The sequence below is a fragment of the Salvelinus alpinus genome, chromosome 30 (assembly GCF_045679555.1).
Source record: "Salvelinus alpinus chromosome 30, SLU_Salpinus.1, whole genome shotgun sequence".
NCBI classification, from domain to species: Eukaryota; Metazoa; Chordata; class Actinopteri; order Salmoniformes; family Salmonidae; genus Salvelinus; species Salvelinus alpinus.
This window is the reverse complement of record NC_092115.1, coordinates 46077695-46143610: the sequence shown is the minus strand read 5'-3', so window position 1 is coordinate 46143610 and position 65916 is coordinate 46077695. Positions and strand designations below refer to the sequence as shown.

At 42.2% G+C, this 65916-nt stretch overlaps 1 protein-coding gene and 1 long non-coding RNA gene across 4 annotated transcripts; one reads left to right on the top strand and one right to left on the bottom strand.

Annotated features, from left to right (window-relative positions):
• Nucleotides 1-5351: 5351 nt before the first annotated feature.
• On the bottom strand, nt 5352-11455 carry LOC139559901 (zinc finger protein 569-like). Of its 3 annotated transcripts, XM_071376343.1 has the most exons (5): nt 11372-11455; nt 10968-11280; nt 8218-8964; nt 7191-7958; nt 5352-6879 (listed from the first exon to the last, which is right to left on the bottom strand). In XM_071376343.1, the coding sequence occupies exons 2-5, from the start codon at nt 11236-11238 to the stop codon at nt 5960-5962; spliced, it is 2706 nt and encodes a 901-aa protein (XP_071232444.1). In that variant the 5' UTR covers nt 11239-11280; nt 11372-11455; the 3' UTR covers nt 5352-5959. The 3 variants fall into 3 exon arrangements, with proteins under 3 accessions (XP_071232444.1, XP_071232443.1, XP_071232446.1); XM_071376342.1 differs by having other exon boundaries at nt 10968-11420; XM_071376345.1 differs by having other exon boundaries at nt 5352-6876; nt 10968-11419.
• Nucleotides 10377-32049, top strand: LOC139559902 (uncharacterized). The gene is made up of 4 exons (XR_011671843.1): nt 10377-10491; nt 26979-27076; nt 27304-27395; nt 29356-32049. It is a non-coding gene; the product is annotated as an uncharacterized lncRNA (long non-coding RNA).
• Nucleotides 32050-65916: the final 33867 nt, after the last annotated feature.

Genomic DNA, 65916 nt, shown 5'->3' with positions numbered 1-65916 from the left:
CTTACGAACCACATAGCATTACAGCAGTATGTACCGGTATCTTAGCTAGTTAATGTTATCTAACGTTAGTTATCTTCTAATACATCAAACTTGCCAGACAGTATATTACCTATATGCTATCTAACTAAGTACCCAACGTTTATTGACTTGATTATTCATGCCGTTCTTAGCAAAGTGGTATAGCCGTTGTGCGTTTCAATGGACATTGTTAAATCTGGCTATCTACTCTGATTTCAGAGCACTCTCTCACAGAATAACTGATGAATTTACAAATGCTCAACACCCGTTGAATATGGCCGTGTCAGTAAACGTCTGCAAAGAAAAAGCTTAAATTGTTGCCAGCAGCACAGCTACAGACACTAACGCTCTGGATAACATGAAAACATCCTAACCAGCTCTGCTAGGGTGAGTAAAATGGTCAGAGTAAGGTGTTTTCTCATTTGTGTCTGGAAGTAGCTAGCAATTGTTAGCCAGTTATCTTGGGTGCTTGACTGCCGTTGAACGCTCGGATCAACCCTACTGCTCCTTCGCTGGAGCGTCCAGCACTGCCAGCAGTGTGCGCTCTGAATACGCCGAGAGCGAAACGCTCTGAATTTACGAACGGACAATCTGACAACGTCTTTCATTTACGAACGCTCAGAGCACCATCTGGCACTCCGGATTGAATTTACGAACACACCCGAAATCGTAAAATGTTTAGCTAGTCATTTGTTATGCTAGCAAGAGGTTGCATAGCAACAGTATCAACTTCCGGTAGACAGGCGACGCTCTAGTACGCTCAATTGATACCATTCGTTTACAGTATACTAAAATGAACTAATAGTATGTAGTATATACTCATTAAGTATGTAGTATACAGTACATTAGTATGTGTATTTGAACACAGCTTAGGATTTATGCTGCACAGAAGTTAACACACTTGAATACTGCAACACAGCATGTAGAAATGATAACTGTTAATTACTGTTCGCAAAACAAGGTCCATTAGCTAGTACAGGCTAGAACACTTTACAAGCCAAGAAACCGGTAGCTACCAGCTTTGTTGGCTAACTTTCCTTGCTAGCTAACAGCTGAACTAACATCAGTGTACTACCCCAGTACCTTGTTTGTGATAATATGTGAAGTATTGCTGATTTCAAAGCTGAAACTTTATTAATTTGCTTCTTCTCCCCAGCATCACGTCTCTCCAGTCAAGATCATCTACATCTGATTGTTTGTGTTAATGACGTCATGTGTCAGGCACACTTATAAAAGAAGAGACGTTTTCTTATATGCAAATGTTGTTGATCAGTACAATAACATAAGTCCCAAATGGAAGGGAAAAAAATATATTTTTTCATCCTTAACCCTGACCAGCCACTCAGAATGTTTACCAGCAAAAATATATTTTCCAGCAAAAATTATCGCTCCAAAAAATTATAACGGGTTAGCATGCTTGTAATGTTTCTAAAACAATACATGTATTACTAGTAAGAATTAAATGTGGTATATTGTTAAATGAAATTTTTTGTGACCTGAGTTTTAACCAAAATATCAGACACATTTTCACCTGCCCCTTTAAGGGCAGATGTTGCCGTGGTAACGCGACTCGATTCATGTTTTGCCTGTGAGTTAGATGCGTTGTCCTTTCTTCCCTAGCAGTTGAAACTCAAACATAGAAAAACAACCTAGCTTGTGAAGAAAACAATATAACTAGCCAAGAAACAAGGACAAAGTCTCACTTCAGTAGACTTTAATCTCAAATCAATTAGACCAAACTTGTATACTGTGCGCAGTGCTTCTAAAAAGCCCCCAGCCAGGCAGTGTTGCAGGGCGAGGTGAAATAGGCTAACGTTATATGATTCGTAGTTCTTTGACTTTGTGCGAATATTTTACCAGCGATGAAACAAAACGACAGAAATACTTTGAAAACAGCTACTCTGCAGTATTTATTTTACTATAAATGTGATAATACTTTAATTCACAAATGCGAGTGACATGCTCCCACTGTTGAGCCCTGAGCCAACCCGCAAACGTGGACTGAGGCTACTGAAATAGACATCTTCAAAATGCCAATGCCAAAATGTACCTGCCACCTAAAGTCGATGTCTGCGCCCCCCGGAAATATAAGTAGCATAATAAAACGTTTCAACAATGTTTTTTTTGGATTGGATGCGTCTTAATCCGCCCTTCCTCATCTGCAATGAAAGGTGACAGAGTTTGAGCTGTGTTTGTCAGACTATGAGACATCCTGAGAATCGGTCTTGTCACAAAATCGTCTGTAGCGTCCAAACTGGCCTACTAACTATGAATGACCCTTCTCTGCAGATGACTCACGAACAGGATGGTGTTCTCCGTTTTGCTCTATGACCCCCACAAGCCTCTTGTGACTTGAAATCGGTACAGCCGATCTGCCAACTTCTGTACCGTCTGGACAGTTTGGGCTACACACTAATTATATGACAACTGTGGAAAAATATGGGGTTAAATACATGTACAATTGATACAATTTCCTGATCTTTCTCATATCAGACAGACAATTCAGAACAAACATCCTTTAGATGTTTTTTGGGGGGGACAATCTGTTGTTCCATGTACTGAATCTGTTATTCAATGCGTTTGTAGAGGCTAATAGCACTCAGGCCAAAAAAAACGTTTTCATAAAATAATTGTTATATATATTTTATACTTCAAGGGGTTTTAAAATTCTAAACCAAATAGCAAACTGGTCCTTGCTATGACCTAATTAAAACAATTCCATATACAGTTGAAGTCAGAAGATTACATAAACTTAGGTTGGAGTCATTAATACTCGTTTTTCAACCACAAATTTCTTGTTAACAAACTATATTTTTGGCAAGTCGGTTAGGACATCTACTTTGTGCATGACAAGTAATTTTTCCAACAATTGTTTAAAGAGATTATTTCACTTATTATTCACTGTATCACAATCCCAGTGGGTCAGAAGTTTACATACACTAAATTGGCTGTGCCTTTAAACAGCTTGGATAATTCCAGAAAATGATGTCATGGCTTTTGAAGTTTCTGATAGGCTAATTGACATAATTTGAGTCAATTGGAGGTCTGTGGATGTGACACTGTGGATGTGTTTCAATGCCTACCTTCTAACTTAGTGCTTCTTTGCTTGACAACATGGGAAAATAAAAAGAAATCTGCCAAGACCTCAGCATTTTTTTTTTTTACCTCCACAAGTCTGGTTCATCCTTGGGAGCAATTTCCAAACGCATGAAGGTACCACGTTCATCTGTACAAACAATAGTACGCAAGTATAAACACCATGGGACCACACAGCCGTCATACCGCTTAGGAAGGAGACGTTTTCTGTCTCCTAGAGATTAACGTACTTTGGTGCGAAAAGTGCAAACCAATCCCAGAATAACAGCAAAGGACCTTGTGAAGATGCTGGAGGAAACGGGTACGAAAGTATCTATATCCACAGTAAAACAAGTCCTATATCAACATAACCTGAAAGGCCGCTCCGCAAGGAAGAAGCCAGACTATGGTTTGCACATGGGGACAACGATCGTACTTTTTGGAGAAATGTCCTCTGGTCTGATGAAACAAAAATAGAACTGTTTGGCCATAATGACCATCATTATGTTTGGAGGAAAAGGGGGGAGGCTTACAAGCCGGAGAACACCATCCCAACTGTGAAGCACGGGGGTGGCAGCATCATGTTGTGGGGGTGCTTTGCTGCAGGAGGGACTGGTGCACTTCACAAAATAGATAGCATCATGAGGTCGTAAAATTACGTGGATATATTGAAGCAACATCTCAAGACATCAGTCAGGAAGTTAAAGCTTGGTCGCAAATGGGTCTTCCAAAAGGACAATGGCCCCATGCATACTTCCAACGTTGTGGCAAAATGGCTTAAGGACAACAAAGTCAAGGTATTGGAGTGGTTATCACAAAGCCCTGACCTCAATCCTATAGAAAACTTGTGGGCAGAACTGAAAAAGCATGTGCAAGCAAGGAGGCCTAGAAACCTGACTCATTTACACCAGCTCTGTCAGGAGGAATGGGCCAAAATTCACCCAACTTATTGTGGGAAGCTTGTGGAAGGCTACCCAAACCATTTGACCCAAGTTAAACAATTTCAAGGTAATGCTACCAAATACTAATTTAATGTATGTAAACTTCTGACCCACTGGGAATGTGATGAAATAAATAAAAGCTGAAATAAATCATTCTCTCTACTATTATTCTGACATTTCACATTCTTAAAATAAAGTGGTGATCCTAACTGACCTAAGACAGGGAATTTTTACTAGGATTAAATGTCAGGAATTGTGAAAAACTGAGTTTAAATGTATTTGGCTAAGGTGTATGTAAACTTCCGACTAAGGTGTATGTAAACTGCTCCTTGTCATTAGTGGCCTGCATACTCAGACATGTCACCCATTAAGCATGTTTGGGATGCTCTGGATCGACGTGTACGAGAGCGTATTCCAGTTCCCGCCAATATCCAGCAACTTCACACAGCCATTGAAGAGGAGTGGGACAACATTCCACAATCAACAGCCTGATCAACTCTATGCAAAGATGTGTCGCGTGCATGAGGCAAATGGTGGTCACACCAGATACTGACTGGTTTTCTGATCCAAGCCACTACCTTTCTTTTGTTTTAACGTATCTGTGACCAACCAATGCATCTGTATTCCCATTCATGTGAAATCCATAGATTAGGGCCTCATTTATTTCAATTGACTGATTTCCTTAAATGAACTGTAACTCAGTAAAATCTTTGAAATTGTTGCATTTATATTTTTGTTCAGTATATATCTCTATATCTCATGTGTTAACTGCAGTGTTTTCCTTTAACACACATGAACACAAATACTTTGGTATTATTTAGAATAGCCTTATCTACAAAGAGCAATAGGCCTAGCTACCTGTGCGCTTTGGCGCTCTTAATGTTGTGCACACAAGAATTGGTACGGTACTCACCGGTCTGTCATGGAATCCTCGCAATCTTCTGCTCATTTTCCACCAGTAGCAATTTTCTCCTCAGCATTTCATTTTGGTTCCGAGATATTTCAAAATGTAATACAGTTGTCATCGATAAGTTTGACAATTTCTGCCACCGCTGCTTTGGCTAAAACCCTCCATGATGGAGGTTAGTTGTATGAAGGGTGATACAGGTAGACATTTTGAGTCGTTTAATTTTTTAAAACGAGTCAACCTTAAATCTATGAATGTGAATTTTAATTCTAAAAGCTAGCTACATCAACCATGGACCCATCAACCAAAATTGAAATCTGTCTGCAAAATAAACTACTTCCGCATCAAATTTTTGTTACTGAAAATACCAGAAAAGTGAACACCTAAGTTGGAATGGCAAAAAATAGGAATCCTCTTATAAAACATTTTATTTTTTACTGGCAAGTAAAACAGTGAACCCACAAGATTGAGACATTCACAATTTTACATTTACTTGAAAAATATATACAAGCAGAAAAATAACAACATTTTACTCGAACTAGGCTGATTTTCCTGTGTTTTTGGTAGCTTGAGTAAAAAGAAAAACTAAATTTGAACTACTCTACTCATTCATTGAGTAGTAGACAAACTTACCATCAAGGTCTCTCTAGTAGACAAACTTACCATCTCCGAAAAAATGGTTACATAACCCTATTAATTGGATAAATTATCCATACGTTTGATGTAGAAAGAGAAGAAAAAAAACATTTAATTATTCAAATTTTTCTTTCACCTTTTTTTTTATACATTATTGGAGATACCTGATGACAACAAACTAAGCACTACTCAAATGTTCCATTTAATCAAGTGTAATGGAAACAACCATATAAAACAAACATATTAAGTCTTATCAACACAATATAGTTGGACTTCCAAATTGTTGCAACACCAAGTTATTACCAATAGCAGCCATATGTCCAATACTCATTTTACAACACCAGTATTGATTGCATTTTGATGAAGCCCATCTGACCTTTAACTACCCTGTATGAAGTCTCTGATGAGCTTTCAGGCTGCTCTTCTGAGTGAAACTCTTACCACATATCTCACAGCAGTAGGGTTTCTCACCAGTATGAGTGCGCTGGTGTCTTTCAAAATGACTATGGCGATCAAAACTCTTTCCACAAATGGAGCATATGAAACATCTATTTCTTGAGTTGTCTGTGGTGGCACTGCTGCCCTCTGTGCTGTCAAAACCGTCTATACCAAGGGCAAATAAAAGGCCTTCTTGACTGTTTGGTTCTGTGATGTACTCTCTCAGTGCCGTTTCCTTCACTACAGGTAGTGGTACCCGGTCCTGAAACCTGGGTAGTATTGTCCCATTGCCATCCTCTCGGTTCCTTGCATGTAGAGCCATTCCTGCATACTGCTCTTGCTCAATCATTTCCAACCTGTTTTTCTCATCCTGAAAAGACAAGTGTTCAAGTTCCACCTCTCTAGAAGCTGACGAATAGAACCCGTGGTGGTGATTGTATTTGACAGTGGGCGAATCTGGATGGGACTTCTGCTGCTTCATACCATCGAAGGAGCAACCTGGGTGTACAGATCCAGACTCGTTATCATTGTGCCTCTCTGCCGTAAAAGATCTACATAGCTGACTCTCCCTCTCATCCATGACATACTCTGGGTCATCCTGGTAACCTGGTCGCTCTGTGCTTTGTTGGTGTTGATGTCCAGACAGATTGATTGTCTGGGATTTAAACTCCTTCTCTCGCTCTGTTTTCACTACTAACCCCTGCCCCCTTCCCCCCTCCTGGTCTTCACTGTCCCCAGAGCTAGGCTGTTCTTCAGCAAGTGAAGCCTGAGCCCTCTGTTCCTCTGGGTTCTCTGAGGGTCTAGGGTGGACATCAGGCTTCTTATCAAGTTGAGGTTGTTCCGTTAGCATTTCAACACCATCTGCTTGACAAAACAAGAGTACCAAATATTTTAGCATTGATTATAACATCAAAATAGCAATCTAACATTAGCTGTTAAACTTCATCCTAAACCACTGAGAGACCAGGAAAACATTTAGTATCTGTCCCAAATGACACCTTATTCTGTATGTAGTGCACTACTTTGATCAGAGCCCTATGGGCCAAGGTCAAAAGTAGTACACTATAAAGGGAATAGGGTGCCATTTAGGATGGAACCTTAGAACAATTAACAGATTTACATTTTTTTATTTATTAAAAGTATGAAAAACATCAACATTATTTTTTGTCTCTTACCTCTGTGAGTCTTCAGATGCCCTTTGAGGCTGCTCTTCTGGTTGAAACACCTTCCGCATATTTCACATCTGTACGGTTTCTCGCCCGTATGAATCCGCTGGTGCCTTTCCAGATGACCAACCCGCTCAAAAACTTTCCCACAGAATGAACAGATGAAGCACTTCTTGTCCTTGGTGACTCCTTGGAAGGTTCTCACGTTCCTTGGAAAACTAGAGAAGATAGGGCTATGGTTCAGTGTAATCCCTTCCATGCCCTGTGAGTTTGACTGTACTGTGCCGTCACTTGCTATCAACAGCGTGTCTGAAGGTCCAGAATGTTGCTGTCTGAGCTGCAAAATCATATCCTCTTTGACATCAACATATGGTTTTCCTGGAAATGAAGCACTGCTGCATGACGCCTCCACCATTCCTGGGACATGATTTAAAGGTGAGTGGTCAGGGAGACACTGTGACTTGTGACCAGAACTGCTGAAATATTCTGAATTGCTTGTCTCAATATCATGGTCTGCTTGTGAACCAGACATCCACGACTGGCTCCCTCTCTCGTACAATGACAAGTTAGCAGCCAGTTCTTCTGCGCTTCCTGCAGTCTGCTCTTCTCCTTTATGATTCAGTGTCTGCGATGCATCCTTCTGCTCCTCTGGCTCCGACTTCACAGGTATCTCAGGAGTTTGGACCACTTCATTATTTTTGTTGCATTGCTCTTCCTCAGACTGACTTCTATCCAGGCGAGGCATCTCCTCGTTGTTCGCTTGTCCGTCTATCGATACTGTGTGGAAATATTACATTTGATTAATAAAATAAGGAGGCAGGGAATTGTTTATGTCCTATAATAACCAATATATTGGTGTTATTATCTAGTGAGTGTCCCAAATTGTACCCAATTACCTATAAAATGCACTACTTTTGACCAGAGCCCTATGGGCTCTACACGATATAGAGAATAGGGTGTCATTTGGTACGCAGCCATGGAATTGCCTATGATCTATAACCAATGTACTGTTTACATAGTGATTCTAATCTCTTACCTCTGTGAGTCTTCAGATGTCCTTTGAGGCTACTCTTCTGGTTGAAACATCTTCCACATAGGTCACAGCTGTACGGTTTCTCACCCGTATGAATTCGCAGATGCCTTTCAAGATGACCGTAACGTTCAAAACTCTTTCCACACAGTGTGCAAATGAAGTGTTTCTTAACCTGGCAAAATCTCTTGGTCCTCGCTCTCCTTGCAGTATTATAATTTGAGCCAAAACCCAACACACTTCTAGGGTCTGGGTTCGACTGTACTGTGCCGTCACTTGTTCTCTTGAGTACGTCTGACTGACGATAATGTGGTGGCCGTCTGAGCTGTGCAATCATATCCTCTCTTACATCAAAATATAGTTTACCTGGAAACGAAACACTGCTGCATGACGCTTCCTCCTTTCCGGAATTTCCAGGAGGTACAGGAGAGTGACCAGGGAGACACTGGGAGTTTTGCCCTGAACTATTAAAATATTCCGAATTGCTCATCTCCATAGCATTGTCTGCTTGTGAACTGGACATCCACTGCTGGCTGTCTCTGTCATACATCGACAGTTCGGCATCCAGACGACCTTTTTCCTTTCTCCCTGTACTTTGCTTCGCTTGTTCCAGCTCCACTCCTGGCTCAGTCTTCACCTGAGTCTCATCTGCACGTCGAATGTCTTCTTCATCCCTTTCATTACCATCTTCCCCAGACTGCAGTTTCTCAAGCGAGGTCCTCCCTACACAAGTAGTACCGCTTTTACCTGGCCCTGTGGAAATTAAGAAGTATCGCATGTCATCAAAATCCTTCATTGTTTGTTTTAATAATAATCCAAATGGAGCCGTGTCTGTTAGGGTTGGGCAATGGGAGACCTCTTCTATGATATTCTACTCCAAATATTGCGATATAGTCATTTTTGCGCCGTTAATGACTAGATAATTCCAGACTGTGCAATTTTTGTTGGCTTATTTGTTTACGATATTAGTCGCATTCTCATTAAATAATGTTATGTTGAAAAAAATATGGCTTAGTTTATTCATTAAGAAGTGGTCAGATGACGTGGATGCTACTGACAGGACTGTTTTGCTAGCACAGACTGGAATATGTTCTGGGATTCGTCCGATGGAATTGAGTAGTATTACCACCTCAGTCACCGGCTTCATCAATAAATGCATCGATGACCGTCCCCACAGTGACCGTACGTACATATCCCAACCAGAAATCATGGATTACAGGCAACATCCGCACCGAGCTTAAGGCAAGGGCTGCCGCTTTCAAGGTTCGGGACACTAACCCAAAATGCTTATAAGAAATCCCACTATGCCCTCCGATGAACCATCAAACAGGCAAAGCATCAATACAGGACAACGATTGAATCCTTCTACACCGACTCTGATGCTTGTCAGATGTGGCATGGCTTGCAAACTATATCAGACTACAAAGGGAAACCCAGCTGCGACCTGCCCAGTGACACAAGCCTACCAGACATAATATTAACATTACCTCAACTAACCTGTACCCCCACACATTGACTCGGTATCGGTACCCCCTGTATATAGCCTCGTTATTGTTATTTTATTGTGTTACTTTTTTAACTTTAGTTTATTTAGTAAATATTTTCTGAAAACTGCATTGTTGGTTAAGGGCTTGTAAGTAAGCATTTCACTTTAAGGTCTACACCTGTTGTATCCGGCGCATGTATAAAAAAAATGGATTTGCACCATATTGATACTGCATAATTGGTAAAGCTGCAGTTTGGATTTGTACATTTAAGGCTCTTGCACTTTACAATATATTGTCAATATCAAATATCATAACATTCGATTTAATCATATATCAGTCCAACCCTAGTTTCTGAGGGGTTGTGTCAAAGAAGGGTGCACTGGTATGTAATAATGACATGACTTCACAATCACACCATCACTAGCCTTGTCCGAGCCAGAATAAGTTACATTTTAGCAGACACTCTTATCTAGAGCTCTTAACCTCTAGGTTTCCGCCCCTATCACTCATCTGCAGGAAGAGAGGTAATTGATTTTATCCAGCGAGGAGGTGGCTAAACAAGAAGTTTCACTCTCCCCAAAATAAACCCAATGCGTTATTTTGACCTAAGCTTTTTTTTTGGACCTAAACTCGTCCCTTGCCTTCCCGCCTTTGGGACAACGACCCCCATTGTTAGGGCAGAGATATGCGCATCTCGTCATTATATGAAGATCTCTGCTTTATCCCCTTACAACAGTGTATGATCATATCAATCGGTTTCACCGGCGCTACACGGAATGCAATAATATGTATTGTAAGTAGACAATAGTGCACGTTTTTACAGTGATTGTAGATAAAGATAGGCTTTATTTAGTGTATATTAATTCCATTACATATATTGCAGGAGGTGCATGCGCACTTGGTCAAAAACAATACTTAAATTCTTTAAAGACGATTTTTTCCGGTGCATGCAACTTTTTATTTTGAGCTTTTTTAGAAGTACATACCGTTCGTAACGACATTAAACTACATTCGTTATTAAGTACCGTTTTTACATGACTAATCTTGAAAAGCTGGTGAATGGCTGCGTCCTGGGTTTAAGGATAATCAACATATTCTGTAAATCCAGATTTTGGTTCAATGTGAACGTGAGTGGGCCGATTAAATAAACCTACATTGTCTACCTGAAATTGTGCTATTGCTCGCTGACCAATGTTACGTGCACAGTTACGTATTACTAACTATTGATTGATAGTAGAGTTGCTGCTAATACTACGTCGTCGTACCCACCTTCCCTCCCAAGGTTCTCAGCAGCGACTGATCGACCATGATGAATGCGTCTTCGAGCTTGAATCCCACGAGTTCGAGCTCTTCGAAGCTCGCTGTCAAGTTGTTGTAAATTATTTTTCAGGACGTTGATTTCATTTTCCCGTTGACACATTTCCACACGTAACACAACTATACCATCGTCGACTACTTTGCTAATTTCTGCAACCGCAGCTTTAGAAAGTACCTCTATGATGGAAGCGATCTGCGCCCGTAGAGAAACACTGCTCAACATTTTCAAATGTTGAATTAATCTTAACGCAGCTCTGTCGTACTCCTGCAAAAGATTGGAACTTTGTTACTGAGTAACGTTAATATGCTACTGGTGGGCTAATCATTTGGTTTAAAAATGCTAGCTACAATGTTACCCGTGTAGTTCTGTGTCGCTGCTCGTTTCTTCTTCTTTGAGATTGGGTTTGCGGATCGCATACACTGACATCTACTGTACGGGAGTGTGAGGTCAGTCATGGCCTACCTACAATACATACAATTATTTGAATTAGTCTGGTTCCTCTATAGATTGTCGCCATTGTCTAGGACCTATAGGAACGTTGACTGAATAGTCTGCTTTCTACTATTTAGCGAGAGGCAATACCTATTTCTATAGAAGAAGCACATTTTTATTCTCAGGTTCTTAATTCATTAACTCATTTATCCAGATGCCCAGCAGTAGCAGTGAGTGGGTAAAATCACTGGGGAGAAAGAGTCATACTACAACCTATGTGTTGTGATAATTGTGTTTGTTCTATGATTTATCTTGTTCATTCATATACCTCGCAACAGTGATATATATAGGCCGAGACAATACGAAGACAGTGGCAGAATAAATTCAACCACACCTTTTTGTTTTATCACAAAACCGGACAGCAACCTCTGTCCAGTGAAGTTCACAAAGCATATTGCATGTACAGTTACATGACCTACCTACAGCTTGGTCAAGCAAGTTCATGTTTCTGAAATTTTCGGACCACTAAACATCTATTGATTTAGAACCACAGAGAGTTCTGGCAAGTCACAAAGAAAACAGGGGCTGCCTCCACTAATCCAGCACCATTTCAACTTCATCAAATCGCCTTTGCTCAGTCTAATAGTGACAACTAAAAGATACCAAAAACAATTGTCCAATCAATGTAAGCTAAATATGATGTGGCTGTCCATGGTTCTGACTTCTGTGTGCGCATGCGTGTTTGTGCAAGTTGAAAAACATGTTGACTCAACCTTGTAGAGAAGCGCCAATGCCCTCTCATGTTGATGAAACGGTCTATCAAGCTGTCATACAGTACAGACCATTATTTTTTGTTGTCCTAGGCTACCTGACTAAAATGCTTGCTCGCTAGTCTAACTTCCATTCATGGGCAACGTTATTTAGTTAACTTCTACATATTGAACTTCCATCCTCTCAGGCCAGGGGCACAAACAATGTATGAATTAATGGTTGAATCAGAATTAAGTAAAACCACAAGTCCAAATCCCTATCCATGGCTAATTTAGGAAAGGGACCATTTTACTTAGCTGGCTAGCTAGCCACCGGACGACAACACAACTAGATGTAACAATTCTAGTTTCTGTCAGTGACGTATGCTCTCAATCGGATTTGATAGGAGTGACGCCAAATCCAAGCTGGCTTCCCTTGACACTTTTTTTGAGGTTCACGGTTGAGCTCGATCAATTTAGCTCATTGGGTTTAAAAAAAATAAAAATAGTCAAGGAGGCCAGATGCTCACTGGCTTCTCTTGCCTTCAACGCTACGGGCTGCAACAATGTCATACTCGTTTGGACTAGACAGCATTGGATTGATGGCCTATACATAGAGACAGAGGGGCGCTGTTTCGCTTGCACTGATGTTTAATGTAAGATACATTCAGCCTCTTGCAAATTGAAGGAAAAAGAGGAAACAGAGAGATGAAAGATATGCAGTAACAGTCAAAAGTTTGGACAGACCTACTCATTCAAGGGTTTTTCTTTATTTTGACATTTTTCTACATTGTAGAATAATAGTGAAGACATCAAAACTATGAAATAGCACACATGGAATCATGTAGTAACCAAAAAAAACTGTTAAACAAATCAAAATATATTTTATATTCTTCAAAGTAGCCACCCTTTGCCTTGATGACAGCTTTGCACACTCAAACCCCAACTGATATACATTTCAAAGATAAGATCGTAGCTGAGAATTCGTTTTTTCCAACTGCTTACGTTTTCAAAACTCTACACACAATTCCCCAAACTGCACACACAAAATGCAAAATGCCTCACGTCTCCTTCAAAATGGAACACTGCATTCAAAATGCCATAAACACATGTCAGAATGAAGCATTTGCATCAAATGGCGAACACTGCTTTCATAATAGTACATTTTTGGATATATCATGTAAACACTGTTGTTCTAAATCTAAAGCTCTTTGGTCTTTCATAGGCTTATATCTACATTTCAATACAATGTTCTACAGTGAAAGTAATCTGCTGAGAGGGGTAACAAGTACACTGTAAACAATGTAGAAACAGAAAATATTTATTAGGCCAAACATTACTATTGTATACAGTAGCATACAACAAAACCATAAACATATGTAAACCAAAAGTATATTCTTTAGAATACAGTAAAGAACACAATTGTGTGTGTGGCATCCCGGGGGGGCAGTCCAGGAATTGCTAGGGGGGGGCAGTCACCAGTGCTAAGCTACGCTTCATCTCTTCTCCGGCCTGGGTCTGGCCACAATACTTCGTCCACATCACAAGATACGTTTTCTCTTGCCAAACATCGAGGGAAGTATCTCCTAGCATGGCGTATCCAACCTTGGACAGAGGCAACCTCTATGTCCCCACATGCGTCCTCCATTGCCTGGAGAAGCGGCATGCGGGCATAGGGTTGGCGATCATACACTTTCCAGCGCCAGGCTGAGAAGAATTCCTCTATGGGATTTAGAAAAGGTGAATATGGGGGTAGGTACAAAACTACAAATTGTAGATCGGTGGCAAACCAGTTTCGGACCAGAACAGCCCGGTGAAGACTAACATTGTCCCATAAAATCACAAATCTAGCAGGCTCCTGATCTGGATCAGGGACAAGCATTGTGTAAATTGCATCCGGAAAAGTGAGCATATGGCCGGTGTGGCATTGTGATGGAGGACCCCGTTTTGAGTGATGGCAGCACACATGGTTATATTACCCCCACGCTGTCCAGGGACATTGGTAATTGCCCTCTGTCCTATTACATTTATTCCGCAGCGCCTGGTTTTGGTGAGGTTGAAGCCAACCTCATCCACATAAATAAATTCATGGCGAATTACATGGGCATCCAGCTCCAATACTCTCTGTAACAGACAAAAGGATATACAGATGAGTAGATATGGTATGTCTGAAGTACTGGAAGTAGTGTTGCATACATACCTCTACAAAGTCATGTCGCATATTCTTGACTGTCAGAGTTTCTCTCAGATGGCACCTTGTAAAGTTGTTTCATCGTCACTCGGTGCCGTTGGAGGATGCGTTGTATGGTCGACAGGCTTACAGCATTGATGTTGTTAAATATGGTGTCATTATTCAAGATATGCTTTCTTATCTCTCGAATCCTAATTGCATTGTTGGCCAAAACCATATTTATAATTGTAGTCTCTTGTACATCTGTAAACAAGCGTCCTCGTCCTCCATGATGTCTTTGCCTTTCCACTCTGTACAGAATTCAAACACAGTATGTGTTCAGCATAGGAACTGTAAACAATGTACAAAAAAAGTAGTACAGCATGATAACCAACCTCATTCATTCAATGCAGTAAATGGATGGCTTAGAGTTACAAATGTTTATGCAATACTATGCAGTCATACGTATTTTACAGTACATTACTGTAATGCTAAAATAGTCATTTAGATAGTTGCATACCTGTTCTCATTTCTGAAGGTTTGAATTATGGAAGCCACTGTAAATCGACTCAAGTTGGGCTGGACTCTCAGTCCAGCCTCTCTCATGGTCAAACTGTGGTTGATCACATGATCAACAAGTGTTGCCCTAATCTCATCAGAGATGGCTCTCCTTCCTTCTGTTCTTTGCCCTCGTCCTCTTCTTCCTCATCCTCTCCCTCCTACTCCTCTTGCTCTCTGTCCATTGTTGGCATCCATTGTTCAAAACAGGCAATCTGACCTTTGACCTATTTATAGGCCTAAGTCGCTCTGGATAAGAGCGTCTGCTAAATGACTTAAATGTAAATGTTAAATGTATACTACAGTAAAGCAGTGATTGGTTAGTGATCAGTTAAGCTATTAGTGTTTGCACATGTGAGGAGTGTGTGACCTGGTGAATAAGTGTAGCATTTTGATTGGTTGTGTTTGGAAAAGGAAAGCAAGTCACTTCCTGTTAGATTTTTGTGTTTTAGGTAGAGAATTGTGTGTAGTGTTTTGAAAAAAGTGTTTTATGCAATTGACAACTGAGTCAAAGGCTGAGAAATAGCTTATGGTTTTGGATATTTGGTGTGTAGTTTTGCACTTTGAGTGAGAGGTTTCAAAAATCGTGTGACATGAAAAGATTTTGTGTGTAAGCAGTTGGAAAAAACTGTAATCAAGGACATTTTAGCTGGGCAAGAGTTTAGAAATAGGCCAATAATTATTTTGATCACAAGGCTCACCACCTTTGTGAAGAGGGAGCAAAAGGGCCGCCTTTCAAACCTTGGGGATAGTAGCAGATATAATCATTAGGTAAAAAATATGGGTCAAGGATTCCGCAATCGGGGGCAGAGAGCTGCAGCAAAAATGGATCAAGCATATCAGCTCCAATGGATTTTTTTACATCAATATTTCTACATCAAGGCATCTAGCACATCACGGAGAATACATTGTTTAAATGAAAACAAAGATTCACTAGAAGTTGACAGGTTAACAGTCAAGTCAGCTAGAGGCTGGCAGAGGGAAGAGCAGTTGATTGACTGACCAGGGACATCAACACCAACGTTTCTCTCAAATAAATCAAATCCAATTTTATTTGTCACATGCAATAGGTGTAGAACTTACTGTGAAATGCTTACTTACAAGCCCTTAACCAACAATGAGATTCAAGAAATAGAGTGTGTGTGTGTGGGGGTGGGGGGTCAATGTAAATAGTCCATGTGGCCGTTTGATTAATTGTTCAGCAGTCTTATAGCTTGGGGGTGGAATCTGTTAAGGAGCCTTTTAACCGAGACTTGGCTCTCCGGTACTACTTGCTGTGCAGTAGCAGAGAGAACAGTCTATGACTTGGGTGACTGGAGTCTTAGACAATTTTTTGTGGCCTTCCTCTGACACCGCCTAGTATACAGGTCCTGGATGGCAGGAAGCTTGGTCCCAGTGATGTACTGGGCTGTACTCACTACCTTCTGTAGCGCCTTATGGTTGGAGGCCGAGCACGAGCAGTTGCCATGCAACCGGTCAGGATGCTCTCGATGGTGCAGCTGTAGAACTTTTTGAGGATCTGGGAACCCATGCCAAATCTTTTCAGTTTCCTGAGGGGTGTTGTGCCTTCTTCATGACTGTCTTGGTGTGTTTGGACCATGATAGGTTGTTGGTGATGTGGACACCAAGGAGCCTGTGAAACTCTCAAACCGCTCCACTACAGCCCGTTAATGTGAATGGGGGGCGTGTTCTGCCCCCCTTTTCCTGTAGGCCACTATCCGCTCCTTTGTCTTGCTCACGTTGATGGCGAGGTTGGTGCCAGGACAACACACTGCCAGGTCTCTGACTTCCCTATAGACTGTCTCATCGTTGTCAGTGATCAGGCCTAACACTGTTGTGTTGTCAGCAAACTTAATGATGGTGTTGGAGTCGTGCTTGGCCACGCAGTCGTGGGTGAACAGGGAGTACAGGAGGGGACTAAGCACGCACCTCTGAGTGGCCTCCGTGTTGAGGATCAGCGTGGCAGATATTTTGTTGCCTACCCTTATCACCTGGGGGGAGGCCCGTCAGTAAGTCCAGGATCCAGTTGCAGAGGGAGCTGTTTTAGTCCCAGGGTCCTTAGCTTAGTGATGAGCTTTGTGGGCACTATGGTGTTGAAGCCCTGAGCTGTAGTCAATGAACAGCATTCTTACATAGGTGTTCCTTTTTTGTCCAGGTGGGAAAGAGTGTGGAGTGCGATTGCGTCATCTGTGAATCTGTTGGGGCGGTATGCAAATTGGAGTGGGTCTAGGGTTTCCGGGATGGTGGTGTTGATGACCAGCCTTTCAAAGCACTTCATGGCTACTGATGTGAGTGCTACGGGGCGAAAGTCATTTAGACAGGTTACCTTCGCTGTCTTCGGCACAGGGACTATGGTGGTCGGCTTGAAACATGTAGGTATTACAGACTCAGTCAGGGAGAGGTTGAAAATGTCAGTGAAGACACTTACCAGTTGGTCCGTGCATGCTCTGAGTATCCGTCCTGGTAATCCGTCTGGCCCCGCGACCTTGTGAATGTTGACCTGTTTAAAGGATTAGTGTCCCGCTCCTTGAAAGCGGCAGCTCTAGCCTTTAGCGCGGTGCAGATGTTGCCTGTAATCCATGGCTTCTGGTTGGAATATGTACACTGTGGGGACGACGTCGTCGATACACTTATTAATGAAGCCGGTGACTGAGGTGGTATAATCCTCAATGCCATTTGATGAATCACGAAAGAGATTCCAGTCTGTGCTAGCAAAACAGTCCTGTTGCGTGGCATCTACGTCATCTGACCACTTTTCTAATGAGCGAGTTAGTAGTACTTCCTGCTTTAGTCTTTGCTTGTAAGCAGGAATCAGGAGGATAGAATTATGGTCAGATTTGCCAAATGGAGTTCAAGGGAGAGCTTTGTATGCGTCTCTCTGTGTGGAGTGAGGGTGGTCTAGAGTTTTTTTATTTTGTTTGGTTGCACATGTGACATGCTGGTACAGATTAGGTTAAACGGATATAAGTTTCCCTGCATTAAAGGCCCCTGTCCATTAGGAGTGCTTCTTCTGGATGAGCATTTTCTTGTTTGCTTATGGACTTATATAGCTTGTTGAGTGCGGTCTTAGTGCCAGCATCGGTTTGTGGTGGTAAGTAGACGGCTATATCTATGAAAACTCTCTTGGTAGATAGTGTGGTCTACAGCTTATCATGAGGTACTCTACCACAGGCGAGCAATACCTCAAGACTTCCTTAATATTAGACATCACGCAACAGCTGTTATTGACAAATAGACACACACCCCCACCTCTCGTCTTACCAGACAAAGCTGTTCTGTCCTGCCGATGCACGGAAAACCCAGCCAACTGTATATTATCCGTATTGTCGTTCAGCCACGACTCGTGAAAGTTTTTAATGTCCCGTTGGTAAGATAGTCTCGAACGGAGATCATCAAGTTTATTCTCCAGTGATTGCCCGTTGGCCAATAGTAGATGGTAGAGGCGGGTTACCCACTCACCGACAAATTCCTTACGGTAGCAGAAACATTATTTACAAACAATGTGAAAAAACACACAAAATTGAACAGTTGGTTCGGAGCCTGTAAAACGGCAGCAGTCCCCTCCGGCACCATCATAAAAGTCTGCCGACATAAAATAATGATTAAAAGCATCACATCCCATTATTCTCAGTTATGATGCCAGAGTCTGACAGAACTTGCTTAGGCAGGGAAGAAGAGGAATTTGTACGCATCAGTGCATTCATTTTTTTTTTTACTGCATTTCTGACACCAGCAGAGTCAGAGATACAGTAGATCTTAAAAAGTAGCTTTATTTAGCTTTCTTAATCGATATAGTACATCTGTTTCTCAATTTTCTGAAAGATTGCCAGTCCACTACATTGTCCGTTTTCCCTTGCTTTGGCCCAGGCCTGATTTCTCCTTTGAATGAGCTCAGATAAATCAGAAGAAAACCAAAGGTTCGATCGATCTCTGAATTGTTTAAAAGGCGTGTGTTTATCTGCCAGAGGAATAAATATGGAGGATACATTTTCTAGAGCCAACTCAGGGTCAGGAATACAGGAGACAGTGGGCTAAATCAGAGTAGAGCCTGAGTAGAGATGACCCGACGAAGATACAAGATCGGATCGTTGTCCTTGTTGTGCGTCTGATTCAATCACTATTGGAGTATACTAGAGTTGCGGACATTCCATTGATATGTTCTTCTTTCCTTTACCTGATTAGTTGGATGTGAATATTTTTCTATTTTCTCATTTGTTGTTGTTGCTAAATCAGAGTAGAACATGTCAATTTGTATTTTGCTGTTTCGTATCTCCAATACATATATGGCACAATGATCACTGAGATCATATGCAAATATTCCACTCGACAAATAGTTATTAGTAAGAATTCAAATCAATCGTTGAAGAGATCTGAAGAGATTAAACAAGGTTTTTCACATTTAGCCGTGCGGGTTTTGAGATCAATTCAGTCAGATTAAAATCAATGCATATACTCTTAAATTGAGCTGTGGCTGGGGATAGCCAATCCAGATTCAAATCCCCTAAAATGACCAACCCTGAGGACAGAAAAGGTGTAAACTCAGATATAGCACCAATAGCATCCGCCATGACAGTAGGGGGGGCGGCAAATCCCATTTTCATCCATATCGGGTAAACTGTTTAGAAATTACAGCACTTTTTGTACATAATTCCCCTATTTTAGGGGACCAAAAGTATTGGGGCAAATTCACTTATTTTGAGTAAAGTAGTCAAGTTTAGTATTTGGTCTCATATTCCTAGCACTCAATGATAATATCAAGCTTGTGACTCTACAAACTTGTTGGATACATTTGGTGTTTTGGTAGTGTTTCAGACTATTTTGTGCCTAATAGAAATTAATGGTAACTAATGTATTGTCATTTTGGAGTCACTTTTATTATAAATAGAAATACAATATGTTTCTTAACACTTCTACATAAATGTGGATGCTACCATGATTACAGATAGGCTTGAATTAATTGTGAATAGTGATGAGTGAGAAAGTTACAGACTCACAAATATCATACCCCAAAGAAATGCTAACTTCTCACCATTACAATAACAGGGGAGGTTAGCATTTTGGTGGGGTATGATATTTATGCACCTGCTAGAGTACAGAGGCAGAACAACAAATAACGTGTCACTGTCCCAATACTTTAGGAGTTATTATATATGGAGCGATTTCAGTGTCAATTATCATCACTTATTGCAGGCATTTTGCTGGTATGGTTTATTACGATACGTAGCCTGTACTAGAGAAATGTGAAGTTTAAAATAAAATGAATGTGCTAATTGTTAATGGCTACAACCATCGAACTAGCAGTAGCAGTTTAAAGGATAATAAAAAAACTAACTTTATAAACATATCTTATTTATCGTTATCACTTCAATTCAGGCAATTTATCACGACATGGATTTTTGTCCGTATCTACCTGCTCTGAGTTCAGGAAGTTCATGTAAAGCACAACATGTTGCTTGCTTAACGAGTTCTTCCCCCGATCAGCTCACACCGAGACTCAAACTCATGACCTCTGCCTCGCAAACACACATGACCCTCCTCCTGAAGCATTCCAACCCACCAAGCTATTAAAAAAGGCCTTCTTTCAATTGCTGAAGAGGCGACACTTCAGGCAGAGGAATGAGTGTCACAGATCCCTATCTGCTACGCTAATACAAGTCTTCAAGATCCAGCAAAGTTACTCATCAGTAGAGCGTGGTTCGGTGATCCATGCTTATGTGATGAGATCTTGCCTGAGACCTGAAGACATGTTAGTTTGACATGTGTTTGTGTTAGTTTCAAGTCTCTGGCAAAGGTAGTCATTATAAGATTAACATGGGTCTGACTGGGTGGACTGTGTTAGCCTGTTGAGCTAAAGCCTAGGCATTGGTTCTGTGACTTGAATGGGCCTCTTCAAGGAGGAGGTCAAAGGGGCGTGAAGTGTAACACCGATGGTTCTGTGACCACGCTCGTGTGATGAGTAACTTGTCTGAATCCTGAAAAGTTGCATTGTCTAGCATACAGGAGACCTAGGTTAGAACCCCATCAGGCAAACTAACACATGTCTTCAGGTCTCAGGCGAGGTTGCTCATCACATGCTTGGATCCACCAAACCACCTCTGTTGCACTCTCATTAAATGGGGTGCACAGATCTTTCTGTTTCTGTTTGCCACAAAAAAGTGTTGTTGTGCATTAGGACTGATTTTGAACCTAGTCAGTTATATTGGTGCCTTGATCTTTGAGTATGAGGTCAAAGGCGGGTGAAATGCTAAGTGGGCTCACCCAGTCTTGTGACACGAAGGAGACCTGGTTCGAATCCATTCATTCACAAGAGCAAGATTAAATAGAAGGAGTGGAAAGCCTATCCTTAGAAGGAATATGACAGGGCTATTCAATGTTATTCTTATTTGTTCAAATTGTGTTTTTTCTGACACTCCCTTCTAACGCGGAGAGGGGATCAGAAGGCACATCCATATTCCAGAGAGTTTTAGCTTTCAGGAAACGGTTCAAATGCTAGAGCCAAATTCATAGGAAGAAAATAAATTCAACATGCCACATTAGCTTCAGAAACTGCCAGAAGCTATCTATGTTCTCCTTTAATTTTCCTGGCTGGCAAAGTACCAGGATGATGTCTCTGATTTGTAATCTTAATTTAGAGAACTGAATTCGAAAACTTAATCTGGATGCATCTATGAATCTTTGATAAACTTTAAATGACAGTTTGTAAACTTGAAATACAGACAATGAGTGCAATATCTAATATCTACCATATTATTTTTGGGCCTCCCGAGTGGTGCAGTGGTCTAAGGCAGTGCTAGAGGCGTCACTACAGACCCAGGTTCGATCCCGGGCTATGTCACAACCGGCCGTAATCGGGAGTCCCATAAGGCGGCGCACAAATACTTACATTATGCCTAACCTTAAATTAAGTCCAAAATGCAATTTGTTCCCCATTAATTTTGATGATAACTTTGTTGTTGTGAGCCCCCCGAGTGGCACAGCGGTTTAAAGGTGCGTTAATACAGATCCTGGTTCAATACCAGGCTGTGTCGCAGCCGGCCGCGACCGGGAGACCCATGAGGAGACGCACAATTGGCCCAGCGTCGTCCGGGTTAGGGTTTGGCCGGCCGGGATGTCCTTGTCCCATCGCGCTCTAGCGACTCCTGTGGCGGGCCGGGTGCATGCACACTGACAAGGTCGCCAGGTGTACGGTGTTTCCTCCGACACATTGGTGCGACTGGCTTCTGGGTTAGGCGTGCATTGTGTCAAGAAGCAGTGCGGCTTGGCGGGGTTGTGTTTCGGAGGATGCACGGCTCTCGAACCTTCGCCTCTCCCGAGTCCGTACTGGAGGTACAGCAATGGGACAACTGTATCTACCAATTTGTATTTATAAAAAACTTTGTGGCTTTGTCATCTATTGGACACGCACGCATGACCCGGTCGTCACTAGTTACCACACCCACAAAGTAATAAGCCCTACCCATTTCTACAATTGATCTTTTTCAAATGTGATTTTAAACCTTAACCCTAACCTTAATGACACTGCTAACCTTATGCCTAACCCTAACCTTAAATTGCATTGTCCTTTGCTCCTTTGCACCCCATTATTTCTGTCTCTACTTTGCGCTTTCTTCCACTGCAAACCAACCATTCCAGTGTTTTTTAGTTTTTATTTTACTTGCTGTGTTGTATTTACTTCGCCACCATGGCCTTTTTATATTTTTATTTATTTATACATATATTTGTTTGCCTTCACCTCCCTTATCTCACCTCACTTGCTCACATTGTATATAGACTTATTTTCTTTCACTGTATCATTGACTATATGTTTGTTTTACTCCATGTGTAACTATGTGTTGTTGTATGTGTCGAACTGCTTTGCTTTATCTTGGCCAGGTCGCAATTGTAAATGAGAACGTGTTCTCAATTTGCCTACCTGGTTAAATAAAGGTTAAATAAAAAAAAATAAAAAAAATAAAGATCTGAACGCATATTTTTGTTGTCATTCATTTTTATGATATAGCCAATTTTGACTTTGTGGCTGTGGTAACTACTGGAAACCACAGGACACCCCTACCGGTGAACGATGAACTCAACTCTAAAGAGTCATGATTCTGCAAGCCTCTCGTTCACTATAGGGGGCTTATTGGAGCTGTCATTTGTTACTGAGACTTGTAAAGTGGGCTTTAAACAATGTACATTTTATTGATACATTTCAAACAAGATGTAGTTTTGGCCACAACCGGACTAGATTGTGAACAAATCTTGGTGGTGTTCTCGAGCCCGAGTTTTTATGCGAGTAAAGTTGCCTAATTATCAGATAAAAAATATCATGACAGGCCTCGTAAACTTTCCAAATGTTGACAACAAAATACACTAGACAATGTGGGATCTTTTTGTGTAGGTAAAAGGAATTCTGTGACGAATGTCGGTGGAAAGGCTTTTATGTGCAAATATTGATCTAATAACTATCGAAGTAAACGTCATGCGATGAGATGTTTTGTGGTCCCCCCACTACATCTCGTCTGGAAAGCTGGCGGTTTATTAGGCCAGTGGTTCCCAAACTGAAAAAAACAACAAACACAATTATTTTTTTGGAACTCAGTCCGACTTTCAAACTTACTCTTGAAAGTTGTAATAGTGGAATGCACAAGATGCAATTTCGAAATTGGGTAGTGCATCATCAGTTTTCCTCTTGTCATGTCAGTCATTGCATACCTTAGAGAGCTATTTATAACTGCACATTTTTGTGGCCTTTTATTGTCCCCAGCACAATGTACACCTGTGTAATGTCCAGGGGTATCGTCGGACGGGGGCCGGACCCCCCCGTCTCAGCCTCCAGTATCTATGCTGCAATAGTCTATGTGCCGGGGGCTAGGGTCAGTCTGTTATATCTGGTGTAATTCTCTTATCTGATGTCCTGTGTGAATTTAAGTATTATCCCTCTAATTCTCTCCCTCGCCTCTCGAAGGACCTGAGCCCTAGCACCATGCCTCATGACTACCTGGCCTGATGACTCCTGGCTGTCGCCAGTCCACCTGGTCGTGCTGCTGCTCCACTTTCAACTGTTCTGCATGCGGCTAAGGAACTCTGACCTGCACCTTGCTTCTACATCTGCATTGCTTGCTGTTTGGGGTTTTAGGCTGGGTTTCTGTATAACACTTTGTGATATCTGCTGATCCCAGTCCCAGTCTGTCTCCACATGCTTCAAGATGGCTACCATTGTTCCTGTACCCAGGAAGGCAAAGATAAAGGAACTAAATGACTACCGCCCCGTAGCACTCACTTCTGTCATCATGAAGTGCTTTGAGAGACTAGTCAAGGATCATATCACCTCCACCTTACCGGCCACCCTAGACCCACTTCAGTTTGCATACCTCCCCAACAGGTCCATTGACGACTGTACACTGCCCTATCCCATCTGGACAAAAGGAATATTATGTAAGAATGCTATGCATTGACTACAGCTCAGCATTCAACACCATAGTACCCTCCAAACTCATCATCAAGCTGGAGGCCCTGGGTCTCAACCCGGCCCTGTGCAATTGGGTCCTGGACTTTCTGACGGGCCGCCCCCAGGTGGTGAAGGTAGGAAACAACATCTCCACTTCACTGACCCTCAACACTGGGGCCCCACAAGGGTGTGTGCTCAGCCCCCTCCTGTACTCCCTGTTCACCCACGACTGCGTGGCCATGCACGCCTCCAACTCCATCATCAAGTTTGCAGACGACACAACATTAGTGAGCTTGATGATCAACAACGACGAGACAGTCTACACGGAGGAGGTGAGGGCACTCGGAGTGTGGTGTCAGGAAAACAACCTCTCACTCAACATAAACAAAGGAGATGATCGTGGAGTTCAGGAAACAGCAGAGGGAGCACCCCCCTATCCACATCGAAAGGACAGCAGTGGAGAAGGTGGAAAGTTTTATGTTCCTCAGCGTAGACATCACAGACAAACTGAAATGGTCCACTCACACAGACAGTGTGGTGAAGAAGGCGCAACAGCACCTCTTCAACCTCAGGAGTCTGAAGAAATTTGGCTTGTCACCTAAAACCCTGACAAACTTTTACAGATGCAAATTGAGAGATTCCTATCGGGCTGTATCACAGCCTGGTACCGCAACTGCACCGCCCTCAACCGCAAGGCTCTCCGGAGGGTTTTGCTGTCTGCACAACGCATCACTGGGGGCAAACTACCTACCCTCCATGACACCTACAGCACCCGATGTCACAGGAATGCCAAAAATATAATCAAAGACAACAACCACCCGAGCCACTGTCTGTTCACACCGCTACCATCCAGAAGGCGAGGTCAGTACAGGTGCTTCAAAGCTGGGACCGAGAGACTGAAAAACAGCTTCTATCTCAAGGCCAGACAGCAATCACTAACTCAGAGAGGCTGCTGCCTACATTGAGACCCAGTCACTGGCCACTTTAATTTTAATTTTTTATTTTTCTTTAACCTTTATTTAACCAGGAAGGGCTCATTGAGATTTAAAATCTCTTTTTCAAGAGCGTCCTGGCCAAGATAGGTAGCACCAAGTCATTACAAAAAATTACAGACAGACAACATGAAAAACTACAAGTAATCTAGTAAAAACCATTGAGTTCACAAGAGTATAACAATATCAAAAACAGCAAATTAAAAACATTGACAGGTCAGGGAATCAGCCTCAAAATCCTTCATCAGTGATTTAAAAACACCAATCGGGACAAGTTCTTCCAGTTTAAAATGATTTTGTAAGGTGTTCCAAGACGATGGCGCAGAGTACATAAAAGACCTTTTACCAAATTCAGTTCGGACATTTGGAACAGTTAGCAGGATAAAGTCTAGCGAACGAAGAGAGTACCCACCACATTTCTGAACAATAAAAATGCCCAAATAAAAAGGTAGTAAACCCAAAATGGCTTTGTAAATAAAAGTATACCAGTGACTGAGCCTACGAGTGACTAGAGAAGGCCAGCCAACCCTGGTATACAAAGTGCAGTGGTGCGTAAGGGTTTTGCAGTTTAAAATAAATCTCAAAGTGCCATGGTAAAGAGTGTCAATTGATCTCAAACACTGAGCGGAAGCATTCATATATAAAATATCCCCATAGTCTAGTAAAGGCATAAATGTAGCTGATACTAGCCTCCTTCTGGCTTCAAAAGAAAAACAGGCCTTATTCCTAAAATAAAATCCCAATTTCAGCTTCAATTTTTTTGTAAGTTGTTGAATATGCAATTTAAAAGAGAGGCCGTCATCAATTAGAATTCCAAGATATTTATATGAGGTTACAACCTCAATCTCCTTGCCCTGACAGGTAGTAATAGGTGAAAGGTTCAGAGGTTAATAAATGGATCGCTAGTCACTTTATACAATGCACTCTAAATAATGCCACTTTAATAATGTTTACATATCTTACATTACTCATATCACATGTACGTACTGTATTTTATACCATATATTGCACCTTGCCTATGCCGCTCAGCCATCGCTCATCCATATACGTACATGTACATATTCTCATTCACCCCTTTAGATTTGTGTGTATTAGGTAGTTGTTGGGGAATTGTTCAATTGCTTGTTAGATATTACTGCACTGTCGGAACTAGAAGCACAAGCCTTTCGCTACACTCGCATTAACATCGGCTAACCATGTGTATTTGACAAAAACAATTTGATTTGATAAAACAGGCTTTATAAATACATTTGATTGATTGATTAATGATCATGCTGTTTAATCAGCTTCTTGATATGCCACACCTGTCAGGTGGATTGGATGGATTATCTTGGCAAAAGAGAAACGCTCACTAACAGGGTTTAAACAAATTTGTGCACAAAATGAGAGAAATAATATTTTTGTGCATATGGAACATTTCTGGGATATTTTATTTCAGCTCATGAAACATGGGACCAACACTTCACATTTTTGTTCAGTATAGATTTTATTCTGCTAAATGTTGGACAAATTGAGTTTGGAGTCAATTCAGTTTAGCCTACCTGCCAACATTTTTATAAACCCTATATCTGAAAGTCCTGCAGGAGCCCTCAAGCAGTTTTCTTGATGTCTGCAATCATTTGCTGTTTCAGATAAGTAAATGGACAGCTGTGCTTCAGACTGGAGACCCAGTCAGCGAGGAGATGAGGATGCATTTGGTGTGAAGGACATTCCACTTGGTTTGGCTTTGGTAAATGTCAAGGTCTCTGTGTCCCATGATTCTTGTGTAGTTGAATCAGAGATTATTTTGGGATCCTAGGGGAGCAAAGGGCCTCAACGGTGCATCTCTGTTGAGGCCCTTTGCTCCACTAGGAGCTGCAAGGGACACATAACTCTAGAAAACCCATCTTTAACTCAGTCTTAGACTTAAAACCTGACAAGTTGACAATGCTGTCTGATAATTTCATCCTTCTCTAGTTTGCAGATTTAGAGTCACCTTTCATTAAGGTAGAGAGACCGGATGAAGGACCATGGAGAAGGGGCGCAACATGGAGGACCAAGTGGATGGGGTAACTGAATTCATTGGGTCATTGGACAGGCCTGCTTCCGTTCAGAACAGGGTCTCTGTCCCAAATGGCACCCTATTCCCTATATAGTGCACTACTTTTAAACAGGGCCCATAGGGCTTTGGTCCAAAGTAGTGCACTCTGTCGGGAATAGGGTGCCATTTGGAACGCATTCATCAGGTGAGCTTACTTGGTTTCCAAACCTTGTTATACTGACCATGGTATTGAACTTTTAATTTGATAACATTTTGCTATTATATCATATTTTGGTCCATATAAGGAGGGCATCAAATTCTTGACGTAAGTACATGTACAGTTGAAGTCGGAAGTTTACATACACTTAGGTTAGAGTCATTAAAACTCATCTTTCAACCACTCCACACATTTATTGTGAACAAACTATAGTTTTGGCAAGTCGGTTAGGACATCTACTTTGTGCATGACACAAGTAATTTTTACAACAATTGTTTATTTCACTGTATCACAAATCCAGTGGGTCAGAAGTTTACATGCACTAAGTTAACTGTGCCTTTAAACAGCTTGGAAAATTCCAGAAAATTATGTAATGGCTTTAGAAGCTTCTGATAGGCTAATTGACATCATTTGAGTCAATTGGAGGTGTACCTGTGGCGGTATTTGAGGCCTACCTTCAAACTCAGTGCTTCTTTGCTTGACATTATGGGAAAATCAAAAGAAATCAGCGAAGACCTCAGAAAATAATTGTAGACCTCCACAAGTCTGGTTCATCCTTGGGAGCAATTTCCAAACGCCTGAAGATACCATGTTCATCTGTACAAACAATAGTGCGCATGTATAAACACCATGGGACCACACAGCCGTCTTACCGCTCAGGAAGGAGATGTAATCTGTCTCCTAGAAAACGTACTTTGGTGCGAAAAGTGCAAATCAATCCCAGAACAACAGCAAAGGACCTTGTGAATATGCTGGAGGAAACAGGTAGAGAAGTATCTATATCCACAGTAAAACGAGTCCTATATCGACATAACCTGAAAGGCCGCTAAGCAAGGAAGAAGCCACTGCTCCAAGACCGCCATAAAAAAGCCAGACTACGGTTTGCAACTGCACATGGGGACAAAGATTGTACTTTCTGGAGAAATGTCCTCTGGTCTGATGAAACAAAAATAGAACTGTTTGGCCATAATGACCATTGTTATGTTTGGAGGAAAATGGGGGCCGCTTGGAAGCCGAAGAACACTATCCCAACTGTGAAGCACGGGGGTGGCAGCATCATGTTGTGGGGGTGCTTTGCTGCAGGAGGGACTGGTGCACTTCACAAAATAGATAGCATCATGAGGTAGGAAAATTATGTGGATATATTGAAGCAACATCTCAAGACATCAGTCAGGAAGTTTAAGCTTGGTCGCAAATGGGTCTTCCAAATGGACAATGACCCCAAGCATACTTCCAAAGTTGTGGCAAAATGGCTTAAGGACAACAAAGTCAAGGTATTGGAGTGGCCATCAGAAAGCCCTGACCTCCATCCTATAGAAAATTTGTGGGCAGAACTGAAAAAGCGTGTGTGAGCAAGGAGGCCTAGAAACCTGACTCAGTTACACCAGCTCTGTCAGGAGAAATGGGCCAAAATTCACCCAACTTATTGTGGGGAGCTTGTGGAAGGCTACCCGAAACATTTGACCAAAGTTAAACAATTTAAAGGCAATGCTACCAAATACTAATTGAGTGTATGTAAACGTCTGACCCACAGGGAATGTGATGAAAGAAATGAAAGCTGAAATAAATCATTCTCTCTACTATTATTCTGACATTTCACATTGTTAAAATAAAGTGGTGATCCTAAGACAGGGAATTTTTACTTAATTAAATGTCGGGAATTGTGAAAAACTGAGTTTAAATGTATTTGGCTAAGGTGTATGTAAACTTCCGACTTCAACTGTATATCTTTTTTTGGCTTTGCAATTTTAACTGAGTGATGTCTTTGCAGGAAACACCAGATCCAGCAATCATGCCATCCAGAATCTCCCCATTGAGAATCATCAGCACTTGGAAGAAGAGGAGAATCATGCCCCACTAACCCTCCTAGAGGAGCAGCTGGCAGAAGATCCAGAGAAGCTCAGTAAGCTGCACCAATTTGAGAACCGTGGAGAGCAGGAGACCAGTGTTCTGGAGTTTTTAATAAAGATGGAGAAGGAGGAAGAACATTCTGGATTCAGTCAGGATGGATGTCAACAGAGGAACACAGAAAAGCAGTAGAATCCCTTGAGCTCTGAGTTTGTAATGGATGAAAGAGACCGTCAACTGTGGTCGTCTATAGTTCAAGGGAATGACCCTGACATAGTCATAGACACTGACTTTCCTAATTTCTGTTGTTGCAGTATTCAGAGTTTTTCAGATTGCGCCGAAGCTCAGCCCCTATCCCAAATGGCACACTATATTCCCTATTTAGTGCACTACTTTTGATCAGAGCCCTGACTTTTGTTTTGGATCTGAAACTAAATAATTGTGTTCATTGCTACACACCAGAGGGCAGTGTAACACTTCATTCAAAAAATAGCAAATGGTCAGTCACTCTAGTGTGGTTTTGCTGAGGGTACAAGAACTAACCCAAATGTAAAGTTGTCCTTTACTGTTGGGCCCTTTAAAATAAAAAATAAAACTGTAATGGAGGGGTTGTCAACTCTGGAGGGGTTGTCATATGCCAGAAATAGAGAAAGCTATGATGCTTTTCCAAGTAGTAAGGGCTTTTCAATAAAACACATCTTTATTTTATATTAGTTACAGCGAACAACGGAAAAGTGTCTTCCCCTTGCACCTAGCCATATTTCACTAGTGTAGACAGGAGGCCGTCGCAGGTTTAGAACTACTGAATTTATTTAAGCACCATAGAACAAAGCGGGGAAAAACCCAAACACTGTTGTGCTCAAAATATATCTTCATAATGAAAAGGCACAGGGCAAACCCAAAGTGCAAAATATAAAGTACTCAGGAAATAGTAGGAGAGATTCCTTTCAGGAAAACAAGTAACATTTACAATGACCGACAAATACAAACGGCAGAGGGAGTATATATACAGTGATAGAGTGGGGATTGGAACCAGGTGTGTAATGATGATGGGACAAGTTCGGGGTTGATGAGTGAAGGGCGTTTGCCAGCAGTCGTTTCGGCAAGAGCTAGAGGGCCAAACGCCTGAGCTGGACAGGAGGGGGAGCCAAAGCGAAGGCTGGTGTGACACCGTCGGGGGAATTTGGGAAGGTTGTGGCTGTTTTAACTTCACTTATTGTGGTTATCTATTCAGCACCATGGATAGTGCTGGGGTTGATCAATTGCCCACGAATCTAAACCCACTGTGAATCATGTGCTAAAAGCTAACATTTACTTGTTGCATTCGCTCACCTAAAAATCTATGGTTGGCCCATTTCTAGCAATAAAGTAAATGATCATCTCTCAAGGTTTTGTTTCAAAATGTTTATTTAGTCACAGCATAAAATAAATGAACCGTGAGCCTTCTGGCTACACAATCGTGGACTATACAAAGGGGGTACAAAACATTAGGAACTCCTGCTCTTTCCATGACATAGATTGACAAGGTGAATCCAGGTGAAAGCAATGATTCCTTATTGATGTCACCGTATTGATGTTAAATCCACCTCAATCAGTGTAGATGAAAGGGAGAAAACAGGTTAAAGATCATTTTTAAGCCTTGAGACAATTGAGACATTGATTGCGTATGTGTGCCATTCAGAGGGTGAATGAGCAAGACAAAAGATGTGAGTGCCTTTGAATGGGGTAGGGTAGTAGGTGCGAGTGGCACCGGTTTGATTGTGTCAAGAACTGCTACATTGCTGGGTTTTTCACGCTCTACAGTTTCCCGTGTATATCAAGAATGGTCCACCCCCCAAAGAATATCCAGCCAACTTGACACAACTGTGGGAAGCATTGGAGGCAACATGGGCCAATATCCCTGTGGAACGCTTTCGACACCTTGTAGAGTCCATGCCCCTGCAAATTGAGGCAGTTCTGAGGGTAAAAGGGGATGCAACTCAATTTTAGGATGGTGTTACTAATGTTTTGTTCACCGTGTATAATCAAATTAAATAAACAAGTCAAGACCCAGCAATTATTATTTTCCATTATTACTTTTATTCAAGACAGAAAAAACTAAATGTTCATAAAGCAGTTCAATTCAAGTTTATAAAAATATTTTTAAAAATGGCATTAACATGAAAAACAGTCTTAGTCAGAAACAGTAACTATAATTGTAGATAGGCCTAACTGTAATTGTAGCTGACTGATTCTCAAGACCCAGCCAAACACAGTGGTGTAAAATACAGTACTTAAGTAAAAACACTTTAAAGTACTACTTATGTCGTTTTTTGTGGTATCTGTACTTTACTTTACTATTTATATTTTTTACTACTTTTACTTCACTACATTCTTTAAGAAAATATACTTTTTACTCCATACATTTTCCTTGTCACCCAAAAGTACTCGTTACATTTTGAACGCTTAGCACAACAGGAAAATAGTCAAATTCACACACTTATCAACCGAACATCCATGGTCATCCCTACTGCCTATTATCTTGCGAACTCACGAAAAACACATGCTTCGTTTGTAAATTATGTCTGAATGTTGGAGTGTGCCCGTGGCTTTCTGTAAATAAATGAAAAAGAAAATGGTGCCGTCTGGTTTGCTTAATATAAGGAATTTGAAATTATTTATAATTTTACTTTTGATACTTAAGTATATTTTAAACCAAATACTTGTGTACTTATACTCAAGTTGAATTTTACTGGGTGACTTTTACTTTTACTTGAGTCATTTTCTATTAAGGTATCTTTACTTTTACTCAAGTAAGATAGTTGGGTACTTTTTCCACCACTAGCCAAACACATGTAGAATAACATTCTACACACAAACTAAGGTTATAGACTACATCAAATAACCTGTAGCAAACAAACAAAGTATTTGCTTAGGCTATAGGCCTATCTGTTTAACTTTTCTCTTTTATGCTGAAGTGGGCTCTCAAAAAGCATGTGCATCAATTGTTCCCGGACTCAGGCGGTTACTGATAATCGCCACAAATTGGCCACAGACTGAGAAGGCTCTCTTGATCTCCATAGAGGTAGCCTGGATCTTGGCGAGAGATGATGCATGTTTTGTTACCAGTTTTTTTGTTGTTGCTTAAATCAGGCAGAATTCCCTTAGACAGGATTTTTAACAGGTTGGTTTTGTAGTCGGCCTCATTGGCATTCATTTAAATAAAGCTTTGCCACACAGACAACCTTTTCTTTAGTTAATTAAAGCAGTTAGGCCAAACAGTAGCTCAAAAGCTGGAGCCAATTTTCTTACCTATTAACTGCATTTCAAGGTTGTGTATAGTTTCAGCATAAACAATGCATGAGTGTCACGCACTGACCATAGAGAGCCTTTATTTTCTATGGTGGAGTAGGTCAGGGCGTGACTGGGGGGTTAGTCTAGTTTATATTTTCTATGTGGGGTTCTAGGTTGTTTTTCTATGTTGGGGGTTTTGGTATGATTCCCAATTAGAGGCAGCTGGCTATCGTTGTCTCTAATTGGGGATCATACTTAAGTAGCATTTTTTCCACCTGTGGGTTATGGGATATTGTTTATGTCTGTGTTAGTGTGTTTGTGCACTACGTTGTCACGGGTCTTTGTAAGTTTTGTTATTTTGTGTCCAGTTTCACTTTATAATTAAAGATGTGGAACTATACTCACGCTGCGCCTTGGTCTGCTCATTTAGAAGACCGTGACATAATATCCCATCAAAACAGGACCAAGCAGCGTGCCCAGGTGGAGAAAGTATCCTGGGCTTGTTAGGAGAGAAAGAAGGAGAAGACATTCTGAACATGGGAGAAAATTATGGCTGGAGACGAAAGCCTTCCGTGGAAGCAGACGCAGGGAGAGAAGGGAGGACAGCAACGACACCGGGGTTCGCGGCCACAGAAAGCCCAAGGACAACCCCAAGATTTTTTTGGGGGGGGCACAAGGGGTGGCCGGTCGAGTCGAGGAGTGAGCCAGAGCCTGTGTGGGAGTTGATTGAAGAAGGTAATGAGCGATACCGGAGAGAGGTTGTGGAAAGGAGTATGCTGCAGTGAGGCGCGTTGAAAAGCTCTTTCTCTGCCCGGCACCATCTGTGCCAGCTCTAAGCACCAAGTCTCCAGTACGCCTTCACAGCCCAGTAAGTCCTGTGCTAGCTCCCCGCACTCGCTGTGCGAATTGTGTCATTGTTCCGATACACGCTGCGCCTTGGTCTGCATCTGGAATCCAAGATGGCGTAGCAGTCGGACGTGTGTTTGTATTGTCCTGTAGCGTGTAAATAGTAAATAGTAAATAGTCTTCGTATTTTTCGTATACATTTCGTATATATTTTAATTTCACTTTCCATCTAGGAACTGAATATACATTCCTACATTCCGCCTCACCCAATGTGGTACGGACCTGCTATTTTTTTATACTTTAGAACCGTAACCCCAAGCAGAAGCTAGCCAGATAACTAGCTACTAGCTAGTAGTCAGTTAGCCACTGCTGCGGTCTTCACCCTCAACTCGGACACAGCCAGCTTCAATACCGGGCCAATACCTGCCAGTCTGCAATCGCGATATCAACCCAGAGCATATAGGACTGCTTTTTCTCTACCACATCACCGGATTCCTGACGCAAGCTCTGGACAATTACACCGTATCATCACAGCTAGCTAGCTGCAACCGAGTGGCTACTACTGGCTAACACCTCTGTCCCGAAGCAAGCACCAGTTAGCCTTGAGCTAGCCTCGAGCTAGGCCCATCTGCCGGCTAGCTGCAAGCGCGATATCAACCCAGAGCATATAGGACTGCTTTTTCTCTACCACATCACCGGATTCCTGACGCAAGCTCTGGACAATTACACCGTATCATCACAGCTAGCTAGCTGCAACCGAGTGGCTACTACTGGCTAACACCTCTGTCCCGAAGCAAGCACCAGTTAGCCTTGAGCTAGCCTCGAGCTAGGCCCATCTGCCGGCTAGCTGAAGAGCTAGCGCCACTGCCACTGCCACGAAGCTAGCACCAGTTAGCAAACACAATTCTACAATTCACAACCTCTCTTTCGCCATCGCCATCTGGCTTGGATTCTCTGTCGACACAACCACGTCTGAGCAGACCCCCTCCGTCTGAGCAGACCACCCCCCGGGCTACTAACTTTATACGCCGCGTGCTAGCTTAGTGGAGGCCTCCTCTGCTCCATCTACGGCTGCCCCCTGGACACTATGATCACTTGGCTACATAGCTGATGCATGCTTGACTGTCCATTAATTCACGGTACTCCATTCTGTTTATTTGTGTTTTACCTGTCGGCTCTGTGCTTTAACTCAGGATCTGTGTGTAGTTAATCCGACCCTCTCTGCCTAGTCGTCGCCATTTTTACCTGTTGTTGCTGTGTTAGACTAACACCCTGTTATTGCTGCTGTTATCTTACCTGTTGTTTTAGCTAGCTCTCCCAATCAAGACCTGCAATCACTTTATGCCTTATTGTATGTCTCTCTCAAATATCAATATGCCTTGCATACTGTTGTTCAGGCTAGTTTTCATTATCATTGTTTTGGTTTGCAATGGACCCTGTAGTTCCACTCTCCGTACCTCTGATACCCCCTTTGTCCCACCCCCCACACATGCGGTGACCTCACCCATTGAGACCAGCATGTCCAGAGATACAACCTCTCTTATCATCACCCAGTGCCTGGGCTTGCCTCCGCTGTACCCGCGCCCCTCCATACCCCTGTCTGCACATTATGCCCAGAATCTATTCTACCACGCCCATAAATCTGCTCCTTTTATTCTTTGTCCCCAACGCTCTAGGCGACCAGTTTTGATAGCCTTTAGCCGCACCCTCATCCTACTACTTCTCTGTTCCTCGGGTGATGTGGAGGTAAACCCAGGCCCTGCATGTCCCCAGTCACCCTCATTTGTTGACTTCTGCGATCGAAAAAGCCTTGGCCTCATGCATGTCAACATCAGAAGCCTCCTCCCTAAGTTTGCCTTACTCACCGCTTTAGCACACTCTGCCAATCCTGATGTCCTTGCCGTGTCCGAATCCTGGCTTAGGAAGGCCACCAAAAATTCTGAGATTTCCATACCCAACTATAACACTTTCCGTCAAGATAGAACTGCCAAAGGGGGAGGAGTTGCAATCTACTGCAGAGATAGCCTGCAAAGTTCTGTCATACTTTCCAGGTCTATGCCCAAACAGTTCGAACTTCTAATTTTAAAAATTAATCTCTCCAGAAATAAGTCTCTCACTGTTGCCGCCTGCTACCGACCCCCCTCAGCTCCCAGCTGTGCCCTGGACACCATCTGTGAATTGATCGCTCCCCATCTAGCTTCAGAGTTTGTTCTGTTAGGTGACCTAAACTGGGATATGCTTAACACCCCGGCAGTCCTACAATCCAAGCTTGATGCCCTCAATCTCACACAAATCATCAAGGAACCCACCAGGTACAACCCTAAATCCGTAAACATGGGCACCCTAATAGACATTATCCTGACCAACCTGCCCTCCAAATACACCTCTGCTGTCTTCAATCAAGATCTCAGCGATCACTGCCTCATTGCCTGTATCCGCCACGGGTCCGCGGTCAAACGACCACCCCTCATCACTGTCAAACGCTCCCTAAAACACTTCTGCGAGCAGGCCTTTCTAATCGACCTGGCCCGGGTACCCTGGAAGGATATTGACCTCATCCCGTCAGTTGAGGATGCCTGGTCATTCTTTAAATGTTACTTCCTCACCATATTAGACAAGCATGCTCCGTTCAAAAAATGCAGAACCAAGAACAGATATAGCCCTTGGTTCACTCCAGACCTGACTGCCCTCGACCAGCACAAAAACATCCTGTGGCGAACTGCAATAGCATCGAAGAGCCCCCGCGATATGCAACTGTTCAGGGAAGTCAGGAACCAATACACGCAGTCAGTCAGGAAAGCAAAGGCCAGCTTTTTCAAGCAGAAATTCGCATCCTGTAGCTCTAACTCCAAAAAGTTCTGGGATACTGTAAAGTCCATGGAGAACAAGAGCACCTCCTCCCAGCTGCCCACTGCACTGAGGCTAGGTAACACGGTCACCACCGATAAATCCGTGATAATCGAAGACTTCAACAAGCATTTCTCAATGGCTGGCCATGCCTTCCTCCTGGCGACTCCAACCTTGGCCAACAGCCCCGCCCCCCCCGCTGCTACTCGCCCAAGCCTCCCCAGCTTCTCCTTTACCCAAATCCAGATAGCAGATGTTCTGAAAGAGCTGGAAAACCTGGACCCATACAAATCAGCTGGGCTTGACAATCTGGACCCCCTATTTCTGAAACTGTCCGCCGCCATTGTCGCACCCCCTATTACCAGCCTGTTCAACCTCTCCTTCGTATCATCTGAGATCCCCAAGGATTGGAAAGCTGCCGCGGTCATCCCCCTCTTCAAAGGGGGAGACACCCTGGACCCAAACTGTTACAGACCTATATCCATCCTGCCCTGCCTATCTAAGGTCTTCGAAAGCCAAGTCAACAAACAGATCACTGACCATCTCGAATCCCACCGTACCTTCTCCGCTGTGCAATCCGGTTTCCGAGCCGGTCACGGGTGCACCTCAGCCACCCTCAAGGTACTAAACGACATCAAATCAAATCAAATCAAATCAAATTTATTAGTCACATACACATGGTTAGCAGATGTTAATGCGAGTGTAGCGAAATGCTTGTGCTTCTAGTTCCGACAATGCAGTAATAACAACAAGTAATCTAACCTAACAATTCCGCAACTACTACCTTATACACGCAAGTGTAAAGGGATAAAGAATATGTACATAAAGATATATGAATGAGTGATGGTACAGACGGCATAGGCAAGGTGCAGTAGATGGTATAGAGTACGGTATATACCTATGAGATGAGTACTGTAGGGTATGTAAACATAAAGTGGCATAGTTTAAAGTGGCTAGTGGTCCATGTATTACATAAGATGGCAAGATGCAGTAGATGATATAGAGTACAGTATATACATATACATAAGAGATGTGTAATGTAGGGTATGTAAACATTATATTAGGTGGCATTGTTTAAAGTGGCTGGTGGTACATTTTTACATAATTTCCATCAATTCCCATTTTTAAGGTGGCTGGAGCTGAGTCAGTTTGTTGGCAGCGGCCGCTAAATGTTAGTGGTGGCTGTTTAACAGTCTGATGGCCTTGAGATAGAAGCTGTTTTTCAGTCTCTCGGTCCCTGCTTGGATGCACCTGTACTGACCTCGCCTTCTGGATGATAGCGGGGTGAACAGGTAGTGGCTTGGGTGGTTGTTGTCCTTGATGATCTTTATGGCCTTCCTGTGACATCGGGTGGTGTAGGTGTCCTGGAGGGCAGGTAGTTTGCCCCGGGTGATGCGTTCTGCCGACCTCACTACCCTCTGGAGAGCCTTACGGTTGTGTGCGGAGCAGTTGCCGTACCAGGCGGTGATACAGCCCGACAGGATGCTCTCGATTGTGCATCTGTAGAAGTTTGTGAGTGCTTTTGGTGACAAGCCGAATTTCTTCAGCCTCCTGAGGTTGAAGAGGCGCTGCTGCGCCTTCTTCACAACGCTGTCTGTGTGGGTGGACCAATTCAGTTTGTCCGTGATGTGTACACCGAGGAACTTAAAACTTTCCACCTTCTCCACTACTGACCCGTCGATGTGGATAGGGGGGAGCTCCCTCTGCTGTTTCCTGAAGTCCACAATCATCTCCTTTGTTTTGTTGACGTTGAGTGTGAGGTTATTTTCCTGACACCACACTCCGAGGGCCCTCACCTCCTCCCTGTAGGCCGTCTCGTCGTTGTTGGTAATCAAGCCTACCACTGTAGTGTCGTCCGCAAACTTGATGATTGAGTTGGAGGCGTGCATGGCCACGCAGTCGTGGGTGAACAGGGAGTACAGGAGAGGGCTCAGAACGCACCCTTGTGGGGCCCCAGTGTTGAGGATCAGCGGGGTGGAGATGTTGTTACCTACCCTCACCACCTGGGGGCGGCCCGTCAGGAAGTCCAGGACCCAGTTGCACAGGGCGGGGTCGAGGCCCAGGGTCTCGAGCTTGATGACGAGTTTGGAGGGTACTATGGTGTTAAATGCTGAGCTGTAGTCGATGAACAGCATTCTCACATAGGTATTCCTCTTGTCCAGATGGGTTAGGGCAGTGTGCAGTGTGGTTGCGATTGCGTCGTCTGTGGACCTATTGGGTCGGTAAGCAAATTGGAGTGGGTCTAGGGTGTCCGGTAGGGTGGAGGTGATATGGTCCTTGACTAGTCTCTCAAAGCACTTCATGATGACGGAAGTGAGTGCTACGGGGCGGTAGTCGTTTAGCTCAGTTACCTTAGCTTTCTTGGGAACAGGAACAATGGTGGCCCTCTTGAAGCATGTGGGAACAGCAGACTGGGCTAAGGATTGATTGAATATGTCCGTAAACACACCAGCCAGCTGGTCTGCGCATGCTCTGAGGACGCGGCTGGGAATGCCGTCTGGGCCTGCAGCCTTGCGAGGGTTAACACGTTTAAATGTTTTACTCACCTCGGCTGCAGTGAAGGAGAGCCCGCAGGTTTTGGTAGTGGGCCGTGTCAGTGGCACTGTATTATCCTCAAAGCGGGCAAAAAAGGTATTTAGCCTGTCTGGGAGCAAGACATCCTGATCCGCGACGGGGCTGCTTTTCTTTTTGTAATCCGTGATAGACTGTAGACCCTGCCACATACCCCTTGTGTCTGAGCTGTTGAATTGCGATTCAATTTTGTCTCTGTACTGGGACTTAGCCTGTTTGATAGCCTTGCGGAGAGAATAGCTACACTGTGTGTATTCGGTCATGTTTCCGGTCACCTTGCCCTGGTTAAAAGCAGTGGTTCGCGCTTTCAGTTTCACGCGAATGCTGCCGTTAATCCACGGTTTCTGGTTTGGGAATGTTTTAATCGTTGCTCTGGGTACGACATCGTCAATGCACTTCCTAATGAACTCGCTCACCGAATCTGCATATTCATCATTGTTGTTGTTGGACGCCGTGCGGAACATATTCCAATCCGCGTGATCAAAGCAGTCTTGAAGCGTGGATTCAGATTGGTCGGACCAGCGTTGAACAGACCTGAGCGCGGGAGCTTGTAGTTTTAATTTCTGTTTGTAGGCTGGAATCAACAAAATGGAGTCGTGGTCAGCTTTTCCGAAAGGAGGGCGGGGGAGGGCCTTATATGCGTCGCGGAAGTTAGTATAACAATGGTCCAGAGTTCTGCCAGCCCTGGTCGGACAATCGATGTGCTGATAGAATTTAGGGAGTTTTGTTTTTAGATTAGCCTTGTTAAAATCCCCAGCTACGATGAATGCAGCCTCAGGGTGTGTGGTTTCCAGTTTACAGAGAGTCATCATAACCGCCATCGATAAAAGACATTACTGTGCAGCCGTCTTCATCGACCTGGCCAAGGCTTTCGACTCTGTCAATCACCATATTCTTATCGGCAGACTCAGTAGCCTCGGTTTTTCTAATGACTGCCTTGCCTGGTTCACCAACTACTTTGCAGACAGAGTTCAGTGTGTCAAATCGGAGGGCATGTTGTCCGGTCCTCTGGCAGTCTCTATGGGGGTACCACAGGGTTCAATTCTAGGGCCGACTCTTTTCTCTGTATACATCAATGATGTTGCTCTTGCTGCGGGCGATTCCCTGATCCACCTCTACGCAGACGACACCATTCTATATACTTCCGGCCCTTCCTTGGACACTGTGCTATCTAACCTCCAAACGAGCTTCAATGCCATACAACACTCCTTCCGTGGCCTCCAACTGCTCTTAAACGCTAGTAAAACCAAATGCATGCTTTTCAACCGTTCGCTGCCTGCACCCGCACGCCCGACTAGCATCACCACCCTGGACGGTTCCGACCTAGAATATGTGGACATCTATAAGTACCTAGGTGTCTGGCTAGACTGCAAACTCTCCTTCCAGACTCATATCAAACATCTCCAATCCAAAATCAAATCAAGAATCGGCTTTCTATTCCGCAACAAAGCCTCCTTCACTCACGCCGCCAAATTTACCCTAGTACAACTGACTATCCTACCGATCCTCGACTTCGGCGATGTCATCTACAAAATAGCTTCCAACACTCTACTCAGCAAACTGGATGCAGTTTATCACAGTGTCATTCGTTTTGTTACTAAAGCACCTTATACGACCCACCACTGCGACCTGTATGCCCTAGTCGGCTGGCCCTCGCTACATGTTCGTCGTCAGACCCACTGGCTCCAGGTCATCTACAAGGCTATGCTAGGTAAAGTGCCGCCTTATCTCAGTTCACTGGTCACGATGGCTACACCCACCCGCAGCACGCGCTCCAGCAGGTGTATCTCACTGATCATCCCTAAAGCTAAAACCTCATTTGGACGCCTTTCCTTCCAGTTCTCTGCTGCCTGCGACTGGAACGAATTGCAAAAATCTCTGAAGTTGGAGACTTTTATCTCCCTCAACAACTTTAAAAATCTGCTATCCGAGCAGCTAACCGATCGCTGCAGCTGTACATAGTCCATCTGTAAACTACCCACCCAATTTACCTACCTCACCCCCCATACTGCTTTTATTTATTTACTTTTCTGCTCTTTTGCACACCAGTATCTCTTCTTGCACATGTTCATCTGATGATTTATCACTCCAGTGTTAATCTGCTAAATTGTAATTATTCGATTTATTGCCTACCTCATGCCTTTTGCACACATTGTATATAGATTCTCTTTTTTTCTACCATGTTATTGACTTGTTTATTGTTTACTCCATGTGTAACTCTGTGTTGTCTGTTCACACTGCTATGCTTTATCTTGGCCAGGTCGCAGTTGCAAATGAGAACTTGTTCTCAACTAGCCTACCTGGTTAAATAAAGGTGAAATAAAAAATAAAAATAAAAATTTAGAAGGCCGTGACAGTGAGCTTTGAATTTATGGAGACTTTGTGTAAGTATATATGGTAGGCTACAAGAGCATTGATTATTGCAAAAAAAAAATAGCAGCTCAGAAATGGCCATATAATGACAGATTTAGACATGGCATATAATTTAACAGTTACATTTCACGTCATGCTGTTCATACAGTAGAAATAGTGACTTATAATTTGCCGGTTTGTCACACTTACAGAGTATTTGAAAGGTATTCAGACCCCTTCACTTTCTCCACATTTTGTTACGTTATACACAATACCCCATAATGACAAAGCAATAACGGGTTTTTAGACATTTTAGCACATTTATGAAAAAACTAAATCCCTTATTTACATAAGTATTCAGACCCTTTGCTATTAGACTCGAAATTGAGTTCAGGTGCATCCTGTTTCCATTGATCATCCTTGAAATGTTTATACAACTTGATTGGAGTCCACCTGTTGTAAATTCAATTGATTGGACATGATTTGGAAAGGCACACACCTGTCTATATAAGATCCCACAGTTGACAGGGAATGTCAGAGCAAAAGCTAAGCCATGAAGTCGAAGGAACTGTTCGTAGAGCCCCGAGACAGGATTGTGTTGCGGCACAGATCTGGGGAAGGGTACCAAAACATTTCTGCAGCATTAAAGGTTCCCAAGAATGCAGTGGCCTCCATTATTCTTAAATGGAAGATGTTTGGAACCACCAAGACCCTTCCTAGAGCTGGCAGCCCGGCCAAACTGAGCAATTGGGGGGAGAAGGGCCTTGGTCGGGAAGGTGACCAAGAACCCGATGGTCACTCTGACAGAGCTCCAGAGTTTCTCTGTTGAGATGGGAGAACCTTCCAGAAGTGCAACCATCTCTGTAACACTCCACCAATCAGGCCTTTATGGTAGAGTGGCCAGGCGGAAGCCACTTGTCAGAAAAAGGCACATCACAGCCCGCTTGGAGTTTGCCAAAAGGCACCTAAAGATGAGAAACAAGATTCTCTTATCTGATGAAACCAAGATGCAACTTTTTGGCCTGAATGCAAAGCGTCACGTCTGGAGGAAACCTGGCACCATCCCTACAGTGAAGCATGGTGGTGGCAGCATGCTGTGGGGATCGAGGGAAAGATGAACGAAGCAAAGTACAGAGAAATCCTTGATGAAAACCTGCTCCAGAGCACTCAGGAACTTGGACTGTTGCTAAGATTCACCTTCCAACAGGACAACGACCCTAAGCAAATGTACTTGAGTGGCCCAGCCAGAGCCTGGACTGGATCCTGATCGAACATCTCTGGAGAGATCTGAAAATACCTATGGAGCGACGCATCCCATCCAACCTGACAGAGCTTGAGAGGATCTGCAGAGAAGAATGGGAGAAACTCCCCAAATACAGGTGTGCCAAGCTTGTAGCATCATACCCAAGAAGACTCAATGCTGTATTCTCTGCCAAAGGTGCTTCAACAAAGTACTAAGTAAAGAGGCTGAATAGTTATGTAAATCTTATATACAGTGGGGAGAACAAGTATTTGATACACTGCCGATTTTGCAGGTTTTCCTACTTACAAAGCATGTAGAGGTCTGTAATTTTTATCATAGGTACACTTCAACTATGAGAGACGGAATCTAAAACAAAAATCCAGAAAATCACATTGTATGATTTTTAAGTAATTAATTTGCATTTTATTGCATGACATAAGTATTTGATACATCAGAAAAGCAGAACTTAATATTTGGTACAGAAACCTTTGTTTGCAATTACAGAGATCATACGTTTCCTGTAGTTCTTGACTAGGTTTGCACACACTGCAGCAGGGATTTTGGCCCACTCCTCCATACAGACCTTCTCCAGATCCTTCAGGTTTCAGGGCTGTCGCTGGGCAATACGGACTTTCAGCTCCCTCCAAAGATTTTCTATTGGGTTCAGGTCTGGAGACTGGCTAGGCCACTCCAGGACCTTGAGATGCTTCTTACGGAGCCACTCCTTAGTTGCCATGGCTGTGTGCTTCGTGTCGTTGTCATGCTGGAAGACCCAGCCACGACCCATCTTCAATGCTCTTACTGAGGGAAGGAGGTTTTTGGCCAAGATCTCGCGATACATGGCCCCATCCATCCTCCCCTCAATACGGTGCAGTCGTCCTGTCCCCTTTGCAGAAAAGCATCCCCAAAGAATGATGTTTCCACCTCCATGCTTCACGGTTGGGATGGTGTTCTTGGGGTTGTACTCATACTTCTTCTTCCGCCAAACACGGCGAGTGGAGTTAGACCAAAAAGCTCTATTTTTGTCTCATCAGACCACATGACCTTCTCCCATTCCTCCTCTGGATCATCCAGATGGTCATTGGCAAACTTCAGACAGGCCTGGACATGCACTGGCTTAAGCAGGGGGACCTTGCGTGCGCTGCAGGATTTTAATCCATGACGGCGTAGTGTGTTACTAATGGTTTTCTTTGAGACTGTGGTCCCAGCTCTCTTCAGGTCATTGACCAGGTCCTGCCGTGTAGTTCTGGGCTGATCCCTCACCTTCCTCATGATCATTGATGCCCCACGAGGTGAAATCTTGCATGGAGCCCCAGACCGAGGGTGATTGACCGTCATCTTGAACTTCTTCCATTTTCTAATAATTGCGCCAACAGTTGTTTCCTTCTCACCAAGCTGCTTGCCTATTGTCCTGTAGCCCATCCCAGCCTTGTGCAGGTCTACAATTTTATCCCTGATGTCCTTACACAGCTCTCTGGTCTTGGCCATTGTGGAGAGGTTGGAATCTGTTTGATTGTGTGTGGACAGGTGTCTTTTATACAGGTAACGAGTTCAAACAGGTGCAGTTAATACAGGTAATGAGTGGAGAACAGGAGGGCTTCTTAAAGAAAAACTAACAGGTCTGTGAGAGCCGGAATTCTTACTGGTTGGTAGGTGATCAAATACTTATGTCATGCAATGAAATGCAAATTAATTATTTAAAAATCATACAATGTGATTTTCTGGATTTTTGTTTTAGATTCCGTCTCTCACAGTTGAAGTGTACCTATGATAAAAATTACAGACCTCTATATGCTTTGTAAGTAGGAAAACCTGCAAAATCGGCAGTGTATCAAATACTTGTTCTCCCCACTGTATATATATTTTTGATAAATTTGCAAAAATGTATATAAACCTGTCTTTGCCTTTGTCATTATAGGGTATTGTGTGTAGCTTGATGAGGGGGAAAACGATTTAATCAATTTTAGAATAAGGCTGTAACGTAACAAAATGTGGAAAAAGTCAAGGGGTCTGAACACTTTCCAATTGCACTGTATGTGTCAGAGTCCTTGAAGAATAGTGGGTTGGAGTCAGGCGCAGAGAGCAGAGGGTTCGAATAAATGTATATTTTATTCCCGGGAAAAACGGTCATGCCACAAACAAATGCGCATAAACTGACCGGCCCATACACAGGACCCAAAATGTCCGGGAAACCAGAATACAAACGAACATCCACAACCTAACAGAAAAACAATCCCGCACAAACCTAGGCGGGCCTAACAGGCTTAAATAGACAAAAATCAAGAAACACAATAAGGAACAGGTGCAACTAATAAGACCAAAGGGATCGGTGACGGATAGTAGACCGGCGACGACGACCGCTGAGCACCGCCCAAACAGGCAGGGGAGCCACCTTCGGTGGGAGTCGTGACAGTATGTATCCAGTGAAAAGAGAGTGGGTTTAGGTGGGAAATTACGGTAGATCTTGTTAACCTGGTTCCCGTCATTAAACCTCAATAGGCCTTGATAGTGAAGGAAAAGAAGGAGAATAGAGATAGTGGAAAAATATAGTTTGGGCCCCCCCCCCAAAATACAATTCAGTCTCAACTTACTATTGAGAGTAAGAATAGTAGAATACGCCAGGTGCAATTTCACAATGAGTAACGATAACATGGCTATTTACACAAGGTACCAGTACTGAATCGATGTGCAGGGGTACGAGGTAATTGAGGTAGATATGTCTATATGGGTAGGGGTAAAATGACTAGGCAACAGGATAGTTAATAAGCAGTAGCAGCAGCGTACAGCGACTTCAGAAAGTATTCACACTCCTTGACTTTTCCCACATTTTGTTGTGTTACAGCCTGAATTTAAAGTGAATTAAATTGAGATTGTGTATCACTCGCCTACACACAACACCCCATAATGTCAAAATGGAATAATATTTTTTGAAATGTTTACAAATGAATACTAATGTATTTCTCGAGTCAACACATATTCAACCCCTTTGTTATGGCAAGCCTAAATATGTGCAGGAGTGAAAAAGTGCTTAAAAATTCACATAATTTGCTTGGACTCACTCTGTATGCAATAATAGTGTTTTAACATGATTTTTGAATGACTACCTCATCTCTGTACCCCACACATACAATTATCTGTAAGGTCCCTCAGTCGAGCAGGTTTTCTAATGCCTCACAAAGAATGGCACCTATTGGTAGATGGGTAAAAATAAAATAAAAGACATTGAATAGCCCTTTGAACATGGTGAAGTTATTAATTACACTTTGGATGGTGTATGAATACACCCAGTCAATACAAAGATACAGACGTCCTTCCTAAATCAGTTGCCGGAGAGGAAGGAAACCGCTCAGGGGTTTCACCATGAGGCCAATGGTGACTTTAAAACAGTTACAGAGTTTAATGGCTGTGATAGGAGAAAGCTGAGGATGGATCAACAACATTGTAGTTACTCCACAATACTAACCTAAATTATTGAGTAAAAAGAAGGAAGCCTGTACAGAATAAAAATATTCCAAAACTTACACCATGTTTGCAACAAGGCACTAAATTAAAACTGCTAAAAATGTGGCAAAGAAGTTAACTTTATGTCTTGAATACAAAAGTGGTATGTTTGGAGAAAATCCAACACAACACATCACTGAGTACCGCTCTTCATATTTTTAACCTTTACTTAATACCCATCCCGGATCCGGGAGCATCCTCATCAAAAAAGCTGACTAGCATAGCCTAGCCTAACGGGACAGGGATATCATATAATATCATTTTCATGAAATCACAAGTCCAATACAGCAAATGAAAGAGAAACATCTTGTGAATCCAGCCATCATTTACGATTTTTTAAATGTTTTACAGTGAAAACACAATATGTATTTCTATTAGCTAACCACAATAGCCAAAGACTCAACCGCATATTTTCACCATGTTTCTAACGCATAGGTAGCTATCACAAAACCAACCAAATAGAGATAAAATTAGTCACTAACCAAGAAACAACTTCATCAGATGACAGTCTTATAACATGTTATACAATACATTTATGTTTTGTTCGAAAATGTGCATATTTGAGGTATAAATCATAGTTTTACATTGCAGCTACCATCAAAAATATCACCAAAGCAGCCAGAATAATTACAGAGAGCAACGTGAAATACCTAAATACTCATCATAAAACATTTATGAAAAATACATGGTGTACAGCAAATGAAAGATAAACATCTTGTGAATCCAGCCAATATTTCCGATTTTTTAAGTGTTTTACAGCGAAAACACAATATAGAATTATATTAGCTTACCACAATAGCCAAACACACAAACGCATTTATTCACCGCAAAAGGTAGCTTTCGCAAAAACCAGCAAAAGATATAAAATGATTCACTAACCTTGAACAAATTCATCAGATGACAGTCTTATAACATCATGTTATACAATACAATTATGTTTTGTTCGAAAATGTGCATATTTAGAGCTACAAATCCTGATTATACATTGTGAATACGTAGCATCGATTCACCAGAATCTATAGAGATATTGCTGTACACCAGCGGAACCCATCCAACTTGAAGAAGCTGGATCAGTTTTGCCTTGAAGAATGGGCAAAAATACCAGTGGCTAGATGTGCCAAGCTTATAGAGACATACCCCAAGAGACTTGCAGCTGTAATTGCTGCAAAAGGTGGCTCTACAAAGTATTTACTTTGGGGGGGTGAATAGTTATGCATGCTCAAGTTTTTTGGTTTTTGTCTTATTTCTTGTTAGTTTCACAATAAAAACATTATGCTTGAGAGGGATGAGGCAAAGGTATGGCACATAAGTCTGGCAGCACAACCGGTTGGCAAACGTACTGCAAATTGAGAAATCATGTGACTAAACTAAATAAAAATAAGAATAAACTATGTTATGAAACAAATAAAATGATATAAAGAATGATAGTAAAAAGCTGTGGAGCACGTTAAATTATATTTTGGGAAAAAAAGCTTTTCCTGTAGTCCATGATCAGCTCCTTTGTCTTGCTCACATTGAGGGAGAGGTTGTTGTCCTGGCACCACACTGCCAGTTCCCTGACCTCCTCCCTATAGGCTATCTGATTGTTGTCATTGGCAAACTTAATGATGGTGTCGTGCTTGGCAATGCAGTCATGGGTGAACAGGGAGTACAGGAGGGGACTAAGTACACACCCCTGAAGGGCCCCAGTGTTGAGGATCTGCGTGGCAGACGTGTTGTTGCCTATCCTTACCACCTGGCGGCGGCCCATCAGGAAGTCCAGGATCCAGTTGCAGAGGGACGTGTTTAGTCCCAGTGTCCTTAGCTTAGTGATGAGCTTCGTGTGCACTATGGTGTTGAACGCTGAGCTGTAGTCAATAAACAGCATTCTCACATAGGTGATCCTTTTGACCAGGTGGGAAAGAGCAGTGTGGAGTGTGATTGAGATTGTGTCATCTGTGGATCTGTTAGGGCGGTATGCGAATTGGAGTGGGTCTAGGGTATCTGGGACGATGCTGTTGATGTGAGCCATGACCGGCCTTTCAAAGCACTTCATGGCCACCAACCTTAGTGCTGCGGGGCGCTAATAATTTAGGCAGGTTACCTTTGCTTCCTTGGGCACAGGGATTATGGTGGTCTGCTTGAAACATGTAGGTATTATAGACTCAGTCAGGGAGAGGTTGAACATTTCAGTGATAACACATGCAAGTTGGTCCATCCATGCATGCTTTGAGTACACGTACTGGTAATACATCTGGCCCCGCGGCTGTGAATGTTGACCTGTTTAAAGGTCTTGCTCACATCGGCTACCGAGAGCATTATCACACAGTCATCCAGAACAGCTGGTGCCTTGTGCATGATTAAGTGTTGCTTACCTCGAAGCTAGCATAAAATAATTTTGCTCATCTGGTAGGCTTTCGTCACTGGGCAGCTTGCGACTGGGTTTCCCTTTGTTGTCCATAATAGTTTTCAAGCCGTCAGAGCCGGTGTCTGACCGTCAGAGCCGGTGTAGTAGGATTCCATCTTAATCCTGTATTGACACTTTGCTTGTTTGATGGTTCATCTGAGGGAATAGCGGGATTTCTTAAAAGCGTCTGGATTAGTGTACCGCTCCTTGAAAGCGTCAGCTCTAGCCTTTAGCTCGATGCGGATGTTACCTGTAATCCATGGCTTCTGGTTGGGATATGTTCGTACGGTCATTGTGGGGACGACGTCATCAATGCACTTATTGATGAAGCCGATGACTGAGGTGGTATACTCCTTAATGCCATTGGATGAATCCCGGAACATATTCCAGTCTCTGCTAACCACAGAGGGTGTTCTTTAATGGAAGCCTCTCCAACATTATCCAGGTAGAATCAGGAATTCCCCAGGGCAGCTGTATAGGCCCCTTACTTTTTTCAATCTTTACTAACGACATGCCACTGGCTTTGACCGGAAATTGAGCAAGTTGATGTGACTAAGCTGCTTGGAGTAACCCTGGATTGTAAACTGTCATGATCAAAACATATTGATACAACAGAAGTTAAGGTGGGGAGAAGTCTGTCCATAATAAAGCGCAATTCAGCCTTCTTAACAACACTGTCAACAAGGCAGGTCCTACAGGCCCTAGTTTTGTCGCACCTTGACTACTGTCCGGTTGTGTGGTTAGGTGCCACAAAGTAGGACTTAGGAAAACTACATTTGGCTCAGAACAGGGCAGCACAGCTGGCCCTTGAAATTACACGGGGAGATAACATTAATGATATGCATGTCTATCTCTCATGGCTCAAAGTGTAGGAGAGATTGACTTCATCACTGCTTGTATTTGTGAGAGGTATTGACATGTTGAATGCACCGAGCTGTCTGTTTAAACTACAAGCACACAGCTCGGACACCCATGTCACCAGAGGTCTCATCACAATCCCCAAGTCTAGAACAGAGTATGGGAGGCGCACAGTACTAAATAGAGCCATGACTACATGGAACTCTATTCCATATTAGGTAACTGATGCAAGCAGTAGAATCAGATTTAAAAAACAGATAAAAATACACCTTATGGAACAGCAGGGACTGTGAAGAGACACACACAAAGGTACAAACACGCATACGCACACAAGCGCTAGCACACACACTCTACACACAGAATACATTGTAATATTGTTGTGTGGTAGTATTATACATTTTGTATTGTAGATCTGTAGTGGTGTAATAATGTTCTGTGATGTATTGTTTAATATATTTGTTTTATATCTAAGTGCCTTAATGTGTTTTGAACCCCAAGAAAAGTAGCTGTTGCCTTGGCAGGAACTAATGGGGATCAATAATAAATACATATCTCTTCACTACTATTACGTTAGCAGCACTAACGATGACGTCACTTTCCAATGGCAATGCCCGCATTTCAAAACATTGGTTTTTATTGCGCTGATAAACAATTGCAAAAAGGAATTTATGGGATTGTTTTTAAATGTGTATTGTTAAGACCACATTTAAAAAATACAATGTTCAGACTGGTATGTTGACAATGTTGGGCTTATGGTGAAACAACTAGTCTTTGTGCCAATGTAAAAGTGGTGTAGGGAGTATTCAGTAGGGTCTGTAGTATCTATGAATGGTGTCATTTCATGGGGCACTGAATGAAAATCATTGTATATGCTTTTCATATTGGCTTAATTAAACTGTATGCAGGCTGTGGTGAAATGATTTGTATTTTCCTATTTTTTTATAGCATTTTTAACATGTGTCTCTTTGGTAGGCTATGTACAAAGTATGCATTTTAACAATAAATTAATCAACCTGTTATTTTCTACCACCTAAATAGAAATGTTTTGCATTTTTAAGTTTACCTCACTGACAGCTAGGCTTTTCTTGAATATCAATACCTTTGAAAAGGTTGATGAAAATCTCTTTAAATCTTAGGTGAAAAGGTCAGACTAATTTAGAAATACCGAAATAAGGTTTTTAAAAAGCTTGTCTAACGGTTTTGTGAACAGTACAGGTTTCTCAGGTTTGTTTCCGTATTTTGTCAAAGCATTCAATGAAAGGAGACTTCTGAGATTTCACTTTTCACTATATACAGTGCATTCGGAAAGTATTCAGACCACTTTACTTTTTCCAAATGTTGTTACTTATTCTAAACTTTTGTTTTTTAAACAGCAAGTTTGCCCAAAGGCACTTAGTTAAAGACTCTCAGACCATGAGAAACAAGATTGAACTTTTTGGCCTGAATGCAAAGCATCACGTCTAAAGTAAAGCTGGCACAATCCCTACAGTGAAGCATGGTAGTGGCACCATCATGCTGTGGGGATGTTTTTCAGCAGCAAGGACTGAGAGACTAGTCAGGATCGAAGCTAAGATGAACAGAGCAGAGTACAGAGAGATCCTTGATGAAAACCTGCTCCAGAGCGCTCAGGAACTCAGACTGGGGTGAAGATTCACCTTCCAACAGGACAATGACCCTAAGCACACAGCCAAGACAAAGCAGGAGTGGCTTCGGGACAAGTCTCTGAATGTCCTTGAGTGGCCCTGCCAGAGCCTGGACTTGAACCCGATCGAACATCTCTGGATAGACCTGAAAATAGCTGTGCCGCAACGCTCCTCATCCAACCTGACAGAGCTTGAGAGGATCTGCAGAGAAGAATGGGAGAAACTCCCCAAATACAGGTGTGCCAAGCTTGTAGCGTCATACCCAAGAAGACTCGATGCTGTAATCCCTTTCAAAGGTGCTTCAACAAAGTACTAAGTAAAGAGTTTGAATACTTACAGTACGCAAATATTATATTTCATTAGCACATTTTTTAAATATAAATTAGCAACAATTTCTAAAAACCTGTTTTTGTTTTGTCATTATGGGATATTGTGTGTAGATTGATGAGGAAAAAACTATTTAATCAATTTTAGATTAAGGCTGTAACATAACAAAATGTGGAAAAAGTCAAGGGTTCTGAATACTTTCCGAAGGCACTGTATGTAACTTTCAAATTATTCAACTAATGCACCCTGGAGTTCATCAAAGAATTTACATCTTGGATTTTCCGGCTCAGTTTTTAGGCCTAATGTTTCTTGAATTATTTCTGCTACCAAGAACTATCAACATGAACGTCACAAATGTCAGCAAGATTTGCAGAATTCAGTAATAAACTGAAGTATTCCTTCTTACTGTACACTTTTCCACAGAGTTCACCAGCTTGTCACATTAAATTACTTGTACATGCTCGTATGACACAGAAACCCCAATTTTACATCGGCACAAAGAATCGTTTTTTCACTATAAGCCAATACGCATTTCATGTACAGTGATTTGCATTGTGGCCCATGTAATGAGCGGAGTAAAAGAACAGCAACTCTCTGTATTATTCAGTGCCCCATGAAATTACATCATATGTAGATTCTACAGAATCTACATAGGGCAGAGAGGAAGAGGCAAAGCGAGAGGATTTCCTCTGGCCGTGTGAGATAAGCCATTTTTTGTATGGAGGTCTATAAGAGAGTGTCAAACTACGTAAGGCTTATTTGATCAAATAGAAGTGTTATAATATTTAGGCTGTTACAAATGTACGGATATAAGTGGATGGACGTAGTATTCCTGTTGTTCACACGCGTATCTGTCCTCTCATTGGCTAGAATGGTCCCCACCTGACCTCACTTGCCTTCACTCATCGATGACGTATTTTCGTTGTTAGAGTGGTCACTCGGCTATCTTGTCAATGTAATAGATCATATTTGCATAGGCTGACAGCTCGCGATCCTATTGGACAGTCGTGCTAGCGTTGTTCGGATGTGTTGAGGCTGTGTTGAGGCTGTGACTGCTCACTTCCCAGCAAAGATCATGTAGCCTATGGTCGCGTTCCCCTGCTCAGATATTACATGCATCAAGCGATGGTTGCGTGCCACGTCATCAACTTTTCTGTCGGGAACCAGATTGCTATTACATATGATGTGGTTGGCTGATACTTAACATACCTATCCAGGTGTTATAAGATCTGGCATCTGTCAGCAATGCCTGGGCAGAGGAACACACCCATAGTTTAAGAATACCTACTACTACACCTTATATACATAAAGTATGTGGACACCCCTTCAAATGAGTCAATTTGGCTATTTCAGCCACACCTGTTGCTGACAGGTGTATAAAATCGAGAACACGGACATGCAATCTCCATAGACAAACATTGGCAGTAGAATGGCCTTACTGAAGAGCTCAGTGACTTTCAACGTGGCACCGTCATAGGATGCTACCTTTCCAACAAGTCAGTGCATCACATTTCTTCCCTGCTAGAGCTGCCCCGGTCAACTGTAAGTGCTGTTATTGTGAAGTGGAAACGTCTCGGAGCAACAGCGGCTCAGCCGCGAAGTGGTAGGCCACACAAGCTCATAGAACGGAACCGCTGAAGCGCCTAGCATAACACTTGATCAGAGCAAATGACATGTGGGAGCTACTGCTGTAACCACAGCTTGGAGTGAACGTACATGTGGCATGTCTGGACGGGGTGGAAGGATCTTACAATATACAGTATGCAAACAAAAAACATTGTAAAAAATAGTAAAACTGACTACAAGTCTGACATTTAAAATGTTTGTTTTTCAAATTTAATCAATTACAGGGTCTAGTTTTCTACCAACCCGCCAGGTCGCAATTGTAAATGAGAACGTGTTCTCAATTTGCCTACCTGGTTAAATAAAGGTTAAATAAAATAAAATAAAAAAAAATGTTGTGGTGAAGGAACAACTGTTTTGAATGATGAGAACACCACAGCTTCCTGTTTTATCTGTATTACTAGTGGCTTGTGAGCCTCAGGGTAAGACATCAGATCTTATCAAGGTGGCTGTTGGACAGTAAGGGAAAAGGGTTGGACCCTACACACACACACACACACATATATATTTGAGGGCCAGTGTGTTAGAGTGCATTCAGGAGTTTTTCCAGGTGCATAGAACAAATCGGCTTGTGTTCTGGTATGTATATAGCCTAACGTTATGTAACGCTATTTGGTATTCAGATCAGTGACCTTTTAGCTGTGTTTTCTTTGGCCTTCTAGCCAAATCTGTCACTGGTTCAAATGAGTTATGCACAGACTGGCCATATGGCAATTCTGGCACATGCCACATGGTCGGGTCCAAAGTCCAGTGGGCCTGTCTAATGTTTTTTTGTTGTTGCACAAAATTATCAAAATGTGTCTAAAGGTTGGGATTTGTGGTCCGGTGTGAGGACCTCAATGAAATAAATGGGCCAGCGTGTTAGAAATGCTCGGGCCAATTTCTGGTCCCAGCCCGTCCCTGGTTATGCATATAATTTTTCTAAACAGTGTTTGTCGCCTTTACTTGGCCTGAATTGACTTTGGTAAAACACAATTTCTGAGGTAGGAGGAGGCGCAATAGTTATCCTTGTTAATGTGACTGTAGCTGTACACGTTTACGCTGAGGATTGAGGAAGTTGGTCCAAGAACTGTACTAGAACTGTTTGTCCAACAAGTTTAATGTATTGAATGTCTTGAAGCAATATGTCCTCTCATGTTGCAATGCCATGCTATATTCTAGCCAAAAAGAGGTGTTGAATTCTAGAGAATTGACTCTCCCATCCAAAAGGAAAGGTGACATTCTGGGAGTCTGTCCCAGTTCCAAGCTGTCTGACTTCAATCCAAGTGGGAAGGATGTCTGACCCTCTTACAGAAAAAAGGCCAGCCCTCTAAACCTAATTTAACACGTTGTGTGTGTGTGTGCAGGGTTGGGCAGACTACTTTTAAAAAGTAATCAGTTACAGATTACATGATAATAAATGTAATTAAAACTGGGTGGTTCGAGCCCTGAATGCTGACTGGCTGACAGCCTTGGTATGTCAGACTGTATACATGTTATATATGTTATGTTTTGTCATACAGTTGAAGTCAAAAGTTTACATACACCTTAGCCAAATACATTTAAACTCAGTTTTTCACAATTCCTGATATTTAATCCTAGTAAAAATTCTCTGTTTTAGGTCAGTTAGGATCACCACTTTATTTTAACCTTTACTTAATATCCATCCCGGATCCGGGATCCTCCTCATCAAAAAAGCTGACTAGCATAGCCTAGCCTAACGGGACAGGGATATCATATAATATAATTTTCATGAAATCACAAGTCCAATACAGCAAATGAAAGAGAAACATCTTGTGAATCCAGCCATCATTTCCGATTTTTAAAATGTTTTACAGCGAAAACACAATATGTATTTCTATTAGCTAACCACAATAGCCAAAGACTCAACCGCATATTTTCACCATGTTTCTACCGCATAGAAACAAAACCGACCAAATAGAGATGTAATTAGTCACTAACCAAGAAACAACTTCATCAGATGACAGTCTTATAACATGTTATACAATACATTTATGTTTTGTTTGAAAATGTGCATATTTGAGGTATAAATCATAGTTTTACATTGCAGCTACCATCAAAAATATCACCAAAGCAGCCAGAATAATTACAGAGAGCAACGTGAAATACCTAAATACTCATCATAAAACATTTATGAAAAATACATGGTGTACAGCAAATGAAAGATAGACATCTTGTGAATCCAGCCAATATTTCCGATTTTTTTAAGTGTTTTACAGCGAAAACACAATATAGAATTATATTAGCTTACCACAATAGCCAAACACACAAACGCATTTATTCACCGCATAGATAGCATTCGCAAAAACCAGCAAAAGATATAAAATGAATCACTAACCTTGAACAACTTCATCGGATGACAGTCTTATAACATCAGGTTATACAATACACTTATGTTTTGTTCGAAAATGTGCATATTTAGAGCTGCAAACCGTGGTTATACATTGTGAAAATGTAGCAACATTTCCCCAGAATCTCCAGAGATATTTTGGACACTCACCTAATCTGACCAAAGAACTCATCATAAACTTTACTAAAAAATACATGTTGCACAGCAAATGAAAGATACACTGGTTCTTAATGCAACCGCCGTGTTAGATTTTTAAAAAAGAACTTTACCATAACAAACAGCTTGCGTTATTGCGAGACAGCGCCCGCCAAAACGGCGGAGAATAGAAATAACATTTTCCACAGAAATACGAAATAACATCATAAATTGTTCTTACTTTTGCTGAGCTTCCATCAGAATCTTGTACAAGGAGTCCTTGGTCCAGAATAAATCATTGTTTGGTTTTAGAATGTCCTTTTCTCCTGTCGAATTAGCAACCTTAGCTAGCCATGTGGCGCGAACATGCCCATCTTCTCTTGACGCAAAGAACGGAAAATTCCAAAAGTCCCAATAAACGTTGAATAATCTGATAAAACTCGGTTGAAAAAAACATACTTTACAATGTTATTATCACATGTTTCAAATAAAATCAGAGCCGGAGATATTAGCCGTGTATACCGAACGCTTATCAGAAGACAATGTTGACGTACTTCGGGCGCCAGAGAAGACAAAGACATTTCCAGACCTGTCACTCCAAAAGCTCTTGTTCGGCCTCAGATCAAGCTAGACACCCCATTCCACCTTCCACTGCCTGTTGACATCTAGTGGAAGGCGTGTGAAGTACATGCATATCGATAAATATAAGGCAATTGAATAGGCAGGCCCTGGAACAGAGCATCGTTTTCAGATTTTTCACTTCCTGTGTGGAAGTTTGCTGCAAAATGAGTTCTGTTTTACTCACAAATATAATTCAAACAGTTTTAGAAACTTGGGAGTGTTTTCTATCCAATAGTAATAATAATATGCATATTGTATGATCTAGAATAGAGTACGAGGCAGTTTAATTTGAGCACGATTTTTTCCAAAGTGAAAACAGCGCCCCCCTATTGTTAAGAATGTGAAATGTCAGAATAATAGTAGAGAGAATTATTTATTTCGGCTTTTATTTCTTTCATCACAATCCCAGTGGGTCAGAAGTTTACATATACTAAATTAGTATTTGGTAGCATTGCCTTTAAATTGTTTAACTTGGGTCAAACGTTTCGGGTAGCCTTCCACAAGCTTACCACAATAAGTTGGGTGAATTTTGGCCCATTTCTCCTGACAGAGCTGGTTTAACTGAGTAAGGTTTGTAGGCCTCCTTGCTAGCACACACTTTTACAGTTCTGCCCACAAATTTTCTATAGGATTGAGGTCAGGGCTTTGTGATGGCCACTCCAATACCTTGAATTTGTTGTCCTTAAGCCATTTTGCCACAGCATTGGAAGTATGCTTGGGGTCATTGTCCATTTGCAAGTCCCATTTGCGACCAAGCTTTAACTTCCTGACTGATGTCTTGAGATGTAGCTTCAATATATCCACATAATTTTCCTACCTCATGATTCCATCTATTTTGTGAAGAGCACCAGTCCCTCCTGCAGCAAAGAACTTCCACAACATGATGCTGCCACCCCCATGCTTCACGGTTGGGATGGTGTTCTTCGGCTTGCAAGCCTCCCCCTTTTTCCTCCAAACACAACGATGGTCATTATGGCCAAACAGTTCTATTTTTGTTTCATCAGACCAGAGGACATTTCTTCAAAAAGTACGATCTTTTTCCCCATGTGCAGTTGCAAATAGATGTCTGGCTTTTTTATGGTGGTTTTGGAGCATCGGCTTCCTCCTTGCTGAGCGGCCTTTCAGGTTATGTCGATAATATAGGACTTGTTTGACTGTGGATATAGATACTTTTGCACCTGTTTCCTCCAGCATCTTCACAAGGTCCTTTGCTGTTGTTCTGGGATTGATTTCCACTTTTCGCACCAAAGTACATTCAGCTCTAGGAGACAGAATGTGTCTCCTTCCTGAGCGGTATGACGGCTGTGTGGTCCCATAGCGTTTATACTTGCGTACAATTGTTTGTACAGATGAACGTGGTACCTTCAGGTGTTTGGAAATTGCTCCCAAGGATGAACCAGACTTGTGGAGGTCTATATTTATTTTCTGAAGTCTTGGCTGATTTCTTTAATTTTCCGATGATGTCAAGCCAAGAGGCACTCAGTTTGAAGGTAGGCCTTGAAATACATCCACAGGTACACCTCCAATTGACTAAAATTATGTCAATTGGCCAATCAGAAGCTTCTAAAGCCATGACATGATTTTCTGGAATTTTACAAGCTGTTCAAAGGCACAGTCAACTTAGTGTACTGTATGTAAACTTCTGACCCATTGGAATTGTGATACAGTGAATTATAAGTGAAATAATCTGTCTGTAAACAATTGTTGAAAAAAGTACTTGTGTCGTGCACAAAAGTAGATGTCCTAACCGACTTGCCAAAACTATAGTTTGTTAACAAGAAATTTGTGGAGGGGTTGAAAAACGAGTTTTAATGACGCCAACTTAAGTGTATGTAAACTTCCGACTTCAACTGTATATGGAATTGTTTCATAGCAAGGACCAGTTTGCTATTTGGTTTAGAATTTTAAAACCCCTTGAAGTATAAAATATACTGTCTGATATACCACTGGGCAAACACAGGTTGAATCAACATTGTTTCCACGTCATTTCAAACAAATTTCAATGTGATGTTGAATCAACATGGAAAACTGATTGGATTTCAAAAAAGTAATCAATGTAAGGGAATTCGTCTAACCTAAATCCAATTATATGGTGAAATATTGGTTGATTTCACGTTGAATTCAAGTTAGTTGACAACTCAATCAAATATAAATCCAAACTAGACGTTGAACTGAAGTCTAGGCCCAGTGGTGTTAACAAAATCTGTTGGATTACTCTAAATGAGTAACGTAATCTGATTACTTTTGGATTACTTCCTTGCTTAGCCAGCATCTGCCTCAGTTTATGCTGCAGACCGAACAGCTCCCTCTCCAACTCTGCCCACCCATCTGCTCCCCAGCATCTTTGGTTAGGTCCTGCATCTTCTTGATGAAATGGCATCACTGCTAAAATATTATCTATACTGTCAAGTTCCAGGGAAGGCATTCCCAGCTCTCTTTCTTTGATTGTGCAATTACAGTTACTACACCCATGTGTAAATATTTGTATGAACATAAGATTCAACAACTGAGACATAAACTGAACAAGTTCCACAGGCATGTGACTAACAGAAATGGAATGTTGTCCCTGAACAAAGTGTGGGGGGGGGGGGGGTCAAAATCAAAAGTAACAGTCAGTATCTGGTGTGGCCACCAGCTGCATTAAGTTGTGTATCTCCTCCTCATGGACTGCACCAGATTTGCTAGTTCTTGCTGTGAGATGTTACCACACTCTTCCACCAAGGCACCTGCAAGTTCCCGGACATTTCTGGTGGAATGGCCTTAGCCCTCACCCTCCGATCCAACAGATCCCAGACGTGCTCAATGGGATTGAGATCCGGGCTCTTCGCTGGCCATGGCAGAACACTGACATTCCTGTCTTGAAGGAAATCACGCACGGAACGAGCAGTATGGCTGGTGGCATTGTCATGCTGGAGGGTCATGTCAGTATGAGGAAGGTTGGTTACCACATGAGGGAGGAGGATGTTTTCCCTGTAACGCACAGCGTTGAGATTTGCTTCAATGACAACAAGCTCAGTCCGATGATGCTGTGACACACCGCCCCAGACCACAACGGCCCCTCCACCTCCAAATCAATCCCGCTCCAAAGTACAAGCCTCGGTGTAACGCTCATTCCTTTGACGATAAATGTGAATCCGACCATCACCCCTGGTGAGACAAAACCTCGACTCGTCAGTGAAGAGCACTTTTTGCCAGTCCTGTCTGGTCCAGTGACGGTTTGTGCCCATAGGCGACATTGCTGCCGGTGATGTCTGCAGAGGACCTGCCTTACAACAGGCCTACAAGCCCTCAGTCCAGCCTCTCTCAGCCTATTGCGGACAGTCTGAGCACTGATGGAGGGATTGTGCGTTCCTGGAGTAACTCGGGCAGTTGTTGTTGCCATCTTGTACCTGTCCCGCAGGTGTGATGTTCGGATGTACCGATCCTGTGCAGGTGTTGTTACACGTGGTCTGCCACTGCGAGTACGATCAGCTGTCCTATCTCCCTGTAGTGCTGTCTTAGGCGTCTCACAGTACGGACATTGCAATGTATTGCCCTGGCCACATCTGCAGTCCTCATTCCTCCTTGCAGCATGCCTAAGGCACGTTCACGCAGATGAGCATCTTTCTTTTGGTGTTTTTCAGAATCCGTAGAAAGGCCTCTTTAGTGTCCTACATTTTCAGAACTGTGATCTTAATAGCCTACCGTCTGTAAGCTGTTAGTGTCTTAACGACCGTTCCACAGGCGCATGTTCATTAATTGTTTATGGTTCATTGAACAAGCATGGGAAACAGTGTTTAACCCCTTTACAATGAAGATCTGAGACGTTTCTTTTTTTGCTGAGTTTATACATACATACATACATACATACACACACACACACACACACACACACACACACACACACACACACACACACACACACACACACACACACACACACACACACACACACACACACACACACACACACACACATACACACATACATACATACATACATACATACATACATACATACATACATACATACATACATACATACATACATTTAAATACATATACAGTACCAGTCAAAAGTACCAGTACCAGACACACCAACTCATTTAAGGGATTTTCTTTATTTTTACTATTTTCTACATTGTAGAATAATAGTGAAGACATCATAACTATGAAATAACACATATGGAATTATGTATTAAACAAAAAAGTGTTTAATACATATATTTTATAATTGAGATTCTTCAAAACCCACCCTTTGCTTTGATGTCAGCTTTGCACACTCTTGGCATTCTCTCAACCAGCTTCATGACGTAGTCACCTGGAATGCATTTCAATTAACAGGTGTGCCTTGTTAACAGTTAATTTGGAAATTATTTCCTTCTTAATGCGTTTGAGCCAATCAGTTGTGTTGTGACAAGGTAGGGGTGGTATATTTGGTGAAAGACCAAGTCCATATTATGGCTCAAATAAGCAAAGAGAAACAACAGTCGATCATTACTTTAAGACATGAAAGTAAGTCAGTCTGGAAAATTTCAAGAACTTTCAAAGTCTCTTCAAATGCAGTTGCTAAAACCATCAAGCGCTATGACCATCAAGCACTAAACTGTCTCTCATGAGGACCGCCACAGGAAAGGAAGACACGTTGTTTCCTCTGCTAAGTTCATTAGAGTTAAATGCACCTCAGATTGCATGCCAAATAAATACTTCACAGAGTTCAAGTAACAGACATCTCAACATCAACTGTTCAGAGGAGACTTGCCTCCTGAATCAGGCCTTCATGGTCAAATTGCTGCAATGAAACCACTACTAAAGGACACCTATAATAAGAAGAAACTTGCTTCGGCCAAGAAACACAAGCAATGGACATTAGACTGGTGGAAATCTGTCCTTTGGTCTGATAAGTCCAAATTAAGTCCAAAAAAGTCCAGATTTTTGGTTCCAACCGCCATGTCTTTGTGAGACGCAGAATAGGTGAACGGATGATCTCTGCATGTATGGTTCCCACCGTGAAGCATGTAGGAGAAGGTGTGATGGTGTGGGGGTGCTTTGCTGGTCACACTGTCTTTGATTTATTTAGAATTCAAGGCACACTTAACCAGCATGTCTACCACAGCATTCTGCAGCGATACGCCATCCCATCTGGTTTGCGCTTAGTGGGACTATCATTTGTTTTTCAACAGAACAATGACCCAACACACCTCCAGGCTGTGTAAGGGCTATTTGACCAAGAAGGAGAGTGATGGAGTGCTGCATCACATGACCTGGCCTCCACACTCACCCGACCTCAACCAATTGAGATGGTTTGGGATGAGTTGGACCGCAGAGTGAAGAAAAAGCAGCAACAAGTGCTCAGCATATGGAACTCCTTCAAGACTGTTGGAAAAGCATTCCTCATGAAGCTTGTTGAGAGAATGCCATGAGTGAGCAAAGCTGTCGTCAAGGCAAAGGGTAGCTACTTTTAAGAATCTTAAATACAAAATATATTTTCATTTGTCAAACACTTTTTTGGTTACTACATGATTTCATATGTGTTATTTCATAGTTTTGATGTCTTCACTATTATTCTACAATGCAGAAAATAGTAAAAATAAAGAAAAACCTTTGAATGAGTAGGTGTGTCGAAACCTTTGACTGGTACTGTAACTGTTCACTAGGTGTAGGCAAAACCATCAGCAAATAGGTAAACTGGGATACGACTAAAGAGTTAATCTGGGTGATTTTTCCACAAATAGGCATGTATTTTCCTTCTATGTTAGCAAGATCTCATCTATTTTTGCTAACTCTCTAGTAAAATGTATTGGAGTGAGATTATTTATTTATTTCGGGATATGTATGCCGAGTATGTCCACATCACCGTCAGACCATTTTATTGGTACACTACACGGTAATGTAAAAGTGAAAACATTTTGTAATCCAAAACGTAATATAGTAAGTACACAGGGAGTCTCTCCAGCGCAGTACAACCAGGGTTGCTTCCACCCGTCCCGTCCGGAGAGAATTCCAGTGGGGTGCGTCTCTCCCTTCCTAGAGAGTATGATGGAACAGCAGCACAGTGCCAGGGATTCCTGTTACAACTGGACCTCTATCTGGCCACTGTGCACCCAGCTCCCAGAGGGGAGAGAGTCGCTGCCCTTGTTTCCTGTCTCACAGGAAGAGCGATGGAGTGGGCAAACGCCGTGGGAGAGAGAACGTGGCATTGGATCACTTCGAGGAGTTCACCCGTCGCTTCCGGGCCGTCTTCGACCATCCACCCGAAGGTAGAGCGGCGGGGGATAGGCTCTTCCATTTGAGGCAAGGGACGAGGAGCGCCCAGGAATTCGCTCTGGAATTCCGGACCTTGGCCGCTGGAGCAGGCTGGAACGACAGGGCCCTCATCGAACCACTATCAATGCAACCTACGAGAGAACGTCCGACGTGAGCTGGCCTGCAGGGATGCCACCATCTCCTTTGACCAACTGGTGGATTTGTCCATGGCACGTTATTGTTTTCATGTGCTGTGTATTTTGGAATGGAATTAAAGTGCGCCTGTTCACTACACTCTGCTCTCCTGCACCTGACTTCACCTCCCGTACACACCTTTGACAATGAATAATATCTGACAATACCTTTTTAATTAATGCGCTATACATGTTGTTCTAATTTTTGCATCACAACACTGAAGTGTAAGGGGCCTCCAATTGTTTTTCTTCTTATGGCTGCAGGGGCAGTATTGAGTAGATTGGATGAAAAGATGCCCAGAGGTGCCCAGAGTAAACTGCCTGCTCCTCAGTCCCAGTTGCTAATATATGCATATTATTATTAGTAGATCTGGATAGAAAACCCTCTGAAGTTTCTAAAACTGTCTGAATGATGTCTGTGAGTATAACAGAACTCATATGGCAGGCAAAAACCTGAGAAAGAAATCGAATCAGGAAGTGGGAAATCTGAGGTTTGTAGGTTTTCAACTCATCGCCTATCAAATACACAGTGGAATATGGGTCAGTTTGTACTTCCTACGGCGTCCACTAGATGTCAACAGTCTGTAGAACGTTGTCTGATGCTTCTACTGTGAAGTGGGGCCGAAGGAGACGGGAATGAGTCAGGTCTATCATGAGCTGACCATGGTCTGACCATGCGCATTCACATGAGAGGGAGCTCTGTTCCATCGCACTTCTGAAGACAATGGAATTCTCCGGTTGGAACTTTATTGAAGATTTATGTTAAAAACATCCTAAATATTGATTCAAAACATCGTTTGACATGTTTCTACTGACTGTTACGGAACTTTTTGACATTTCGTCTGCTTTTAGTGAACGCGCTTCCTGACTTTGGATTTGTTTACCAACAAAAATAGCTATTTGGACATAAATTATGGATATTACCGAACAAAACAACAATTTCTTGTGGAAGTGGGAGTCCTGGGAGTGCATTCCGACCAAGATCAGCAAAGGTAAGTGAAGATTTATAATGCTATATATAACTTTTGTTGACTCCACAGTTTGGCGGGTAACTGTATGGCTTCCTTTTGTGGCTGAACGCTGTTCTCAGATTATTGAATATTGTGCTTTTGCCGTAAAGCTTTTTTTAAATCTGACACAGCGGTTGCATTAAGAACAAGTGTATCTTTAATTCTATGTAAAACAGAGTATTTCTGTTATTTGATGTGGCTCTCTGCAATCTCTCCGGATATTTTGGAGGCATTTCTGAACATGGCGCCAATGTAAACTGAGGTTTTTGTATATAAATATGAACTTTATCGAACAAAACATATATGTATTGTGTAACATGAAGTCCTATGAGTGTCATCTGATGAAGATCATCAAAGGTTAGTGATTAATTTTATCTCTATTTCTGCTTTTTGTGACTCCTGTCTTTGGCTGTGTTTTTCTGTGATTTTGCGGTGACCTAACATAATCGTTTGTGTGCTTTCGCTGTAAAGCCTTTTTGAAATCGGACATTGTGGTGGGATTAACAAGAAGTGTATCTTTAAAATGGTGTGAAATACTTGTATGCTTGAGGAATTTTAATTATGAGATTTCTGTTGTTTGAATTTGGCGCCCTGCACTTTCACTGGCTGTTGTCATATCGATCCCGTTAACGGGATTGCAGCCCTAAGAAGTTTTAAATGGATTGGATCTTTATATTTACCACTTGTATCCTGTTTTAGTAATAATGAAATTAGACCTTCTTGTTGAGTGTCTGATAATCTACGTTTACATAGGAGTGGTTAAAACATGCTAATAACGGTCCTCTGAGTATATAAAAAAAAGTTTGGTATACCTCAACTGGTATGCCTTCCAGTCCTGGGGTTTTCCCAGCCTTAAAGGCTTTAATTGCATCAAGAAGTTCCTCCTCTGTAATTTCACCTTCTGTTATGAGAATTTTGTTATCAATGTTGATAAAGTTCAATTAATCTACTCAGTCTGCAACCCAGAGTTTGTAAGATTCTGGTTGAATGAAGCACACAAGAGTCCCAGCTTACAAAAATCAAAGTGTTTATTCACGAAGACGTCCTAACATTAAAAATGCAAACCTAGTCTTTATAACACACACAAACAAGTTCAAATCTTAAACTACACCTTGCTTAGACAGTCTGTGTTTTCCCACTACATAGATACGTTGTTTAATCTGCAACATGTTTCATAATTTTCTGCCAGCCTAACAGTTTCTCCCCTCCACGGGTGGAGACAGAATGTCCTGTAAGGAACACAGTAGTCCAGCTTGTCTGTTGATAGATCCTCTTATCATTTGTTTCACATTTGCACCCTGCTTATGTACTAAAAAGGAACAAAAGGTCCTTGTTCTAATTCTGACTAAAATTACACACATCATCAGATTATAGTTTTATGATTCTAAAAAATTTCATACAATTATATGGTTTCAGGGTGGAATATTTTAGTCATTACCATTAAGCATATAATTCCCTTATCACCTTCACATGAGTCTTTCTGTACAGCTGTTAATTTTACATTATTAATAGAAAAAAATCCATACAATTAGCTTCAGTTAGAGGAGATGAAGGAGACTGAAACGAAAACATGCTTAAAGTACTTCGCTTCATCTTTCAAAATATAATTTGGTGAATCATGGAATCATGAATCATCTCTGTCATTTGTAACAAGTGTCAGTAAATAATTTTTGGTATCATTTATATGTTGACGATTTTAAAAGAATTTGGTGCATTTTTCCCCATATCCCATCCAGGTGGCTTTATTTGTATAATATATTACACTTGACCTTGAATAAGTTCCTCCATTTCTTTTAGTTTTTCCTCAAACTTATTCTGAGCCTCTACGGTACTGTTTTTACTGCTCTCTATCTGTTCTGTTAGACCTTTTATTTGCTTTGTTAATATGGACGTTTTTTGACCTAAATTGCTTTTGTTTAAGAGCTAAATACTGAATTGCATTATTTATTATATATATTTTCAAATAAACTTAATTTTTTCCGTAGGTTAATGAGCCATATCTGTTTATGGTCAAATAACATATTTAAAATCATCCATTTACCCTGCAGATCTGTTTGGACAATTTGCAAATTTGTATCAAAATTACTGTTAATTAATATCATCACCAATATCAACACGACTGTCTTGGTGTGTTTGGACCAATCTAGTTTGTTGTTGGTGGACATCAAGGAATTTGAAGCTCTCAACCTGCTCCACTACAGCCCCGTCGATGAGAATGGGGACGTGCTCGGTGCTCCTTTTCCTGTAGTCCACAATCATCTCCTTATTCTTGGTTATGTTGCGTTGAGGGATAGGTTGTTATTCTGGCACCACCCGGCCAGGTCTCTGACCTCCTCCCTATAGGCTGTCTCGTCGTTGTCGGTGATCAGGCCTACCACTGTTGTGTCGTCAGCAAACTTAATGATAGTGTTGGAGTCGTGCCTGGCCATGCAGTCGTGGGTGAAGAGGGAGTACAGGAGGGGACTGAGCACGCACCCCT

Bases quoted from the DNA above. Each gene is read 5' to 3' on its own strand.
- LOC139559901 (XM_071376343.1), bottom strand. From the start codon at position 11,238: ATGTTGAGCAGTGTTTCTCTACGGGCGCAGATCGCTTCCATCATAGAG. The intron at 7,959-8,217 runs GTAAGAGATTAG...ATTTCCACACAG, and splicing joins ACATCTGAAGACTCACAGAG to TATCGATAGACGGACAAGCG. The intron at 6,880-7,190 runs GTAAGAGACAAA...TGTTTTGTCAAG, and splicing joins GCATCTGAAGACTCACAGAG to CAGATGGTGTTGAAATGCTA.